General features: G+C 41.2%; 1 protein-coding gene across 3 annotated transcripts; it reads left to right on the top strand.

Annotated features, from left to right (window-relative positions):
• Positions 1-12,163: 12,163 nt before the first annotated feature.
• Setx (senataxin) lies at positions 12,164-66,887 on the top strand. Of its 3 annotated transcripts, XM_055599944.1 has the most exons (27): positions 12,164-12,283; positions 12,925-13,038; positions 16,667-16,856; positions 19,194-19,404; positions 23,626-23,735; positions 27,614-27,833; positions 28,419-28,538; positions 30,866-31,037; positions 31,164-31,251; positions 31,644-35,720; positions 37,087-37,186; positions 39,600-39,773; positions 42,227-42,459; positions 43,515-43,682; positions 44,229-44,385; positions 47,241-47,342; positions 47,504-47,619; positions 48,768-48,839; positions 50,864-51,013; positions 52,493-52,600; positions 54,926-55,113; positions 55,978-56,070; positions 57,825-57,989; positions 58,445-58,609; positions 61,230-61,328; positions 61,838-61,925; positions 63,918-66,887. In XM_055599944.1, exons 3-27 carry the CDS (start codon positions 16,680-16,682, stop codon positions 64,635-64,637), a joined length of 8,073 nt encoding a protein of 2,690 aa, XP_055455919.1. In that variant the 5' UTR covers positions 12,164-12,283; positions 12,925-13,038; positions 16,667-16,679; the 3' UTR covers positions 64,638-66,887. The 3 variants fall into 3 exon arrangements, with proteins under 3 accessions (XP_055455919.1, XP_055455921.1, XP_055455920.1); XM_055599946.1 differs by lacking the exon at positions 57,825-57,989; XM_055599945.1 differs by lacking the exon at positions 58,445-58,609.
• Positions 66,888-71,843: the final 4,956 nt, after the last annotated feature.

The raw sequence follows: 71,843 nt of genomic DNA, 5'->3' as shown, positions 1-71,843 counted from the left end.
CACTGATAGTGTAGCAGAAGCCAGAAGCCTCTAATCAGATCAATGACTCACTGCCATGAACATTTGCAAGTGAAGATGTGGAGACAAAGGGTCTACTGTGGGAGCCACTACAGCTTCCAGGACGAGATCCCCCCTTTAATTCTATCTTATTTTATTCTCTTTGGGCAGAGTGGTTGCAAGAATGGAAGGAGGATTCAAAGGGACAGGGAGATGAATGGGACTGGGGTACATGATGTAAAATTCACAAAAAAGTAATAAAAAGCTTTTTTAAAAAATGAGTTTTATTGGCTGGGCATGGTGGCACACGTCTTTAATCCCAGCACTCAGTAGGTAGAGGCAGGTGGATCTCTGTGAGTTTAAGGCCAGCCTGGTCTACAAAGGCAGTCTAGGGCTCCATTACACAGAGAAACCTTGCCTCAAAAACCAAAAAACCAAACCAAACCAAACCAAAACAAAAAAAGTTTTCTACCTGTCTGTAACTGGAGTTCCAAGGAATCTGATGATCTTCTGACCTCCCTGCACTCATGAGGTGCAGGGATACAAATGTAGGCAGAACATCCAGATGCATTAATTAAAGTTAAAAAAAGAAGAGTTTTAGAAGAAAGACACAAGCTAAAATGCTTTACATACTGTGTAACTGTTTAAATTATCTAATATTTATACCAATGAAGACACAAGAGGTGTAAACTGAGGTAAAACCAGCCAGTGAGATAACTTTATTTTCTGAACTGTATGCAAAATATCTATTTACAAGCCTGATTCTACAACTGAGCTAGCAGGTTTTTATCTCAGTTTACACCTCCCATGTCTTTACTGGTATAAATATTAGATAATTTAAACAGTTATATATTGGCGCCATGTTGCACTTGGTGTTCCAATGTATGGCAGTAGTGCACACAGAGAGAAACCAGACAGAAAACTGGTTTCTGCATGCCAGCAAGCAGGTGGCATGAGGAGAAATCAGGCAGAAAAATCATACCAACTGCAGACACATGGAGATAGCAGGAGAAGCTGAGAAGTCATCAGACTTGGTAAGATGCCTGGGAAATCCTTAAGGAGAGAGGTAAATGATATTAAAAAGAATAATCCACGTAAGGATCAGATATACCGTAACACAGAGTGTTAGGTCTCTGTGCAGTGCTGCCTTAGATGACTTAAAAAAAAAAAAAAAACACACCAGCCTGGTGTGCTGGTGCGTGCTACCTATAATCCCAGCACTCAGGGAGGCAGAGGCAGGTTGATAACTTTACGTTTGAAGACAACCTAGTCACAAAGTGAGTCCAGGACAGCCAAGGCTACACAGAGAAACCCTGTCTCAAACAAACAAACAAACAAACAGACAAACAAAATAGAAACAGAAAATAAAAAGATAAATGACTTAAGTAAGATTGGCGTAATATGGAATATGATTACTATCATTCTGGTATTTCATACTTTATCTTTAATAGTGGAAGTAGCTTTCTGTGCCCTCTAAAAGAAAAAAAATCAACCAATAATCCAAGAGCAAGTGACTACTGTTGTGGATATCAACATGCTTTTGTTTTGGTCCGAGGTGTGGGATATGGGACCGATTCAGATGGTCCACAGCAGCAGACTATTTGCTTCCCTTGGGCTCTGAGAGGAGCTCTTTGCCAGCTGCAGTTTAAATCTGGAGGGAGAATAAATGCTAGAGCCCAGAGAGTGTAGAGTCAGAGAAGGAACAAGGCTGTTCCTTCTTCCCCATTGCTGCTCCTGGTTGCTGTTGTGAGACAAGAGGTTGGAGATCTCCTGAAACGAGGATTGGCTGGCTCCAAGGAACCAGTGGGAAGCAAGTAAGAAAGAACTGCGCCTCCTTCTCCCACTAACCCTCTCTCTCTTACCTGGTGTTGGGGCGATGAAAGGGATTGGGGTGGAGTAGGAAGAAAAATATAATAAATGTAAACAAAAGAGTTTGTAAAAATAAATGCCAACAGACTTCAGTTTATAAAAAGAACTAATTGGATTCTCCCTCATACAGTAAAAGGGACACCAATTACTGGAACCCCTACATGCTATACTGATGTGAATAAATCAGAAAAGGCTGGTTATTTTTTAAAAATATATATTTATTTATTTTATGTATATTAACACTCTGTTTTCATGCACACCAGAAGAGGAAAGCAGATTCCATTGCAGATGGTTGTGAGCCACCATGTGGTTGCTGGGAATTGAACTCAGGACCTCTAGAAGAGCAGTCAGTGCTCTTAACCTCTGAGCCATCTCTCCAGCCCCGAAAAGGCTGGTTATAATTCAAAATAAATAAATAAATAAATAAATAAATAAATAAATAAATAAATAAATAAATGAATGAATGAATAAATAAATAAATAAATAAAATGGCTCAGAGTCCTTATGATTCAGTTAAAAAAAAATCAGAGCTGTATGCCATTCTTATGAGATGATTTCCTGAATCTCTCAATATAGTTACTGACTCAATGTGCAGAAAGAGTTGTTTTATATGTAGAACTTCTAACTTATTCAGGATGATCTATAAATAACTTCATTATTTATTTGAATATAATAATTGATCAGAAATAGAAATTATCCATTGTATATAATACATGTCATATCCCATACCTGTCTAGCAGTCCCTATACCGCAAGGTAATGATGAGATTGATCAGCTGTTAATAGGAAATGTTCTAAGAGCTTCAGAATGTCATAAGAAACATAATGTTAACAGCAAAGGTTTGAAGAAAGGTTTTTCTATCACTTGGCAACAAGCCAAGGGCATTATAAGGAAATGCCCTATTTGTTCCTTATATAACCAACTTCATTACCTGCAGGAAGTAACTCTAAATGCACCCAAATGAATGAAATTTGGCAACTGGATGTGTTTCATTTTGCAGAATTTCATAAACCAAAATATGTGCACCATATTATAGACACATATTCAGGCTTGCGATGGGCAACTGCTTTAAGTTCTGAGAAGGCTGATTCTTTAACTACACAGTTATTAAGCATTATGGAAATTATGGGGCACCTGTACAAATGAACACTGATGGTGCTCCAGCATATGTCTCCTTAAAATGAAATGATTTTTTTACATATTAGAATATGAAACACATTACAGGTAGACAACACGATCCTACAGGACAAGCAGCTGTTGGAAGAGCCGATTGCTGGCTGGGCAGTGGGGGATACACCTTTAGTCAGAGCACCCAGGAAGCAGAGGCAGACAGATCTCTGTGCATCTGTGGCCAGCCTGGCAGGTCTTGACAGTGGGATGGTTGGCTATTCCAGATCTTCAGCTGTTCTACATTCCTAAAAAGGACCCCACCAACCCAGCCCTCCTATAAAGCTAGGGATTTATGAAAACCTTGTCCTTTTCTTTTTATACTAAACTCTAGTTTCTACAATGTCCATATTCTTATTAATATTCTCCAGGATTGCAGCAAGGCATCTAATAATTAACCTAGCTTCCCTAATTCTTGCTTTCCTAAAATCTCCTGCATTTTATTTCTTTCTATAAATGTCCTCAGACTGATGTTATTTTGCATGTCCACAATCTTGATCTCTGTCCTAACCTTCACAGGCAAAGTAAGGACATCCTGCTCCTCAGTTTCATTATTATTAGTGATATTTTTAAGCTTTCAAATGTGGAAAACACATCATATTACTTCTTTCAGGAAAGTTTTCCAACTCATTTTCCTCTCCCAGATTATCCTAGACCACTGGTGCTTTTCTTGAAAGGAAGGCAAAGGTACAGCATGTCAAGGACATCAAAGACAGCTATATGAATGATTTTATCCAAAAGCAGCATAAGCTAGGGTAAAACCTGGGACTATATCCTCTCACACCAAGAGCTGGAGCCTTGTCACGCACTCTCTTCAGCATTCCGGTGGACGGTGCTGCCAGATCGAAGAACCTCCATTTGAAGTTTGCTTCAAATGTAGCAAAACTGGGCATGGAGCAAAAAACTGCCTTTCCCTCATCTGCTGACAATGTGCTGCCCAAGCTGTGGACAAGCAGGACACCAAAAAGTTGACTGCCAATTTCTGCCAGAAAAAGGTAGACAAGTCCTTCATAATTCCTGGCTTATGGAAAAATCTGTCAGATATTCTGGGCTAGGTAGGCCAAAGAGATGGATGCTCCAACACTGCATAGGCATCTTGGGTAATTGTCCAGGCAGCCAGCAGTCTCTGCCATTTCTAGAGTTTTGGAAGCTCCTTGCTCTGTTCTTCCTGTTTACTCAGGTAATAGTGATCCTTCTCAGGACTCTGATGGGGTTGAAGACTAGATAGTTACAGTCTCACAATGAAGCCCAAGTTTCTTAGGATTTAAAAAACTGCTTAAGGTCTAAAAAGATGTTTCTAGGTTGATAAGTGCAAGTTATCATAGAAAGTGATTTAGGTACAGAACTTTGGACTCACCAAGATAGGATAGATATTATAGTATTTTCTCCAAAGTTGCCAAATACAAATGGATGTTGTGAATGTAATTCTTACTAGATAGTATATAGTTTATTGATGTTAGAGTCTTTTATTTAAACAAAATGGGGGAAATATTGCAGGATATTTGATAACAGTATGAAAGCCTAGATTGTACTGGAAAAACCTGTTTCTAGTTGTGGTGTGGCTCATCCCTAGCACACACCCTTCATCCAAGAACTTCCTGTAAACAGGATTAAGTAAAATCAATCATAGGTCAAGAGGCAGAGTAAACAACCAGTTGATGGGAAGTGAACAAAAGAAAAAAAAATACAGAATTAGAGAAAGTCCAGAGGACGGATAGAAACATGCACGAGAGGTAGAAATTAGGGACATTCGGTGTGGAGGGTTCTTAAGACAGAGTGGAGAAGGAGAATGTTAGCTGAGTAGGACGGTCAGGTGGCTGCTTTCTCTGCCTCTCTGAGCTAGCAGGCTTTCACTCTAGCATCTAGCTCCTGAGTGGTTACTGGCAAATTTGAATATCTGGGATTTTGTTTAAAAACAGCAAGGATGTTTTTTGCCTTTAAAAACCCTTTGATCTAAATGCCTGGGGCTCTACTTAGTCTGAAATACCTGAGTGTAGTCCCAGTTGGTTTCAATAAAGACTTTCAATTGGCTGAGTCATCCTGTTGATCAGGCTGTGTCTAAGTTCTCATTTCTGGTTGGCTCCCTATAACTGCTAATCCCAAAGGGATCCAAACCCATCTTCTGGGCATTTCACTCAAATGGTACACAGTAATACATGCAGGCATTCACACATACACACAAAATACAAACTAACGGTAACAATGGAACTCCCATAATATGCATCTAAATATGAGAACTTAGAGTGTATCATGTAGCTCAGTTGGTAGAATTTGTTCCAGGAATAATTTCTGCCCTAAGCTTGATCCCCAAGATCAAGTAATTAAACCAGGCATGGTGGTACACACCTTTAATCCCAGTACATGGAAGGTGGAAGCAAAAGGTTATTCTCTGATACATAGAAAGTTCTGGACTAGCCTGGGCGTCATTTAGTGCCAATGGCAGCATCCTGGCAACTGCTACCCAACAGTAGTCTGTCTGTGTAGCTCTATGGGCTGGCCTTCTCCAAGCCATTTGCAGGACAGTGGTGATGGACAATTGTGGCAAGGGCAAGAAAAAATGGACTGTCTCATACCTTAATCTAAGCATGGGTGAAAGCTTAGATTAAGCAGGCTGAGGCAGGGTGATTACTGAGAGTTCAAGGCCAGTGGAAGGTACACAGCAAGTGCTCAGCCTATCTCCAAATAAAACAACTTTCCTTTTTAATTTTGTGTCAGGAGTCATTCTGTTCTTTAACAGAGCTCATTAGGCAGGTGGGCCTTCTGGAAGTGGATCTGGTATTTTGCAAGCATCCACATGTAAAATATTAATTACCATAATACACCCCAGAATTACTTTCAGTCTCTGACACTCATTTTTTTGTGCACTGCTGTGTCTCTCTATAATCTGGTATGATGTGAATTGTCATCTTCTAGGTATTTACTGCTGTTCAGATGAATTTATTCCTAATTATGGAATTCCTGACTTGATTCAAACAATTTTAAAGGTTAAATTGCTTTAGAACTTCTTGAACAACTTAAGAAAATTTATGTCTGCAATAAATAACTTTGTGGCCCTCCAGATCCATTGCTAGGAGACAGGCATGAGACAGATTTATGTCTTCAAGATAAACCATAATTAGGAATCCTGGTATATACCATAAATATAAGCAAGTTGGTTTAAACTTCCCATGAACCCAAATTATAATGGGACTACCAAGCAATTTCTAATTAAGTACAAACCTTGATGCCATTATTTACAAACTGTTCTGTTGTAATTCCTTATACCTTGTCACCTTATGGCATTATATACTGTCATTTTTAAACTTTTTTTGTTTCTTAAAATGAAAGATAAAATTATTGTCTTGAGCTCACTATAAACTTAGATATAGCTGAAAAATGTGTAGCCATGTCAGTCTTAATTGAAAAGGCATGTATTCTTGTAACTTTTAGACCCTGTTAACCTGTAGGCCTGGTCAACCTTTGTCACTCTGAGCTCACTATAAAGTGCTGTGATGGATACATAGAAAAGAAATGTTTACTTTTAAAACATATAACTTGTTGTATTTTAGAATTAATCTGCTTTTGTGATTAACTGCCTTTTTAACTATGTGGTACAAAGGATATACAATAAACTGAGGTGCTACTCCAGCATCGCCAGTGTAGCATATCAATAGACTGTGCTACAGGGCGGGAGACATGCCTTCTTCGGAAATTCGCTCCCTGGAGGTCAATAGCAGGTCTCCCCGACCACCTAAGTTAAAAAGACGCAGTCTAGGGTCTCTACACTTTTTCCATCGCGGTTATGGGGCTGGATTAATGAGTTTTTTGATCTTTCTCTATGACTCCTAAAACAGCACAATTAACTATTCAAGGAAATATATTCTTTATAGATTACCAAAAGCTTTAACAAGAATAGGGCAGAAGAAAAGTAGTTTTAAGAGAAGTAATGAATTAGATTTAGTATTAAAAGCATTATAAGAATAGTGAAAAAGTAATGGGCTCCTTCTTAGAAAAAAATAGCATGAGAAGTACAGCTGGCTCAAGTTTGCCCCTCTTTAGCGTCTTGTTTCTAGGGAGGATTGTAAATCTTTAGCAAGACATATGTGAGGATGGTTAACAAAGGTGTAGTTAGATTTTGATACAGAGAAATATTTTGGCAGGCATCTGACTTAGCTCCTGACTTTGCTCTTCACTGGTTAGCAATAATGAAACTGCAGTTTCTTTTCCTTTGTTTGCTTTGATCAAAAAGTTCTCAGGCCAAGATTTCTTGTGGGCACTGCTCTATGTTTGACTACATTTTTGAGTTAAAATGGAAACTTTGTATTCTTGGTAAAAATCTAAGTGTTTTGGGAATTATGCCAACTTTAAGGTGTTTCCTTATGTAATTACTATAAAATTATTAGCCTGACTTTAGTAAAGTTACAGCAGGGTCAAAACCATCTCGGTGTGGTCTCTGACTGTCATTCGCCTGAAATTGTGCCTTCCTGACATCCAAACCTCTGATTTTGCCGCAGATGCAGGGAGCCTGACTGGGCTGATCCGTGGCACTGAGGTAACACACAACCCCCCCCCCCCCATTGGCAGAAGCTTGGTGGTAGAAGCCCATCAAATGAAAGCTGGCTGGAATTTGCTTCATCCATGAGTTGTAAATATGTATATAGACATGTGTTTACATGTAAATATGTATGTCTGTTTTTTTGTTCATATGTTACATGAGTGTATGTCAGTTGTCCGTATGTAAGGATCTCCTTTTGTATTGTCCATTGAATGTGTGTGTGAATATGTACAAGTCTATATGTCTGATTGTTTGTCTATGTGTATGTATGGGCTGATGCTATGAAACTGGCAGCCTAAACTTGCTGCAGTTTCTGCAGAGAAGATGCTAGCAGAAATTAACATCATTGTCATATGTAAGCTTGTGGGAATTTGTTGAAGTTAAAATTCTTAACTTCATCCATGTTTTTCCTTGATCATGTGTGTGTGTGTGGTCTTTGCTTACTTTCTACCCCCTTTTTCTTCCTACTGATTTACAAACAAGTGAACAGCAATTCAGGATCTAACTATCAGTGTAGGGCAGGCAGGAGGCCTCTGCCTATGGAGGCCTCTGCAGCAGCCTGCCCCTGCACAGAAGCTTATTTCAGATCAGACAGTCTCTTTTTCACAACCCCTTGCAGTTTGGGCTTGAAGCCATTTTACAGTCCTGGCTGCAGAAAAAAAAAAATGGTGACCAGGTAAAGTTTTCCTCCTTAGCAGCAGTGTAGCCAGTTCCTCGACCTAGAGAAGGAATCTTGGGCTCCCTCCCCTCCTTCTTTTTCTTTTAATCATCTTTTGTGATCTACTGCCTGAGCCATCAGCTCTATGGCCCAAGAGATAAATTGAACCCGGGACTCTGAATCCTGTCTCAGATGCAACCCTGAACCTTGGAACCTTGCCAAAGCAGAGAGAGACTTCGGCAATTGGACTTTCTTTCTTTCTTTCTTTCTTTCTTTCTTTCTTTCTTTCTTTCTCTCTCTCTCTCTCTCTCTCTCTCTTTCTTTCTCTTTTTTTCAAGACAGGGTTTCTCTGTGTAGCCCTGGCTGTCATAGAACTCACTCAGGCTGGCCTCAAACTCAAATAGATCTGCCTGCCTTTGCCTCCTGAGTGCTGGGATTAAAGCTGTGTACCAACACACCTAGCTGTATTCACTAATTTGTTGTACTTTTGTTGTGATTAACCAGCCTGCCTCTATTTTGGGCTTGAAAGTCATTTTATAATAAAGACAAACTAGGTTAATTCCTGATTATGATTAAACATCATTTCTCAAGGATTGGGTTATGCCCCACCTGTAACCTTAACTACAAATGGTTCTGTACTGCATGTTCCAGGAAACAGCAAGCATGTCTTTGTTTTAAAGTGTTGACCATCTTGCAGCCCTACTTTTGTTTTATTAGGTTGTTATTACCACCTTGTCATGCTCTGCTTCTATAACCCCACCTATTTGCCTGCCAAATTTCATTTGGAAACCCCTTATCCTTGAGCTATAAAAACCTTGTCTTCCTCACATCAGATGCTGACCTCTTGAACCCCACCTTAACAGAGACAGCCTGTGTCCAAAAATAAAAAGATTGCTTTAATTATTTGCTTGCCTCAACTAATTTGGCTATGATTATTTGGGTCAGTGGCTTTCTCTTCCCATCTTTGGATTAGCAGTTGTACATGGTTTGAACTCTTCAAGTCTTTGAGGTCTATTTTATTTATTTGACTGAAAAATAATATATTTTATTCTTTAAAAGCTTTACACATTAATGTACATTGATGACATTTCATCTACCACTTCTTCCAATTCCCTTTTCCCCTATCTTCTTTATTTGTTGCTATCAACCATCCCAAGTCCAGTAAGAGCTGCCCACATGCACGTGAGTGTGTGGCCATCCACCAGGGAACAAGCAACCTACCAATCACCCCAAAAGAGAGTGACCCTTCTTCAACTTCCATCAACTGCCAATAGTTCCTCGGATAAGGATGGGTCCTTGCTGTGCTGGAATTTTAACAGACACAAATCACAAAGGCTGTGATTTCATGCATGCACCAGTCATGTCATGTCCAGAAGTCAGCATTTCACAGCTCTCCTTCCCTCTGCTGGTTCTTACATTCTTTCTGCCTTCTTTGAATTTTGACTGATGGTAGGTTGGTGTAGATGATCCTCCACACCTGAGTACTGGGCATTTTCACCAGTTAAGATTCTCTGCCTTAACTGTTACTCACTGCAAAAAGAAGCTGCTCTGGCCTTGGTTGAGCAGTATGAACTTTCTCTGTGGGACTAGGGCATCTGGTCACCCCCAACCTCATATTTGGCTTTTTGAGATAAGTTCTCACTCTGTATCCTACCTAGCTTGGAATTCACTCTAAAGCCCCAGCTTGCCTGGAACACCCGGCAATCCTCCTGTCTCCATTTTCCAAGTGCTACAATTGAGTGTAAAGTCCAATCACACAAAGTTAAAAGTTTTTTTTTTAATTTTTTTTATTTATTATGTATATGCCAGATCTTATTATGCACCAGAACTCGTTATAGATGGCTATGAGCCACCATGTGGTTGCTGGGAATTGAACTCAGAACCTTCGGAAGAGCAGTCAGTGCTCTTAACCTCTGAGCTATCTCTCCAGCCCCAAGTTAAAAGTTTTTAACACTTATTTTGTTGTTTATAGAAAAAACAAGGGTGGGAAAGTTAAAGAGCCACAGAGTCTTCAGAGATAGGATAAAATTACACATTTTGTGGGCTTCAGGAAATATTTGTCTTCATTTTAAGCCACAAAAGTAAGAAAAATCATGTTTTATGACTATAAAGACAAATAAGTATACTGTTATATGGAAAACTTCTTTGCCAGCATACAACTTTTTGGTTCTGATTTCATAAGAAGATAAAACATTTTTGTTCACCTTATAACTATTTTGGAGTGTCCTAAGCTATCCTGCTTTAAGGGTAATTGTACCTGTTCAGAATTCATAGTAATTTGCAGAAAATTTCATCTTTACGTGTTTAAGTGTTTTGCCTGCAGGTATGTGCACTGCTTGCAGTGCAGTGCCGAAGGAGGCCAGAAGAGGGCATCTGTTCTGATCGCCTAAAATGGCGTTGTAGACAGGTGTGATCCACTAAGAGCATTGTTCATAATTGCTGGGCTATCTGTCCAGCATCAGTTTCTTACACTCAATGAGTAACTTAGCATTTATGTTCTTTCATGAATTAAGCATGGTATACTTTAGCTGAAATCTGGAATCTGTGTAACGAATTCTGCCAAGGATCTGTTTCATCAGTGTCATGGAAGTGCAGGTAGTTCCTATTGTCTCCCCTTATCTCTGAAATTTCAGTTAAATCCAGAGCCTTGATTTTTTTTAAAGGTATCATATAAGTGCATTATTAAAAAAAAACATGCTTATAATAATACTTTTAATTTGAAACTTTTGTCTATTTTTTTACTATGGATACAATGTTCTGTCTGCATGTACACCTGCAGACCAGAAAATGGCACCAGATCTCGTTATAGATGGTTGTAAGCCACCATATGGTTGCTGGGAATTAAACTCAGGACCTCTAGGAAGAGTAGCTTAGTGCTCTTAATCTCTGAGCCATCTCTCCAGCCCGGATTTGAAAACTTTTATTTTGATAGAAACCTTTGAAGAAATGTAAAACAAACACACACACAAACAAACAAACAAACAAAAAAAAAACCCCGTAAGGTGAGAAAATAACGGTCAGCCACGTGCTGGCTTTCAACTGCTGCTTCCTGATTGGCTAAAGCCCCTCTAACGGTCGCCTGCTGCTGTATGAGCCACGCCCCCTTTCTGGAACATTCCTTAGAGCCTTACTTTGGTGCTTCTTGGCCTTGCTTCTCATTCGGCCTTAAGGTTCTCCAAGGTAGGACCGTCTCCGACCCACCTGCCCCCCCACTTGCCTTGTTCTTTTCTGTGGCGTTGGCAATGGAACCCAGAGGCACAGTGAACTAGGCAAGTGAGGCCCTGAGTTACTTTACTCCCATCCTCTTCCCTTTAAAAATAATTTTTTTTTTAATTTTTGAAATTTTGGTGACTGTAACGTCGGCCTCGAAACTGTTCCGTGTACTAGGCCGGCCTCCAGGCCCGGATCCTCTGGCCTCAAGCCTCTTGAGTGTTGGGATGACAGACATGCTTGGGCGTGTAAAGTGATTTTTTTTCCCCTAAATTCCGTTTTCTGAGGGAAGAAGTTGTGGGCGGCCCCGGTGTCCTTTGGGGGATCGGGAGTGACTGTGTGTGTTCCGTTAGAGGCTCTGCTTAACACAAGGCCTAAACCGTGCAGGTGTGGTAGGAGCCTGGACTCGGTGGCGCCCTGCACCGCCGTTTTTTGCCTCAAGTGAGCATTTTACCGTCTAGGTCTCGGACGGCAACTTGAGAGAAGGCCTTCCGGGCCTTAGACGTTAAGAAGCGGAAGAGCCGAACGGAAATGGCAGGTAAGTAAGCGTCCAAACCGACCCGGGCGCTAAAGGGGGCGGGGAAGGCTCCGCGTCCGACTTAAGGCCCTTTCGGCCCGGAGCTGTTGGTTGGACGGACTTCCCCCTTAGCCCGGAAGTGACGCTGCGGCCCGCCCCCTTGGCGTACCAAAACAAGCAGGCTCCTGCGGGGGGAGGCTTAGGGCCGGGCCCCGCCCTCGCGGCCTTCGGGGGTTGGGCACCGGGCGCCGCCCTACGCTTCCTCTCGCGGCCGGTTGTCGGGCCGGGGTCATGGAGGTGGGCTGGCTTTGGCGCAGCCGGGCCGAGCCGGGTGAGAAGCGCGGCGGGCAGGCCGCGAGCGGGCCATCAAGCGGGCGGGCGCGTGGCGGGGCGCGCGGTATGTTGCCGCTACTAACTTGTGGGCTGCGCGCGGCCTGCGGAGAGGGTGCCGGCTCCAGCCCTTCGTGAGAGCAGCGCGCGAAGGGAGCTGCGGCGGCCTCGGATGGGCAGCGCTTGCTGCTTCCTGCACGCCAGGCCCGCCGCGGGAGCCTTGCCGTTCAGGCATCAGCGCGGCCGGCTCTGAGCTGCGATGCACTGCGAGGGCCCTGAGCAGGGCTTCGGGGCGAGGGAGGTCTCCCGGGTAAGGGTCCGGCTGGTTGCAGCCCTCTGCCCTGACGTCGCTTCCGTGCGGGCACTGGGACGCGGGCCCCGATCCCCACCCTATGCGTGGCAGTGCAGACGGCCTCCCGCACGCCCACCGCAGGCAGTGAACCAGTGCCCACCTGGCCCCCTAGGGACGACAGCCCCTGGAGAAGTTAGGGATAAGCATTAAAGCGCTCCCCTCCATGCACTGTAGTGTGTGGTCTAACTCATCAGGTAACTCATCAGGTGACACTGTGCAAGGTTGATGCAAGTCCCAGGTGAGATGCAGAATGTAAGGAACACTTACCAGTTTTTTATTTTTAATTTCAGAAATGTTTTTGGGGGCCGCAGTTGAGTTTATCTGAATGCAGAACCTCAACTGTTCACAGATTAGTCCAGCAATTTCAGCAAAGAGGATCACTTCTTTGTAGGAAGTTTGACAAGGTAAGTGTCTTCTTAAAACAGTTCTTTTTCAGTTATTTGATAAATACTGGAGTTACATAAATATAGAATAGGCCCATACCATGACATCTCAAATTGCTTAGGTGGGGGCAGACAAGTCAGTAGAAATCCAGACCACCTTGATAAGGAATGCAGGCAATAAAACTGAAGGATCGAGAAGGAAGTTCTCAAAGACCCTGGAAGAGACAAGTCTTCCAGACTGCTGACACTCAGGGTTGTACACTGATTTCAGCAGGTGTTCTTTCAGAATCAGTAGTGGGGTCCATTAAGTTATCAACTTGATGGTTTACATTCTTAAGGTTAAGAACTATGTAGACGTATGACGGCGGTATTGAAGGCAGATGGAGAGCTGCAGTCCTGGAATGCCAGGCACTGAGTTTGAGGCGGAGAGAATGGAGGAGGTGGGCGGTATATAGCAAGATCGTAGGGGCCTGTGAGTGGAGTGCAGTGATAGGAATTTTATTCCCAAACTAGAGTTAATAGGTGCTTTGGAAGTCTAGTTTGTGTAGTATCCTCTGGCAACCTTTTGTGGGAGGAATTGGAGGTGGGTTAGATGAGGCAGAGAGATTAGACTTAGTAAATCAGGCAAATGATGAAATGTACAAAGACTCAGTGATACTGACAAGAAAGGACAGGTGTTAGAACCCAGAGGCAGCAAAGGAAGAGGGAAAAGAATGAGGTTACTGCTTTGGAAATAAAGTGTGTGGCAGCACTGTCAATGTAGGGGAATATAGTTAGTAAAAGATTTAAGTGTTTTTCTTTATTCCTTTTGAAATCTCATCTGTAAGTATTTTAATGTTGAAAACTACCCTAAATTGTTTAGAAGTGTGGAGAAAGTATGCTTCAGAAAGTATAAGCATACTTTTCTTTTTTCACAAGACAGGCTTTCTCTGAAGAACCTTGGAACTCTTACTCTGTAGACAAGGCTGGCCTTAAAACTCAGAGATCTACCTGCCTCTGCCTCTGAGTGCTGGGATTAAAGTCCTGAACTACCACATCCTGTGAAAGTAACCATTTTTTTAATACTTGTTATTTGTGTATATGGGTGTATAAGAGAATACAGGTGTCTGCCAAGGACAGAGGTCTGAGATCCTTTGGAGCTGAAGTCACAGGGAGTTGTGAGCTGTCTGACGTGGGTGCTGGGAAGAGAACTCTGGTCGTCAGGGAGAGCAGTAATTAATCATGCATTAAGAAATTGGGAGTTTTTGTTTTATGTATATGAGTGCTCTGTCCTCATGCACAGTAGAGGGAATCAGATTCCATTACAGATGGTTGTGAGCCACCATGTAGTTGCTGAGAATTGACCTCAGGACCTCTGGAAGAGCAGCCAGTGCTCTTAACCCCTGAGTTAAGAGCATCTCTCTAGCTCCAGGGAGTTGGTTTCTTTTTCTTTTTCTTCTTCTTTTTTTTTTTTTAGGTTTCTATATAGCTTTGGCTATCCTGGAACCCATGGCCTTGAACTTACAAAGATCCACCTGTCCCTGTTTCAGGAGTGCTGGGATTAAAGGCCTGGATATATTAATGGTTTTGTATTAGTAGAGATAATGGACTTTGATTTTAGAGAGCCAGATTGCTATATCCAAACATTCAGTGATTCTGATTAGGTTTCCTAACTTTTGATATCTCCTCTTTCTCAGTGAAAGGAGACCCTATAGACATTTTTTTCTAATTGTCTTTTTCATGAAATTTAGTACCACTAATACATTGTCTTTGTGTAATGTATGCTTATATTTCTACATTATACACGAGGAAACTTTTCTCACAGATTGGCTCTGAATAGTGATACTACCTGATGAGAATGCCTGGGTTGGGGCTGTGGAGTTTATGGACTGAATTTAAAGAAATTTACAGTGATTCTTGTAACTTTTCCCTTCGTTTGGCCAATAGTTTACTCAATTAGAAAGTTTCTGTGTGTGTGTGTGTTTTACCTTTCTAAATTCTGGTTTTTGGTAGTGACTTAAATCTATTTCAAACCAGGCACACGGTGGCACACACCAATAATCCCAGCACTGGGTGAGGCAGAGTCAGGTGGATCTCTGGGTTTGAGGCCATCCTGGTCTATCCAGGACAGCCAAGGTTACACAGAGAAACCCTGTCTCAACACCCCCCCCCCCCCAAAAAAAATAAAAAATAAAAACCTGCTTCCTACTCTGATAGGCTAGGATTAGGTACCTCTAGCAACAGGAATAACTATTGTTCTTTGGAATTCTTAGGGAAGGTGTGTTCCTTCTGTCTCATTTGTTTATTCACTTATTTGTATTATTGTAATTGAAATGTGCTGATTATATGGCATATAAGCCAGTATTATTTATTTGCTCAGATTGTTTCAGCTTTTACGATGTAGGTTTCTTTTTCCTTTTTACTCTGCTAGTGCTGGATCCTCCAAGCTCATTCTTCATTTTACCTGCTTTAACCTATGCATTACCAGGGCACACATTTGCTTTTTATTCAGCCATGGAACACTGTTTACTACAGTGGGCTTCTTATTGGCTTTTATATATAAAGTTTTTTGTATTGTATTTCATCTAGTGATTCTTTGAACTCTGGCTTCAATGCTACTTGGTAATCTTTTACTCTGTTCTATGTCATTTGTAATTCTGATAAACAAATTGCCTAAAATAATCTTTGACAGTGAGTTCAATAAGGCTACAGAGTGAGACCCTGGCTCAAAAAGGAAACAAATACCTTACTTTGAACCTTGGATATATTTGAATTTTAAGGTTTCCTTTTTTTCTGGTACCATCTTGCTACTTTGTTTCTTAGAGTTGGATAGGATTTGGAAGATCATTTTAAAACCCTTTAAATTGGTGTTTGGATGGTGAAGAATGGATTAGATCATATAAAAAATAAACTTGGTAGCAATAAGTTGTTACTGTTTGTAGCTATTAGTTTATAGTGGATTAAAGAGCAGTGAGTATAGGGTAGCAATTTGTGTATATCTTGTCAATTAAGTATGTATAACTGTTGGTATAAATATGTGTTTTATTTCTAGAAGTTTCTAGAATTGCTCTTTAGGCCTATGAAAGGTTTTTTTTTTTTTTAGCTTTTAATTTTAAGTTACTGAGAGACTCAAATCTGTATCTTGACGTTAGTTTATGTCTTTGATTTTGCATTAGTACTGTGTAGTTTGAACTTATTTGGCACACAATAGCATACATAACCCTTAGATATATTTTGATTAACAGAATGTGTTCAAATTTTTTGCTGATGCTGGGGATCAAACCAAGGGAATACATTTGAGACAAGTACTCTGCTATTATTCTTCACTTTTGCCCTGCTTTCAGATTTGGGTTTAATCAGTTGATACAATGGGCAGCAGAAGTTGGGTGCAATGGCACACACCTGTAATCTCATCACCCAGGAAGGCAGAGTTAGGTGAATCTCTGTGAGTTCCAGGCCAGCCTGGTATATAAAGTGAGTCTGGGACATCCAAGGTTACACAGGGAAATCCAATCTGGGGGGAAAAAAAAGTTGACCAGCAGAACATTTTGGCTGTGGAAGCAGTCTTTAAGATGAAGACTTGGATCACAAGTAGAAAGTATGCTCGTTCTTCATAAAGAGTAAGTCTGGTGCGTTACTTCTTCTCTCTTTTAAGTGTCTTCTTTTCCAGTTACAGGTACAGAATGAGCACCTGCTGTTGGTGTACTCCAGGTGGTACCTCCACCATTGATGTCCTGAAGTGCTATGCATCTAGCACTGGGTCAGGTGAATTTCAGACAGCTGATGAAGACCTCTGTTACTGCTTAGAGTGTGTGGCTGAGTACCACAGAGCCAGAGATCAGGTGCCATTCTTGCATGAGGTAATTTGCAGTAGATCCTAACAAGTGTAGTGTAGCTGTGGGAAGCATTCAGGGAAGAGGCTATGACTAAAGCCTTGAGGTCTAGTACAACTCTAGCACCTAACTTCCCAGTATATAACATTTACTACTTATTACTATCAGTAAATACTAATTGATAGGCTTAAATTGAAATTTAGAAAGTAGTTTTATGATCTGTCATTTGTAGTCATTTTGTGATAGTTTTATAAAATATTGTCATTTCTGGCACTCAGAAAGTAAGGCAGGATAATTGCCAGTTGTAGGCCAGCCTGGCCTTTATAGTGAGACCTTGATTCCAAAAAATAAAAAGCTTGTTTTCTCTTTTGAGATGCTTAAGGCAAGCATGTTAGGTTTATTACATGTATCTGATGAACAGTAGATAATAGACATACTATATATGAAGATTGTTTGGTTAATATGTGGGAAGAATTGAGCATTTTATATATGAAATGTGCAGTGTTTTTGGTATATGTGTATGTTTTTATGTGTATGCATAAGCCAGAGATTGATGTTGGGTGTCTTTCTTGATTGAGCTCCACCGTATTTTTTGAGACAGAGTCTATTGAATAATTCAGATAGGTTGGCTGGCCCAGCAAGCTCAGGGATCCACCTGTCTCACCTGTCATTGGGATTACAGACACGTGCTGATGCACCCAGCTTACATTAATGCTGGGATCTAAATTCAGATCCTCATGCTTGCAAGGAAATCACTTTACTGACTGAGCATCTCTCCATCCTAATTTTTATGCTGAAACTATCCCATGTATTTGTGTATAAACTTAACAATTTAAGGAAAAGCCCCCCTACTTCCCACTTGGAGAAAAGACTGGCTTCATACTAAGTAAGCCAAGGATGAGCTTGAACTTTTGCTTTACGTGTCTTCTCTTGTGAGTACTGGAATTTCAGCATGTACAAGACAAGAAAGGCCTGCTTTCATGTATTTGACAGTGAAGCAGCAGTTGCTTCTATTTCATTTGCAGTAGCTTATAGTTAGTAGATATGTGTAGCAAGGAGGCAGGGTAGTGTGTAAGTCTTTCATTGGTGACTTATTTGTTGTTCATATGCTTATGTCTTGCCTCTTACAATTTGGAGGTTTTGGAATCTTGATTGAACAAATCTTACTAGTGCCACTTTTTAGGAGCATGGACTCACATCTTGTTTCTGTGTCACTGTTGGTAATTCTCCTATTTTAAGTTTTTCTTTTTTAAATTTATTTGTTATTTATACAGTATTCTGCCTGCATGTACACCTGTAGTCCAGAAGAGGGCACCAGATCTCATTATAGATGGTTGTGAGCCACCATGTGGTAGATGGAAATTGAACTCAGGACCTCTGGAAGAACAGCCAGTGCTCTTACTCTTAGAGCCATTTCTTCAGCCCCTGAACTTTTTTACTGTCATATGTTCTGGTGATTTGTGATCACCATTTACTGGTGTTTGTTGGAGTGCCATGAATCATTCATGTAAGGCAATAAGTTCTCTAGTCAGTAAATGTGTAAGTCCTACTTGCCTTATTGATTGGACTTTTCCTGATCGCTTTCTGAAATTAGTCCACTTAGAGTGGCCTGAAGTGTTGAAGTAAAAGGGAGAATGGCACATCATTTCCTAGGTGAAAACTAGACCTGCTTAGTTAGGAAGGCCTGGGAAAAGCCAAGGTGGGCTGAAAGCTAAGCTCTTCACAACTTGTATAGCTAACTTGTGGATATCAAGGATAAGCTCCTTTTTGTGTGAGACAGGGTGTCCAGCTCACACTACCCTCAGACTCTCTGTGTAGCTAACCATGACCTTGAGCTTTCTGTGCTTTTGCCTCTGCCTTTCTGGTGTTTGAATTTTAGTCATGTGCCCTTAACGCTCGAGCAATTCTGTCTGTGCTGGGGATAGAACAAGAGTCTCATGCCTGCTTGGCGAGCACACTAACAGCTGAGCTGTATCACAGCTCTTAAACTGCTTTTGCTTTTAAAAACTAAGTTCAGGTATATACAGTAATTTTGGACTAAAATAATGTAACCAGCTTTTAAGTGCCTTGGGACGCCAAACAGTGGATGAGACTCATTTATCTCAGTATTCACTTTGTTGAACTCCAGGAAGGTTTCTCTGTGTAGCCCTGGGTGTCCTGGACTCACTTTGTAGACCAGGCTGTCCTTGAACTCAGTGATCTGCCTACCTCAGCCTTCTTAGTGCTAGGTTTGCAGGCGTGCGCCACTGCGCCTGTCTTGATTATAAACTTTTGTACATAGAGGAAAAGACTTTCTACAGGAATGATTGTCACACACATTCTATTTTGTTAAGATAAAAAGTCCCTGTTTTCATCTTTCTGCAGGTTCTGTGGGAGCTAGAAACCTTACGTCTCATACATCACTTTGAGAAGTGTATGAAAGCAGAAGTTGAAGATGATGATGAATTGTACATAGTAGACAACAATGGAGAGGAACAGCTGTTTGATTGTAGTGGTCAAGATTTTGAAAATAAGCTTCGAGTTCCTCTTTTTGAAATATTGAAGTACCCTTACTTACTTTTGCATGAGCGTGTTAGTGAGTATCTTGTTGTTTTTTTTTCCCCGACACAGGATTTCTCTCTGTGTAGCCTTGGCTGTCCTGGACTTGCTTTGTAGACTAGACTGGCCTTGAACTCACAGAGATCCACCTGCCTCTGCCTCCTTAGTGCTGGGATTACAAGCATGTGCCACCTCCACTGGCTGTTAGTGAGTATCTTAGATAAGTTTTATTAAGAATTGGAGTTGGGACTGAAGAGACGCCCTAGCATTTAAGAGCATGATTTGCTCTTCCAGAGGATCTGGATTCAATTCCCAGCACCTTACATGGTGGCTCACAACCATCTGTAACTAGTTTCTGGGGATCTGATGCCCTATTCTTTCCTCTGAGGGCACCAGCCACACCTTGTACACAGACATATACAAAAACTCACACATATAAAATATTTTAAAATAATTGGGATCCATTGGACCTGGAGAGGTGACTCAGTGGTTAAGAACACCTCCTGCAGAAGCCCTGGGTTTGGTTACCAACATGTTGGGTGGCTCACAACTACATTACTCATAACTACAGCTCCAAGAGATTTGATGCCTCTCTGGCTTCTGTGGGTTCTTACAGTCATGTGGTGCACACCAATACTCAGGCACACACCAGTACACACACCACTTAAAATAATACATCTAAAGAAAGAGTCTAAGGATGTAGTTGGCTGTGTGAGATCCTTGGTACAAAAAAAAATTTTTTTTTTTTAAAGAATTGGTTTATCTAAGGTAAAAATTTGTTAGCTTTAATATGTAGTTAGGGTATTTAATGTGTTGTTTTTAACAGGATTGGAGTAAGCATTGTATACCCATCCATACAGGTTCTACAGTGAGCAGTTTCGCTGTATTGGCTTTTACATGAATTTTTTAAAATTATTTATTCATTTTACATTCTGATCATGGCCCCCTCCTTTCTTCCTGTTCTTACCCTCCCTCCCTGCTTCCCTACTCCTCAAAAGGAGAGCCCCCAACCCATCCCAGCACATCAAGTTACATCAGGACTGCACACATCCTTTTCCCCTGTGGCCTGGTGAGGCAGCCCTGACGGGGAAGTGACCAAGAAGCAGACAACAGAGTCTGTGTGAGAGACAGTCCCCGCTCCCCTTACTAGGGCACCCACATGAAGACCAAGCTGCCTATTGGCTGTATCTGTGTAGGGGCCGTAGGTCCAGTCTGTGCATGGTCCTTGGTTGGTGCTTCAAGGGTCTCTGCAAGCTCCTCTGGGCCTTGGTTCACATGTATCTCGTTCTTGGTTTTTTGGTTTTTTGTTGTTGTTTTGAAATGGGGTTCTCTGTGTAGTTTGACTGTCCTGACTTTGTAGACCAGGCTGTCCTCTAACTTTACAGAGATCCACCTGCCTCTGTCTCCCTGAGTGCTGGGATTACAGGCGTGAGCTACTGAGTCTGTCTTCACATGTATCTCTTGACCTCATTTTTACTGTTGTAAATTATCTACATCAGGGTTCTTAGCTTTGACATACAGACTTTTTAGACCAGCTCATTTCTCCATAGGACACTGCTGTTCGTTTTGGGATTGTTAGTAGCAGGCCTAGCCTTTGTCCCCTATATGTCAGGAGTCATCTTCTCTCTTCCCCTGTTACTGCTGTAACCAAAAATGTTCCTTGTTAAGAGAGGGGCAAAATAACTGAAAACCAGTGGTCTCTAACCCAGTTGTTTTCAACCTTCCTAATGCTGTCACCCTTTTATATATGGTTTATGTTGTATTGACCAAAACTATGAAATTATTTCGTTTCTACATCATAACTAATTTTGCTGTTGTTATAACTCACAATACTCCTGATACACAGGATAGCTGATATGTGGCCCTCAAAGGGGTCTTGTTCCACAGGTTGAAATCTGCTACTCCAATGAGGTGTGCTACTTACGTCTAATGCCACTACTAGGAAAGTGGAGGTAGGAACCAAAGTCTCTTCCACAGAAACTTTCAGACCAGGCTGGGCTATATGAGACCCTCTCAAAGCAAACAAAACCACACCACTCTTCTATAGCCGTTTTCATTAATTGCTTGGTACAGAAGGCTGTGTGGTGGTTCTAGTTTGAGTGTTGTATTTACATTCTTACTATGGATCTCAGTCCAGGGTGGCCTTGAAATCAAAGTCGTGCGGAGCCTCCTGAGTTGGGAGGAAAAGTGTGGGCCAGTATACCACCAGGTATAAAGAACACCTTAGGACATCTAGTCTGTAGCCCATATATTCTCAAAAGTTAAACTGTGGTTTGGGGCCAGTTGATTTTAGAATGACTAGGGACAACACATTGAATTTGTTATTTTTTGTCTTAATTTAAACGTCTACTTGCACACAACTTAATTTTGGTGCTGTACTGGGGATTGAAGCTAAGATCGTACATCCCTTAGGCAAGCAGTCTGTATCCCTAGCCTGCTTAGTATTGTCTATTTTGAGGCAGCATCTTTAAGTGGTCTTGAATTCACTCTGTAGCTAGGCAGGCTTGTGACTCCAGGCTTTCCTTTTTTGTTTTTTTGTTTAGTTTGCCATGTGACTTGCCCTATAAATATAAAACACACACTTCATGCATTTTTCTTTTCTTTTTTCTTTCTATCTTCTGTAAAGTACATATCCGTTGTCTTTTTTTTTCTTTTTTTAGTTATTTTTTATTTTATTTGCATTGGTGTGGGATCCCTCCTTGAACTGTTACAGAGAGTTGTGAGCTGCCATGTGGGTGCTGGGAATTGAACCCGAGCACTCTGGAAGACTAGCTGGTGCTCTTAACCACTGAACCATCTCTTCAGCCCCCATAAGTTGTCTTTTTAAGACAGGCTCTCTCTTTGTAGCCTTGGCTGTCCTGGTACTTTCCATATAAACCATGCTGGGCTTGAACTCAAGAGAGTTAGATTCACCTCCCTCTGGAGTGTTGGGATTATAGGCCTGTGCCGCCAAGTTCTGCTTTTGATTAGTGAAATTACTAAATTCCAAGTAATTTGATTTTAGACATTTTTTATTATTCATGCATATGAGTATTTTGCCTGCATGTATATTTATGTATCACATGGGCAAACCCACGGAGACTGGAAGATGATGTTGGACCCTTTGGAACTAGAATTAAGATTGGATGTGAGTGCTGGGAATCAAATTCCAGGTCCTCTTGCAGAGTAGCCAATGCTCTTAACAGCTGAACCAATACTCTAGCCCTTTAAACATTATAAAGAATAATATACCATAAATATCAGGGCTGGATAGAAGGCCCAGGAGTTAAATGCACTTGCTGCTCTTGCATAGGACCTGAGTTTGGTTCTCAGCACCCACATGCTGTTCATAACTATCAGTAACTCCATATTCTGGGATCTGACTCAGACCCACTTCTAATCTCTATGGGCACAGGTGTTTGTAGTATACAAACATGCATGCAGGCAAAATTTCATACATATAAAATAAAAATATATTGTAAAAAATTTACAAATTCCTAAAAGTATATAAGCCTAAAGATTGTTTATACTTTTGTGTATTAAAAAAGTATTGTAGGAGTTCCCTGTAAGTTGACCTAGTCTTAATTCACCCTTTAAGATTGCTGTGATAGATAGCACAATAATTTTTGAAGCTTGTCATTTTTAATAAATGATTTGTTTTGTTTTGTTTTGTTTTTGAGATAGGGTTTCTCTGTGTAGTCTTGCTGTCTTGGGTTTGCTTTGTAGACCAGGCTGGCCTCGAACTGACAGAGCTCCAACCTGCCTCTGCCTTCCAGAGTGCTGGGACAAAATTCGTTTTTAAATAGAGAAAGTTAATTGACCAATAAATGAAATTGAGATGACTAGCCACTAAGAGGAGCAGCTCACTTGTTTTTACTTTCAGTCCAGTTGGATCAAATGTCAAATGCAAGATACTGTATGTATAACCAAGCTCCTGAGATAGTCTTTGGAGATAATTACACAAAGTATACATGTTTTAGTAAATTTAAAATGAGAAGATCATTCTGTGTATAATCACCATAAATAGTCTGTCAGACTGGAATGTAACTCAGTGGTAGAATGTTTAGTGTGGCTTAGGAACTGGGTTTTGATTCCCAGCACCTCAAAAAAAAAAAAAATTAGGTAAATACTGGTCCATCAATTAACATCAGTGTTTTTAATACCTTTGTTTTAAAAAAAGGAATAGCATTTATTTACAAAACAACCTAGGAGCCAGTTTTTAGGGCCTCTTTGCTTAAATCACTTGTTTTTTGTTTTGTTTTGTTTTGTTTCTGTTTAGATGAACTGTGTGTGGAAGCACTTTGTCGAATGGAACAAACCAATTCCTCCTTTCAGGTTTTTGACAAATACCCAGGGATCTATTTGTTTTTGGTTCATCCCAATGAAATGGTGAGTATGAATGGTAGGCAGTGTTAGTATTGGCTTTACATTGTACATATTAGGTAACTTAAATATGTAGTCTTAGTGTGTATTTTGTTTCAAATATTGTTTAAAATTTTCACTCTGTTTAACTAGGATGCTATGTGGTTGTGTTTTGAACTTAAGCAAGGGAGTACTTGATGATACTTGAGTTTAAAAGACAAAAAGGGAAGTGGTTTGATGGTTCTAGTCAGGGTTTCTGTTGCTGTGATAAAGCACTGATCAAAAGCAACTTTGGAAGGAAAGGGTTTATTTCATCTTATACTCCACATCACATTCCATCAAAGAAAGTCAGCAGGAACTCAGGAGAGGAATCTGGCAGCAGGAACTGAAGCAGAGACCACAGATTAATCCTGCTTATTGGCTTGCTCAGCCTACTTTTTTGTTCAACCCAGGACCATCTGGCCAAGGGAGAAGAGATATTATCCACAGTGGGCTGGGCCCGCCCATGTCAATCATTAAGACAGTATCCAGCCTTACAGAGGCATTTTTTTTCAATTAAGTTTCCTTCTTTCCAGATATGTCTAGGTTTGTGTTAAGTTTACAAAATGAACCCAGCATATTGTCAAACTGAACTAATGAAAGAAAGATTCTTGCTTTTGGGTTGCTGAAACGTGGAAATGTCATTTAAAATGTTAATTTTGCTAATAAGTGAGATTGAAGGAGGAGGAATTGTGGGGGATTGAATGGAACAAGAAAAGTTCCTAGATGCTAGAGATGAAGAAAGACATAAAGTTCAGAGAGTAGATGAGAACAGATGCAGAGAGCATCCCTAAGCATGGACATAGCCTACCAGGAAGTGAGGCAGCCTGCACACATAGGCGGTTCCATACACACTGGAAGTTCGAATGGAGTAAGTAGTTTAAGGCAGTTTTTGAGAAAGGCTGTTTTGCCAAAATATGGTGAGAAAAAGACATTTTGTTCTTAAACCTCCAGTAAGAAAAGAACATACTGTGGGGTGTAGTAGTGCATGCCTTTAGTCCCAGCACTGGAAAGGCAGATGCTGGTATATCTGAGTTCAAGTCCAACCTAGTCTACAGAGTTCCAGCATAGTCAGAGCTACATAGACCTTTGTCAGGAAAAACAAATCAAATAAAAAAAAAAGGAGCATGCATGTTGATAGACTGTCAGTCAAGATGATGATGAATCTGTTTGCTCTTGTCTAAAATAAATGATAGGAAAAGTCCCCAAAGAGGAAGTCAGGTCATCAGACTAGGTGTTTCTCTGGACCAGCAATGGAAGAGAAGTATAGAGTAATAAGTGTTAGAATCCTATAGACCATGAGGAATTTATTATGCATGGTAATAGGAATTAGAAATATACTCAAGACACCAGAGTGTCTGTGAAAGAAAACTGACAAGAATACGAGTTAATTACTCCTGGGATTTTTGGTTGGTTGGTTGGTGTTTTTGTTGTGTAGACCAGGCTGGCCTTGAACTCAGATATTTGCCTGCCCTGAAGACCTCCCTATAGGCTCTGTTGTTTAAAGGTTCTTTCCTGATAGTGTTGAAGACTAAAAGTTTTTTGTTTGTATTCTGTTGTTGTTGAAATGGGGTATTGGACCCAAGGCCTAAGGCACAATAGGCAAGGCACCATCACTGAACCCATAAACTAAGCTTATTAGCACCTGGGCCTTTGGAGGACATTTCAGGTCCCAAACACAAGTATCATCACAGCCATGTCTGGGGCCATATACTTGCAGGTTTGATGACTGAGATGATAGAACTTTTTGTGTGACCAAAGACATTTTGAGCTACTGATGCTAATCCTGGCTGTGTAGTTAGACTGAATACTGCTGGAGACAGTTCCAAATGTGTAGTTTTAAAAAGGTGTAGATGAGCTGGATGGTGGTAGCACAAGCCTTTAATCCCAGCAATCAGGAGGCAGAGGCAGGCACATCTTTATGAGTTTGAGACCAACCTGGTCTACAGAGCCAGTTCTAGGACAGCTAGAGCTGTTAAACAGAAACCCTGTCTCAAAAAAGGGGGGGGGGTACATAGCTGGAAAGGGACTGGTTATAGTTGAGGAGAACACAGAATCCCATGTGGCATGAACCAGCTTTGTTGGCTTTTCTGATAAGATCAATTTTGAAGGACCCTGGGCTGATAAAAGTCTATTGAATGGTGTATACGAAAGGGCAAGATTCATTTTTGCTGTCTGGTTGTAGATCAGAATGAAAAGGAATATGGTTTTGTTTTCAGTTGTGTATGTTACTGTGAGTAAGCACTGCCTGCTCACATTCCTGAATTCAGTGTTCTGTTGAAAGGTAGAAAGCAGTAAGATCAGGGCATTACAGAGCCCTGGTGCTTAAGACACTGAGATAGGTATCCAGGGACCAGCTAAGCACTTACTTTAACACTTATTTAAGGATGGTAGTATTAAAATAGAAGTCTAAGAAAGATAAAAATAAAACAAGAAAATAGTGGAGACAATTTTACTGGAACTTAAAATAAGACCACAGAGAGCCTCTGAGGATTTCAGAAGGGGAGAGAAGGGAAACTCCAAACCTGTTCTAAATAGTGAAAGAGTATCAAAGACAAATTTGAGAAAATTCTCAAAAAAGAGCATAAAATACAAAGATACACGAATGAGATGGATAGCAGATTTTTAGAAGTCATAATTAGATAAAAGAAGATATAAAGGACAATTATTTGTCTTAAAGTCACTGAAGCAGAAATGCCAGAAACAAACAGAACTATAAGAAAAATGCTTTTTACATGGATGAAAGAATTCAAGGTTGTTTTTACAGGGATTTTAGGGGAAGGGCTTAAAATACAAAATTGTATATCCAGCCAAACTCCCCAAATATTAAGATATAATGTCTTGTTCATATCATACAGTGACTTTTACTAAATAGTACATAGGAGAGTATGAGATAATGCAGAAACATATGTAGTTGGCTGATTATTGTTAATGTGGATGTAAGAAGCCCTTTTATAAAAATAAAACCAAAAATCTGAGTTTAGGTTGGGCATGTGATTTATTCCAGTTATCCCAGTGCTTAAGAGGCTAAAGGAGGAAGATTTCATAGGTTTGAGACCAGCCTGATTTACATAGTGAGTTCTAGGCTTCCTGAGTTAGAGCAAAATCTTGTCTCAAGGAAGAAAGTGGAGAAAAAGCCAAGTTTAAAGAAAGTGAATGTCAGTGCCTTGATTTAAGTAATCCCGGCATGTTGAAAAGAAGACATGCTGGAAAGGAATTTGCAGATAGTGGGAATGACCAAGATCTATTATATAAATTACTAAATTTTAAATAATAAAAAAATATTAAAGAGATAAAAATCCATGTATAAAAACAGGTTTGAACAAGTAAGTGTAACACAAACCAGCTAAATTTATCAGCTGAAGTCAGGATTGGCTTATCGAAGACTTAAGTCATTTTTCCTAATAGACATACCTAAAATGTAAGGGAGGCCAGGCATGGTGGCATGCGCCTTTAATCCTAGCACTCAGGGAGGCAGAGGCAGGCAGATCTTACTAAGTAGTTACTGTCTATAAAGAGTCCAGGACAGCCAAGGCTACACAGAGAAATCCTGTCTTGAAAAACCCAAAGGAACACAAGATTGATGGAATGAATGGAAAAAGAATTACAAAATATTTAATATATAATAATATTAAATGAGATAGATTATTAACATAGGACAGGTTCCTACAAGTGTTTAAATGAATGAAAATGATTGTTTCATAAATGATTTAGTCTGAATCAGGATAAAATAAGATCCATACATTGCAGGAATATTCCTTTGATGTCTTCTAAAATCTGTATTGTATATTATTATGTTGCTCAGTGTAGATCATTGTTCATTTCATGAATAAACGTACAATCTTATTTTTAATGCAATTTTTTAGGTTCGGCGATGGGCTATTCTGACAGCAAGGAACCTGGGGAAGGTGGACAGAGATGATTATTATGACTTACAGGAAGTTTTAACTTGCCTTTTTAAAGTCATTGAGTTGGGGCTTTTGGAAAGTCCAGACATTTACACATCTTCTGTGCTTGAAAAAGGCAAACTGATCCTTTTGCCTGCACACATGTATGATACTACCAACTACAAAAACTATTGGCTAGGTGAGTATCATTTCTACATGAGCTTCCCTAGTGTTCTGAGCACAGGGATATTTCCTTATTACAGGATTCTTGTTTGCTTGCTAAATTAGCTTAACTATTTTATATCTTACTAAGTAGTTACTGTAGATGGCCTTCCAAACAGGTACATTTTCAAACATTGGCACATTGGCAAGTGAGTCTTTTGTTTGAAGTAGAAGTGTCTATGTTTGCAAGTCACTGTTTGATTAATTCCAGTCCTTTAAAGTTATATGTCATAGTTGGTAGCAGTTTTCTTCTTAGTGGTTTATGAAGTATACACAACATGTGTAGATGTTTGTGGTGTCTTAGATTTTGTGAAGTACAAGTTGTGTGGTAGTCATCTTAGAAATCACCTTCTACTACGGACAGCACTGCCTACGTGTTTTACACTAGAAAAAGTGTCAAGTTCTATTGTTAGGGTGTGCTGTGTGAAGTACCTCAGACTAAATAGATATCGGGAGCTGGATTTTGTTGTATTTTGACTTCCTGCCCTGCTTTCTTTATGCCAGCTAAGAAAACATTTAGTGTAGTGTTAACTTCCTCTAGTAAACTGAAGCAATCTTACAGGTATTTGCATGTTGCTGACTATTCTTGAGGAACAAGCCATGGATTCACTCTTACTGGGCTCAGATAAACAAAATGATTTTATGCAATCAATTCTTCACACCATGGAGAAGCAATCAGATGGTAATATACTTTACTTGTTAAATACTTTTGAATACTATGATAGCATACTTTTAAAAATGTTGGTGTTGCCCGATGGTAAAGGTACACACCTTTAATCCCAGCAAAGCCAGGTGGTATCTCTGAGTTCAAGGTCAGTCAGGGATACACAGTAGCGTGTCACTTAACAGTGGGAAGAGCCTTTCCAATTTAGAGTCTGTCTTTGCTTGCTGCTTCATTGATCTCTGGTTCTCTAGGGTGGCACTGTCCAACATAATAACCAACCACCAGACATACTGAGGTACTGAGAATCAATTGAAATGTAAAAATCTAGTTTTTCATTCCCATTAGCCTTATTTTCAAGGCTCAGTGGTACTAGATAGTATAGACCCACAGCATTTTCATCATGTCAGTCTGCTCGCTCTAGATGGCTGGAAAATGAAGCCAGGAACTTGTAATTCAGGAAGACCATGAACTTGAAGCCAACTCGAATTACACAGTGAGACTCTGTCTCAAAAAATAACTAGCACCCTCCCCCCCACACACACACATACACAAAAAGGAGGACATGAAGCCTGTAATATATAGTGTGTTAATATTAGGCCCCAGCCTTTCCTGATGGTTGTGCAAAGCTGATCATAGGGGACCTGAAAAAGGAATGTGTCGGTAAGGAGAAAGCATGTCAGAACGTATGAAAATACACTCACTGGCTTCTGGAAAGTTGACTGGTGAAAAAAACTAATCTGTTTATATCTAATTTAATTGAGATTCTAGAAGAAATAGCACTATTTTCTTTCCGATAGCATACATTTTCCTGCTAGATTATGCTACTAATAATAGACTTGACAGCACATACTGAATACATTGTTCGTACATTTCTTCATTTGTGTCTGCACACAGTCTTCAGGTGTAAGTCAATGCTTAACATAGTTGTTCTCACATGACTTTTCTTATTTGAGATCTTACTATAAACATAAAGCACCGTCAGAGGTTGTGAAGGCTACAAAATACATAAGGAAGTCTACACAAGGGATGAGATAAGCAGTTTGGGTTGGGGATGGTAGGCCCTGGGTTCTGTACCAGCACTTAAGAACAAATACCAAGCAGAGTTAGCAAGGTCTGTGAGAATTTTAAAGCTGAAGTTGAAAGGCACCTAAACACTTGAGTAATTGAGCAAGCTGTCGCACTGGCCTCCACAGAGTACTCTGGGAATTAAACAGCTGCAAACATTGACACAGCATGGAATCTATAAGGCTGGTTAGGAATTTGATAGGCAGTGCTGATGGGGAAAGGCATTCTGGTATTACCCACAAACAGCTGTTCATTTTTGTTTTTGCTACAAACAGTGATTATGGGCATATGAAAAATAAAGCTTAGAAATAACAAAATCTTGAGTTCTTGACTAAGAACTGTGATGTTGAATCATAGAAGCTATTTAACCAGGATCAGTACCTGGGGAGAAGGCAGGAGTGGACACTTCATGAATAGCAGGAATTCCTACATGTCCATGAAAAGTGTACAGCAAAGATAAGAAATAGAAAGGGTGTGAGGAATTTTACTCTTGCTCAAGAGTTTTAGTCCTCAGCATGACGCTATATATTAAGCAAAATTAAGGATCTTGCTGAAGCAGAAAATTTTATGCCCTGGGCCTTATTTAGATCCGTAAATACCATTTCTTATTCTTTTACTCTTTTTAAACACTGTGGAAAGAGGGAAGGAGGAAGGAAGGGACGGAGGACCCTTTCGAAAGTCTGTTCTCTTCAACATTCAGGATCTGGAGATTAGAATCAGGCTTCTGAGCTTGGCAGCCAGTCCCTTTAAAGCTACTGAGCCATTGTATTAACTAGCCTGCACACTTCTTTTTCCTGTTAACTTACCATTTAGAGTTGGGGCATAAATTTGTGTGAGGGCTTAAGTGGATTAGGAAAGATTGTTTTAAGCATAGCAAAATGGTGATGAGGTTGCATTTACTTACTAATCATTACAAAGTTTGTTTCCTGTTATTATTTATTTTTGCAAAGAGATTATAGTTTTAAAACATTTTGGAATTTTGCAAGCTGTGTGGTGCACGCCTTTAATCCCAGTACTTGGAAGGCAAAGGCAGCCTGTTTCTCGAGCCTGGTCTACAGAGAGAGTTCCAGAGCAGCCAAGGCTGAAACAGAGAAGCACTATCTCAAAAAAAAAAACCAAAAAACAGACAAACAAAAAACACTACTCACTTTAAATTAGACATCACTTGAAATTACTTGCTATTTTGCTTTCAGTTTTCACTAAGACTGTCTAATTCTCAATAAATTTTAGAATGTTTTTCTTATTGTTTTATAATTTAGAAATTGTTCATTTTATTTCAGATGACAGCATGGATCCTTTCTGGCCAGCATTACACTGTTTCATGGTGATTCTGGATCGCCTTGGATCTAAGGTGTGGGGTCAACTTATTGACCCTATTGAAGCATTTCAAACCATCATTAACAACGTAAGCTACAACAGAGAGATCCAGAATATACGGAACAGCTCCATAAGGTTGGCCAAATATCAGAATTTTAAAAATAATGTATCATAGCTGATTTACCAAGGAGACTTTTTTCCCCCTCTCTCTTCTCCAACCCCTGTTATTTCAGTAATTTCTATTTATTCTTAATATTTAAGGACCAAGCTAGAACCGGAGCCACATTTTGATGATATGGTGACGTGCAGCCAGATTGTTTATAACTATAATCCTGAAAAGACCAAAAAGGTATATAACATTTTAAAACATGAAATGATACTGTAGAGACAGTGCTCTGTAGAGTGACTGGGTGCTGATTCTGTAATGTGCAGTTAGTCTGAATCCACTGTTCCACAAAGACCCTGTGGTGGGACTGATGCATTTCACGTGGGGAACATGAGCTCTAACCACGGGAATATTTTGGTAGGAGGAGTAATCAAGCCAACTGACAGGAAGGTTGAAGTACGTGAAGGTGTGAATTTTTATTTACTTTAAACAGTTTTATAATCAAATTAATGTTAAATATAACATATAGTAGACCAAAAGAGTAAAGCTGCAAAATATGTTTCTTTTCTACAGTTTGGGTGTTGACACTTACATGATAGCTGTTTATCTGAATGTTGGTTATTTTTTCATTTTAGGATTCAGGGTGGAGATCTGCCATTTGTCCAGATTACTGTCCTAACATGTATGAAGAAATGGAAACATTAGCCAGTGTGCTTCAGTCAGATATTGGTCAAGATATGCGTGTTCATAACAGCACCTTTCTGTGGTTCATACCTTTTGTTCAGTCACTCATGGATCTTAAGGATTTGGGTGTGGCTTACATAGTAGAAGTTATTCATCATCTATATTCTGAGGTCAGAGATGTCCTCAACCAGACAGATGCTGTGTGTGACAAAGTCACTGAATTTTTTATTCTGATTTTAATATCTGTGATTGAACTGCATAGAAATAAAAAGTGTTTGCATCTGCTGTGGGTGAGTTCTCAACAGTGGGTAGAAGCTGTTGTGAAGTGTGCCAAGCTTCCTACCACTGCATTTGCACGGAGTTGTGAGAAGTCACCTGGAAGTACCCCTAAAGGAGCAGCAATAATGTTGTCATTGGGATTGCACTCAGTGCAGTCTAACTCTGTCCAGCTTGCTTGTGTACAGCTGATTAGGGGTCTCCTCAAAGAAGGTTATCAGCTTGGTCAGCAAACACTTTGTAAGCGGTTCTGGGATAAACTTAACTTATTCCTTCGAGGAAATTTATCCCTGGGTTGGCAGTTGACTGCTCAAGAAACCCTAGAGTTACAAACATGTTTGAAACAAATAATTAGAAACATAAAAATCAAAATGCCCCAGTATGGTGCTTTTGGGGATCTGACTTTTACATGTAAAAGTCCTCCATCTTTTAAAGAAGAAAATGAACAAATAGACATTAAGTCTAAAAAAGACAATTATTGTCTGGAAAACTGCAGCCCAACATCTAAAGAACCAATTAAAGCTGACAGCAATCAAGTATTGAGTAAAGCAGTTATAACAGAAGTGGAGAACTTGGCCAAAGAACATTATATTGATTTGAATGAAGAAGAGCATCTTTCAACTGAGTTGTGCTTGAAGCAGAAGAATGAGGCTCTTTTTTCTGAAAGTGCTCAACAGCAAGTTAAAATAAGCCCAGAGGAGTCTGGGAAAGAAAACTCTTCATACAAGCCACAGAATAGTACTTCAAGAAATGGTCCAGAATTGGGTTCTGATAGAGGAGTAATAATGTCAACACATTCACTGACTGATTCTAGCACTGATTCTCTGGAAAAGGTATCTACATCAAATGAAGATGTCTTGTTGAAGGACGGCACTGTGGGTAAAACCTCAAAACCAAAATCTAAAGCACAGAAAGATGAAATTTGTGCAAAATTATCACATGTCATAAAGAAGCAGCACAGGAAAAGTACTTTGGTCAATAACAACATCAATCTAGAGGAAAATACAGCTATCTCTGATCTTGAGAACTTCTGTTCAGGAAAAGATAGAAGTACTCTAAAAGAAGATGATGCTATCACACATGGTGTGTCCTTAGACTCTGCTCTGGATGATGAACATGGACAGCAAAAATCTCAAAACAGTCTACTGCTAAAAAAGAAGCAGATAAAAAGTGAGGAGTTGGATAATACTTCTTCTGATGAAAACAAGTGTCAAAGGCAGAAAGGTCATGCTGCTGTTCCATGTGAGGGTCCTATACAGGTAGTAGTAGAATCGAGAGATGTAGTTGAATTAAGACACAAGGAAATGAGGAAGAGTACATCGCTGACTTCTGATTTGGTAAAAGGACAGGTGCCTCCTGGCAGTAGCAAGCCTTCGGTAACAGGTTCTCAAGTAGACCTCTGTAATGTAAATGTAGCTCAAACTACTGTTATTCAGTTTCCATCAGGTTCAAGTAAACAGAGTTCATCCGAGCTACCAAAAAAAGATGATAAAACATGTTTGACAGCTAATGGAAACACTGCTGACTCTTGCCGTGGACAAATTATTGTTATTTCAGATTCTGATGAAGATGATGAAAGAAGTGGTGGCACTGAGAAAAACATCAAACAGAGCAGCAAAGTAGGCATGGAGAAAGACTGTCCAGAGCAGCAAGGTTCAGTAGTTAATACCAGTGTTGAAAAGCTTGTAAAGGAAGAAGGACCACAGTGCCCTGAAGAAATTGAGGACTCTGAATCTCAGGTTTTTGAGTTTGAAAGTTTATCTGAAGTGTTTTCAGTTTGGCAAGATCATAAGATAGACAGCAAGAGCACCCTTCAAGAGGAAGGGAAAGGCTGTATAACCCATGTAGCTGATAGTACAAACAGTACCTTGGGTTGTGGTGCTGACTCTGTGTGTGAAGAGGTTAGACACCAAGCAGAGGATGTTAAAGAGCATACAGAACCACATAGTAGTGTTTCTGCTGAGGAATTTTGTAAAACTGGAGTAAAAAAATCTAAGAGAAAGCGATGTGACAGAGTTACAGCTGAAGATCCTCAGAGGCCTTCCTCTTCTGTTAGAACTGAGCAGTTGGCTGATGACAGAGATATTACTGGAAGTGATTTTAAAAATACAGACACGGGGACATCAGCTCCCAGTTCAAGTGTTGAGAGAGACTCTACAACACAGAAAAAGTCTACAAAGCCCCATACTCACTCAAAACCTGTTAGGAAAGTTCCAGCTTCTAAGGCTACTAAGAAAACACTTCCAGACACCAAAAGAGGACAGAATAAGAGTTCATGTTACATAAGTTGTAGAACTTCTCCTGCTATTGTGCCACCAAAGAAATTTCGCCAGTGTCCAGAGCCGACTTCAACAGTTGAAAAACTTGGCCTGAAAAAAGCTCCTCGGAAGGCTTTTGAGTTGTCCCAGAGGTCTTTGGAGTGTATTGTCCAATTACGTGACCATGGTAAAACTGTTGGAGTAGTCAATGCCCCCAAAAAGACTAAATTAATTTCTCCTCAGACTCTTTCCATCAAAAATAATAAGCTTCTGACAAGTCAGGATCTTCAGTTTCAAAGGCTTGTGAGATCCAGATCGCATCAAAAACGAGACCTGGATTACAAAAATACTGATACTTTAAGAGCAGTGCCAAACACAGTGCAGGTTTCGGATGGACTTGAACCAGACGCTGATGGGCCAGATAATCCTAGAGGAAGTGAGCCACTTTTCAACAGTAATGAAAAAAAATTAGCAAAATTCATGCCTGTGAAACCAGAAGAGGCAAAAGCCATTTTTGATCATCAGGTAACTGATATAACTTCACTTGTGAACCAGTGCGAATCTAGAGTGTTAAGTGGAGGAGTGCCAACAGATGTAATGATGGTCTCTGCTTCAGAGGATCCTGTAGGAGGAGATGCCTCCACAGTGCAAGTTGAGGAGGAGGCAGCTGTGGAAGCTGGAGAGCCAGAATCAAGTAGTGATACAGATGATGACAATTTATTCCTAACACAACATGATCCTCAAGATATGGATCTGTGCTCACAGTTGGAAGATGATAAACCCATTATAGTGGCTCATAAAAAAGATGGAGTTCAGAGAGAAGATTCTGTAAGTCGGCCTCAGTTGGAGTCTTTAAGTGTCACAAAGTGTAAGTACAAAGACTGTGTTGAAACCACGAAAACCCAGGGTAAATACTGCCCAATACACTGTGATGCTAAAGCAGCAGATGATGATGTGTTTCGTAAACCTGGCTTGCCTCTTTCTGTGGCCAGGCCTTCGAGACCTACTACTACGAAGATATTTAGCTCAAGCAGTGCTTCACGAACTGCCAATCTTTCCAAGACTTTGGAAAGTACTACATTTCAGTCAGCACTAAAAAAGTCAGGTGGGCCACAGCCAAATTTGAAGGTGACACCACCGCTTTCTGTGGTGTCTCAGAAGCCAGTGGCTGCAGTGAAAAGTTTATGCAATATTTTTCATTTTCAGACTCCAAGCAGTTCCAACAAGCAGAATTACAAGCCTACACTTAATGAGAACAAGCCTATGTCAGCTTCTTCTCCACTGAATATTCTCTTGCCATCACAGTCTATCTTTGACACCTTCATTAAAGAGGTCTTAAAATGGAAATACCAGATGTTTTTGAACTTTGATAAATGTGGTGCCCCACCAAGTCTCTGTCAGTCTATCTCAAGACCCGTGCCTGTTCGATTTCAAGATTGTGTGGAATATTTCAATGTTTTTCTCCCTTTAATTATATTGAATGCTTTTGAAACAGTAAGTATGCTTTAATTCTTTGCCCCTTCTGTAGATAAAGATCAGAGAAATGGTTATGAGCATATAGCCCCAAAAGCTTCTGCTTGAGTCTCTTCTTCAGTGAGAAGGTATTGGAGGGCTTTGAGTTGGTCAGTATTTAGACCAGAGGGTAGTGATACTAGTTTATTTGTTACACAGCATCCTTAGTTGTTGGGTAGAGAATAGACTATAGAAAGGCCAACAGACTAGTTAGATTGGTTACAGCACCTTGTGGGTAGAATGATGGTGGCTTTGTTTGGGTGGTAGCTGTGGAGATGGGAAGGTTGTAGGGTACATTTTGCAATGTATCACTAACTAGTGGAAACTGAAAAAAAATAACTGATTTGAGGTTTAATCTAGTTAGGTTGTAATGTTTTTATTCTCTCCCAGGAGTGGGTGGAGGAGCCTCTTAATTAAGTACACCTCCTCCCCTCAATTCTGGCTGGAAAGCCCTTTCTGGATGTTTAGCCAAAAATGATACATAGTGTGACTACGGGACTATCTCCACCCCTCCAGTGAGCAATTGCTTAACTTTGTGCAGAAGCAGTTCCACACTAAGAGTCATTGGTGCATGGTTATGAGAGGAACTGAGGGCAGTTGCAGATTTAGCTATTTAAGTCAAAATGTTACTGTAAATAAAATCCTTTTTAAGGTCCCAAAGGTCATTTGTTTTTGAAAAATAAGTATATAACAGCCTTTTTACACCAGCAGTTTCTTTGATAAATTGGGGCCTAGGAGTAATCATTTTTAATTCACCAAAGAACTCAAAAATATTATGGGTTTGGTTTGAGGCTTAGTAGGTGTGACATAGAAGCCAACAGGAAAAGTTCTGTGCACATTCCCAGAGGTTGAGAGAAATGTAGGTCAGATGGTCTCATTTGGAAGTAGGTGCTACCAACAAGCTCTAGCAGCACTTGACCAGCGTCAGGGCCACAGGTGATTGCTGAACATGATAGGTGTCTGTCTCAACTGAGGAATATTTAGTCTTTAGAAATTCAGTACAGCTGTGCGCAGTCGTGCTTGCCTGTAATCCCAGCACTCAGGGAGGCAGAGGCAGGCAGAGCTCTGTGAGTTTGAGGTCAGCCTGGTCTACAGAGTGAGTCCAGGACAACCAAGGCTACACAGAGAAACCCTGTCTCTATAAAAACAAACAAGAAATCAGTTAACAAGTAATGACCAAATGTGGCAGATGGCTGCTGAATTGGACAGGGTAGTTGTGGACAATTTGATAAGCCTCACAAACTGATTTTTAGGTTTTTACTTGGGATTCGGTTCTGCTTTCCCTAAAGCTCATTTGGAGCATTTTCTGTGTGCTTTATTTCTTACTTTGCTTTTTTGCTTTGTGTAGGCAGCCCAGGAATGGCTCAACTCTCCAAATAAAGAGAACTTCTATCAGTTGCATTTACGAAAATTTCCAGCCGACTATAAAAAATACTGGGAGTTTATGAGTAAGTTCATGTGCAATTTGGAATATATGATGTGATAATTGGAAATTTTTACTTTAGCGGAGATGCCGGGGACTGTTCAAGGTAGCCTAGTGGGACAAGCACTTACAGCCCTCAGCAGTGCTACAGACAGGCTGGCAACAGCTAGTGACCACATGAAGATAGCCGTGTAAGTTCACCTTATTTAGCTGTGGTTACGATGAGACATTAAGGCAGAAAGTATCAGTTGAGATAAAAAGAACAAATGCTCAGAAAGTTCAGTTAAACAGGTTCTGTAATTTTAGTGCATATGTACGTGATATATAAAGTACATAGGAACAGATAAAAAATAAACTTTTCATATACACGGTTTTTGTTTTTGTGGTTTTTTTTTTTTTTTTTTTTTTTTTTTTTTTTTTTTTTTTTTTAACCAGGTCTTGCTGTCTTTCCCTGCCTGTCCTGGAATTCAGTAGTAAATCAGGCTGGCCTCAAAAAGATCCGCTTGTGTGGGCCTCCTGAGTGCTGAGATTCAAAGCACACAGTACACCTGACTTTTGTACCATTAAATCAGCAAAGAGTAGCAATAAAAGTAAAATACAGTAGAAATAAGTGACTCTTCTATATCAAAATATAATATAATGTACAGAGATCCTACTACTTTTATGGTAGAACTGGCTTTATAGTTTTGAACTCTTGTGGATTTTGAGTAGGGCAAGTGTGAGTATATTGATATTATTAGGAAATTGCTCTTATGAGAAGATAGGATTTATAGAGTGGTGTAAGGTAATGAAGAACCATGGGCATTTGAGTTAGAAGAATTAACTTCTCACTTAAAATTAACCTTTTTTGTTTGTTTGTTTGTTTGTTTGTTTAAAAAGATGTAAAACGTATAATAGAGTCCACATACAGTTTTCAGCAAGCCTTTTCATGTTAACATCTTATATACAGGGAGCAGTGATGAGAACAGGGATTAGTATTAATGTGATACTGACTATGAGACCTTATTCATATCATGGCAGTGATCACAATAATGTCTTTTGTCCTGGGATCCAGTAGAGTCCAAACATCTGTAGTTGTGCTGCCTTCTCGGTCCCCAGCACTCTTAGAGTAATTAGTTCCTCAGTGTGTCTTTACTGTGTGCTTGTGATGCCTAAAGAGTACTGTGCAGTTTGTTTGGAAAACACCCCTTTGTTTCCTAGGTGCTACCTCACACTTGAGCAGTATGTTTCTATACATAAAGTGAATCTAAAAGAATTCAGGACAGCCAGGACTACATAGTAAGACTATCTCAAATAATAAAGACTAGAATGCACCTTATGGAAACAGTGTATCTGTTACTTCTCAGTGTTCTATTTTGCTTTGTTGTAATTTTCTTAATTTTCACTTGAAAAATTCATACAGTGTATCTTGATCATGTCCATTCTCCCTTTCCTCTCTCCAGCTTCCCAAAGAACACCTATATTACACCCCTCCCCCATTTCATAATTTTCCTTTGTAATTTGTTTGTTTGTTTGTTTCTTCTTCTTGAGAAAGAGTTTCTCTGTAGCCCTGGCTGTCTTGGAATTTGCTCTGTAGCTTAGGCTGGCTTCCAACTCATAGAGATTCTCCTGCCTCTGCCTTCTGAGTGCTGGCATTAAAGGCATGCGTCACCACTGCCCAGGTTGATTGATACAGGGGTGTGTGTGTGTGTGTGTGTGTGTGTATTTTATAGAATCCTGTAATGAATAAACAATTACAATTGGATTTTTAAAAGTGAGTTAAAGTGTTTTTGTGAGCTATCGTGTGGGTGATGGGAATTGAACCCAGATCATCTGGAAGAACAGCAACTTAACACCTGAGCCATCCAGTCCCCTTTTATAATGTTTAGTTACTATTTTATGTTTTTTTTTTTTTTTTCTCTGTGTAGCCCCTGGCTGTCTGGGAACTCTGTAAGCCAGGCTAGCCTCAAACTCAAGAGATCTACCTGAAATTAAAGGGATGCCCCACCAAAACCCAGCTGATGTCTTTTTTTTTTTTTTTTTTTGTAAGCTCAACTGAGCCCAGTTGGTGCTACCTTTCTGTTTCTGGATGTGGGGTCATCCACTGGGCCCTGTGGAATCTTATAAGTGTCCATCCTACTAAAGAAAAAGTGACCCGCCTCCTTAGCTGGTGGTGGACCTGTGGAGCCCCGCTGCTTTCCATGCTGGAGTTTTGAATTGGCTTGATCTTGATCTTGTGCGGGTCATGTGTAGGCAACCACAGCTGCAACCTTAGGATCTGCATCAGTAGTTAAAATTTTTGTTGGTTTATGTCACCCTTTTAATGTGTGTGTGCATGTATGTATGTGTGTGTTCTATCAGGACTTTATACTTCGGAACTTAGCACAAAGGTTTAATTTCTTGTAAGTAGATCTTGAAATTTGTTCAGAGTTGCATAAATGCCAGTTTTTGTTTCATAGTTTACCTAGAGGAATCTGAACTAGCTAAACAGCTCCACCCAAAGGAAAATGATCTGGTGTTTTTGGTTCCTGAGAAACTACATGGAGAAAGAAAAGATATGGACAGGAATGGCATGCAGGATTGCAGTCACTATTACTGTGGTTATGTTCATAAGTTTCGCCGTACTTCAGTCGGTAAGTAAATAGGAGGTGTCAACAAGGTGATATTATTTCCTATACATTGTGCTGTCTTAGCCTTCTATTTTGTTATTTCCAGGTTGGTCACTTGCCATTAGAATTCTTTATTTTCTCACTTAAGATTCCGAGTTTACTGCTTACTCTTTAAAAGCTCTGTTTTTAATTATGTTTAGGTAGGTGTGTGCATGTAAGTGCAGGTGCCTCCTTAGGTCAGATACACCAGTTCCCCTTGGAGCCAGACTTACAGGCAGTTAGGAACTTCCCAGCATGGGTCCTGGGAAACCCAACTCAGGTTCTATGGAAGAGCAGTATGTACTCTTAACCTCTGAGCCATTTTTCCAGCCTCAAGCTTTGTTTTGTTTGATTTTGGAAGGAAGTCTGTTCGAGACAGGGTTTCTCTGTGTAGCCCTGAACTCGATCTGTAGACCAGGCTGGCCTCAAACTCCATGAGTGATCCGACTGCCTCTGCCTCCCTATTGCTGGGATTAAAGGCATGAGCCACCACTGCCTGGCCAAGCTTTGTTTTAATGTCCTCCTCTGATGTATTATTCCATCTGTTATTTTTATATATCACTTTCAAGTCATATGTTTAATAACTTAAGTCACATTCCAACCTTGGTTTTGTGACTAATTACTATTAAGAAGAGCAAACAATTTATTACAAGGCAGCTTAAACATGGAAGTTTATTGTTTCCATCACTTCCACCTATTGCATTGTAGTGATTAGCTTGAACTTAAGAACATCTGCCAAGCAATGTGTCTTGCTGTTCTGCACATTTATAGTATTCTCCAAAGGTGGTCAATGGCTCAGAAATATTAGTTAATGTAGCCAAGGTTGTTGACAACATCAATTTGCAGTCCAGAATTAAAACTTTATTTTAGTGGGGCTTTTCTATGTTTTTGAGTGCATGGGTTCAAGTATTCTGCCTCTGCCTCCCAAGAAGCTGCTTCTACAGTTGTGTGTGTCACTATGCATGGTTCAAACCCTAGTTGTGGTTTACTACAAAGCCCAGGTTCTTTATGTCAGTCTGCCTTTTGAAACACTAGTATTTATGAAGGGAAGTATTCATCCTTATTGCATCATGTCTTCAAAGTAACATTAATCCTCCTGAGACTGCAGCACCACGCTGCATTTTAACCGATGTGCCAAGTTTAGCTTGACTTTCTGTGTACAATATGTGTGGAAGAATTTACAGCTCAATTTTTACTTCTGGCTCTTGAAAAGGATTACATTTGCCGAATTTATAATTATCAAATTTACATTTATCTTCTTTCTGAACTTAAAGATCAAAACTGTTGAACCTCTGTGTTTAAACTGTGTGGTCATCTCAGATCCTCTGTGTCTTTCACAACTGTATCTAATTCATTGTAAATTTGACTGATGGTTCATTGCATCCTATATCCAGCCATCATGTCTATCACTTTCCCCTGAACACTTTATTCTTTGGGGGTTTTTTTGGTTTGTTTGTTTGTCTTAAGGCAGGGTTCCTCTGGATAGCCCTGGCTGACCTGGAACTCGGAGATCCACCTCCCTCTGCCTCCTAAGTGCTAGGAATAAAGGTGTGCCTACCATGCCCGGCATCTAGCACTTTTTTCTTGGTTTGTAGTAGAAAGTGATTGTTTTTTTAATGTATATGGCAGAGCCTTATACCTATACACAGATACCATATAACTTTTCCTAACTGAGTAGCATTCTGAGTCATTGCCTTGTTACCCAGAACTCTACAAAAACTACACACCCCATTTTGTTCTCTGGATCGTGTAGTATGTGTCTCCTACTTTTCTTTCCCACTGTGCTAGCTCTGCCTCACTATATCTGAAATACTCCCAGCATGCTTCTACCCCTTGTCTCTGTGCTTGGTGAGTGCTTATAGCACTCTTTCCCCTTCTTAAAAGGACATAGCTTTTTTCCTTACTTCACACTCTGCTCAGTATCCTCTTGTCTGGAAGACAATGATCAGCTTGTCCACCTCTGTGCCCTCCCTCCTCCATTCCTTCCTCATCTTGTCTTTGCTTCTCCATAGCACTCACTACTTTCTGACATTTATTTAGCATTTTTCTCTGGAGGACAGGAACACTTTTTTGTTTGGTTGGTTATTTGGTTGTTTGTTGGGTTTTCAAGACATGGTTTCTTTGTGTAGCCCTGGCTATCCTGGAACTAGAGGCTGGCTTCAAAGAAGGAGTGTTTGTTTTTTTTACAGTGAAAAAAACTACAGGTTTATCTCATTTGCAGCACTCAAAAACAGTTCTCCACCAGCCATTCAAGTATCTAAATCACTCCACAAAACCTGAGACCAACTCTTGAACTGTGAAAAAAATCAGAATAATATATTTAGTAAATATAAGTGACTTACACGTCATGTAAAATACAAGTTCTAAACACTTGTGACTAACCTTTTCTGTTGGATAACATTACACTGATGCATTGCTTTTCTCTTCTTTGATTATAGTGCGCAGTGGGAAAGCTGAGTGTTCCTTGTGCATTCAGACACAAGATATCTTGCCAGCCAGTCTAAAAGAACTTACGAAATGCATTGTAATCAGTTCTCTGGTAACTACACAGAGGAAATTGAAAGCCATGTCTCTATTGAGTAGTCGGAACCAGTTGGCCAGAGCTGTTCTAAATCCAAATCCCATGGACTTCTGTACCAAAGACCTACTGACAACAACATCTGAAAGGATTGTGAGTGCTGATCTGTATGAAGCCACAAGAGTGAGGGACAATTTTTGTCAGGATAGTTTTAGCTGCTGCAGTGTCCTGTATGCTTGTGCACAGTGTTTAGTTCTCTTCAGTTTTGTAAGATACCTAAGTAGGGTAGGTAAGGGTAAGGGTAAGACCCTTAGGGTAAGGATAAGATAGTAAAGTTAAAAGAGCACCATTCAACTGTTCTCCAGCATCTGCTGGTGTTCACTGTTCAGGAGATGTTCATGGCAAAGTTTTGTGGAGTGAGTTTTCTATTTGAATAGTTGGTAAACTGGGATTGCTGGAAATGAACAGATGAACCTGTAGTTTCCACTGTAAAAATTGTACATATGGTCCAGAAAATTAGCAAAGAAATGCAAAAGGAAATGAGTATTTCTAAACCCTGATCATGTACTAAGGTTTTCATGTTCTAATGAACAGTAATTTTGTACCTTTGAAGGAATCTTAATTTAATGAACCAAAGAGGGTAGGAGTATGGCTATCTAAATTGAAAGTAAGAATGAATTTAGACTTTGTCTGGCCATGAAAACTGTTTTCCAGTGTGCAATATTGAATTTGGAAAGAGAGTTCTTAGAATCCAAATGGAAAAAAATCAGAATAATTGAAGAAAAGCTTATTTAAGAAAATTGAGCTGGGTGTGATGTCGCATGCCCTTAGTCCCAGTGCTTAGAGAGGCAGAGGCAGGCAAATTTCTTTGAGTTTGAGGCTAGCCTGGTCTACACAGGACAGCTTGGATACCTAGGGCAGTTACACAGAGTAACCCTGTCTTGAAGAAAAAAAACAAAAAAAAGTAATTTATTGTTATTTGTAAGAAGCGTAAATAAAACCACGGTTATAAGTAGGCTGATGCCTAAATATGCTAATTAGTAATTAGTAACTCATTAAGTTTTCTCTAGTTGTGAAAATTTGTCTTAGGTCAGTCACTTACACTTGTTTTGTTTGACATAGACTGAAAGAAAGTGGAACAACTGCTGTTGATTACTTCTCCCATGTGTCACTACAGAAAGAATTTATTACACCCATCTTCTCTATAGATTACCTACTTAAAAGACTTTAATGAAGACCAGAAGAAAGCCATAGAAACTGCATATGCCATGGTAAAACACTCCCCATCCGTTGCCAAAATCTGTTTGATTCATGGACCACCTGGAACAGGAAAATCAAAAACTATTGTTGGTCTCTTGTACCGCTTACTGACAGAGGTAGGTGTGATACTATTAGCCTGGACATTGTTTTACTTGACCTGAATTAAAGTTCTTTTTTCCTTTATGTATTTAAGAAGATTTATTTTTAACCTTATTGTTTTTAATTTTATGTGTATGGATGTTTTACTCACATATATGTCTGTATAGCATGCATGCAGTGCTTACAGAGACCAGAAGAAGACAGATTTCCCTAGAACTGGAGCTGCAAACAATTGTGAGCCATGATGTGGGTGGTGGGAATCGAACCTGAGTCCTCTGAAAGAACTTTATGCCAAAGAAGGGGTGTGTGTGTGTGTGTGTGTGTGTGGGTGGGTGGGTGGGTGTGTGGGGGGGTGTTTCTCTGGCACTGGGAATGAGGCCTATGGCATTGTATGTTCTTGTAAGTGCTGTGCCTCTGTAGCACTGGTCACAATAACTTTCACATTGTGTAAGGAGTGGGTGCTTTCCTTTAACCACTGTGAGAACTTGCAAGCATTCTTAAAAGGAGAGGAAGACTTGATTCCAAAGAATATAGCTTATTGTTTGCTGTGTGACAAATTGTAGAGCCAGAGGAAGGGCCGTTCAGATGAAAACTTCAATGCCAAGATCAAGCAAAACCGAGTCCTCGTGTGTGCACCTTCCAATGCAGCTGTTGATGAACTTATGAAAAAAATTATCCTCGAATTCAAAGAAAAATGTAAAGACAAGAAGAATCCTTTGGGTATGATACTCAACTTGTTTTTGTTATTTTTCTCTTCATCTTTATTTTTCTTGAGAATATCTGACACTGCCTTTTATCAGTTAAGATCAGAGTCAGTTTCGAGTAACAGAAATTCCACATGCTTTAGCTTAAGCATGACAGACATTTGCTTAGGGAGCGGATTAGTACGGGCACTGACCTCTGCTCTGCAGACTCTTTGGAGAACAGATTTCTTATGTTTCGGAGCCTTACAGTACTGTGACTGGCATTCCTTAGTGTACCTCTTCGTCAGGGGTAGCAGCTGCACGTGCAGTATCACATCGCCAAGAATGAGGAGACATGAAATGACAAAGAAAACAAATGAGCTGTCCCCTGAGAAGGGTTCCTACATGCAGTGGTATCATGTCCTTACTTCCCTTTCACTGCAAATTACATGCAACATGTCTATATTCTGAGAGGTGACCTACATTTTTCCTCTCTTGGCACATGTATACCTAAAATAGGGTTGATTGCCTCTAAAACTTATTGCATTGTCTGTAGCTGAGCTTTTTCCTTTTCGCCATGTATTTTGAACAGTTGTGAGGGTAGACATCATCCTATCCTTCTGTTCTAACTTTTAAGTAATAGCAATTCTGGTATCCCTCAATCCTGCAGTCCACCTGACGGGCTCTCAAGCCACAGATTGGATAGCAGTATCCAAGAGGGCTGCATGTGCAGCCAAGAGACTGCAGCTGCTGCGCTCAGTGTGCTTTTAACTGCAGTGAAGCAGCACACGGGGTGCAGGGTGGGGCACCGCATCTTCTGTAATAGAGCCTGCACTGAAGGTGCAGGTCTATCCAAGGTCAAGGTCAAGTATATACAGGTCAAGTTAGAAATAAAGGAACATTCTAAAGTTTTGTTAGTTGATAATAAATTATAACTTTTCTGCTTTTCTTTTATATCTATTAAGATAATGCAGAGGGTTGTTTTTTTTTTTTTTTTTTTTTTTTTTTTTTTTTTTTTTTTTTTTTTTTCCTGTGCCTTTGGTAAATCACAGTGATACCAACTTGTGAATATCACTCTGTGACATTGATTGTTGATGTGTTATTTTAGGACTTACAAGAAAGTGCTCGTAAATAAGAACAGCCCATAGTTCTTTTTTTGTTGTAAAACAGACTATTTTATACAGTTTGTTATTTCTTGTTGGGGCTAATTTATCTTGTTCTTTTTGACAAATGTCTGTGAATTGTTGAATATTTTCAGGGGTCAGGTCACTCAGCTTCTCAGTAGCAAGAGTTTTGCTAATTCATAATTTAAAGGGGAAAATGTGCTTTAACTTAGGTTCTTATAGATAACTGGCACTATTCATTTTATTTTATTTTATTTTTTTGGTATTTCCAGACAGAATTTCTCTGTGTAGCCCTAGCTGTTCTGGAATTCATTCTATAGACCTCAAACTTAAAAGTTTCACCTGCCTCTGCCTCCTGAGTTTTTTTTTTCTTTAAATTTTAACTGAATTTATAGTTGGGTCTTTTTTGCTTTTGTGTATCTCCTAAGTGCATATATGGCCTAGGCCTGTGTGTTGCATAGTCCCGGAAGAATTTTTTTTTTTTTCCAGCTAAACACAGGCCAACTCAGAGACACTGCTTTTTTTTTTTTTAAACATTTATTTATTTTTTTTAATTTATGTAATTTTTTTATTTTATGTGCATTAGTGTGAAGGTGTCAGATCCCTTGGAATTGGCATTACAGACAGTTGTAAGCTGCCATGTGGGTGCTGGGAATTGAACCCGGGTCCTTTGGAAGAGCAGACAGCACTCAACCATTGAGCCATCTTTCCAGCCCCCAGAGACACTTCTTTTCACTGCTCCATTTCTTCCAAACCTCTTCCCCTTCTAGTGGTCCTTAAAATACAAGCTCCCATTACAGATATTTCTGTTTTTATTTGAGTGGTATTTGCTAATAGAAACATAGAAATAAGAGTTTTTAGGCCGGTATTTTATTGAATGTAAATTATACCTTAATGATGATAATTTAAAGAGCAAAATAAATGCTTACTAACCTGCCAACCCTCTTCCATGGCCCTGCTCCAGTACCCACAGAAACTACCAGAACTCCATGCCTCCTATGTTGTTTTCAGCTCTGTCTGCTTTTGCTTTTAGGCATTCCTCTCTTATGTTTTTATAAGTTCATTCTGCAGTATAAAGGATGGCCATTGTAATGTGTAGGATATTTGTAGATATTTAGGATCAATTCCAGATAATCTTTTCCATCTTTCTGGTGGATGCATGGTGAATCTGACGATTTTGAAACCTTCAAGTAAATATGTTGGCTAGAGAAGATGGCCTCACATTTAGGAGAGGGAACTGAACTAGGATTTTTAAAAACTTGCATTAAAGGTAACTATATATGCCATTTCTTCACTGTATATTTGTTTTGAAAATTTTTGTCAAGTGTGATACACATGCCTGTAACCCAGACTTAGGAGATATAGGTAGGAGAATAATTAGAAGTTCAAGGACAGTGTGGTCTACATATTGAGTTCCAGGCCTGTCAGTACTACATATAAAACCTTTTCTTAAAACAAACATCTTAATTCTTGGTGTTTGGGGGTGGGATGACCATTAATTCTTCAAGTGTGTTCTTTATGGAACCCTGTATAGAGAAAAGTTTGAGAAACATCAGCATAACAATGGGAGCTCTATATGCACTGTCCATGTGACCTTCCTAGGTTGTACTGAGTCAAGTGGTTAGTACTTACCTTACAGCTTTATTATCCAGAACATCTGAAAAGAATGTGTGTGAAGCCTTTAGTGTAGCTCTTGGCATGCAGTTGACAGTTGTGTTGCCCTCTCTGGTTAGTATGGAAATGGGATTTTGTGTCTTTTTATCAACAGGAAACTGTGGAGATATAAATTTAGTTCGGCTGGGTCCAGAAAAGTCTATTAATGCGGAGGTTCTAAAGTTCAGTTTGGACAGCCAAGTCAACCATAGAATGCGTAAGTGCTGGGCTGTTTGCATTGGAGTGCTGCTGCTTTTTTTATGATAAAGTAATGATGAGGACACTAATGGTATTTTGGAGACTCCTCAACTTAGCTTTGGGAGGGAGTTTGTGTGTGAATTTGTTATAGATAACATGTGATTTTTAAATTTATGTTAGAAAAGGAATTACCTTCTCATACTCAAGAACTGCTTAGAAGAAAAGAGTTTCTGGATGGTCAACTTGATGAGCTTTCTCGTCAACGAGCTCTGTGTCGAGGTGGGCGGGAGATGCAGGTATGGACACCTCCTCACACAGACCTTGCAGAAGTGGCTTAGGTGTGAACTAGTTAATGGGTGTGTGACAGTGCTCTCCTTGAGATGGTGTGAGTCTGTGAATTACGTTGGTGTAGCATGCCTAATGCCAGGATTAGCAAGCTCTTTTGTAAATCTGTATGTTTTATAGCCCAGTCTATGTGACATCTTATCAGCCCAGTTGTGGCTGTAGAGTCTAATCAGATCAGTATAAACAAACGGATGCGAGTGTGTTGCAGTAAAGATTTATTTATAAAAGTAGATGGCATATTGTGTTTATTAGACACTTTTCTGTTGATGAGTTAAACCCGCTTTAGGGACTGAAGAAATGGCTCAGTGGTTAAGAGCACTGGCTGTTCTTCCGGGGGACCCAGGTTTGATTTCCAGCCTTCATGTGGCAACTCACTCTCAACTGTAACTCCAGGTCCGGAGGGTCTGATGACATCTTTCGCTCTCCTCAGAGTCTTGGCATGCATGTGATATAGACATACATGCAAGCAAAACACCCATACACATAAGTAAAAACAACCAAGTTTTCTAATTTGGTTGAGAAAAAAAGAATTTATTGGGTCATATACTCAGAAAGTCAAGAGTGACTTAGCTTTTAGTATGTTTGGATCAAAACCTTGGCAGGTAACATTTTGCCACCTTTTGATTTCCTTTTCTCTGTATGTCAGCATGAGAAGACAAGTGCCAATATTTCTGGGTGCCCCCACCCCGGCCTAAAATACCATGCATCTGTTCAGCAGTACGCTCTGATTAGTCTCTGGTTGCCAAGCAGATCTAATCTTTGGTTTTATTTGGGGGAGGAGTACCATGATTTTCCATGCCTGTGTTCTGTGCTCATCACTGTGGCAGGATTGTTGAGTTGTAGGTGAAGCGCCTTTAACATGAATGAAGGAATGATGCTCCGAGCTTTTAGATATTAGGCAGACAGCAAACATGCAGCACAGGAGACATATTGACCCCTCAGCTGTGTAGAGGAGTGCTGGGACTTGCCTGGTAGAGAAGAGAGCACACGGTTTCAGTGAGTTCATGGGTAAGATGTTTTTCACTCTCCTAAGGTATGAAGTGTCTGAGAGCTTTCTAAAGTGCTTGGTTTTTGTGATAATATTCTGACTTATTTCCAGAGGCGACAATTAGATGGACACATTGCCAAAGTCTCAAAAGAAAGGCAAGAACTTGCTTCGAAAATAAAAGAGGTAAGTAGTTTACCTGAAGTGGTTTACTTTCTTTATGAAACACTTCTGAGACTGCAGTTTTGTTTTAAAAAACTGCAATCGTGGAGATATCAGTGTTTTCTCTTAGGTTTATGTCACTACTAAACACAGTTTCTTTTTTTTTTTTTTTAACCAGCTGCAAATAGGGAATTGCTACCATGAGTATAGTCTGTAAGAATACGTTTGTGGATATTGAGAGAAAAACAGGAATGAACTACATTTGTAATTTAGTAAGAAGGTAGTAACTATGGACTATCATGTGTTCTATTATGAATATAAGTTGAGTGACAGTGGGATATGATTTGGCATAAAAACATACAGCTGCCTCCATATAACCTATGTATGTTGGCCTATATGTTTTAAATTATCTCCTTCAAATAACTGATGTCATGTGAATTTTTTTTTAGTTACCTTGGTTTTTGTTTTGTTTTGTTTTGTTTTTTTTAGGTCTTTTTGTTATTTTGTCTTTTTTTTTTTTTTTTCCCAGAGCTGAGGACCAAACCAGGGGCTTGCGCTTGCTAAGCAAGCGCTCTACCACTGAGCTAAATCCCCAACCCCATGTGAATTTTATATATATAGTTATACTGTGTCATTTAGGAAATAATGCAAAAAATGTGCATATTTAATACAGATGCATTTTTTCTAATTTCTGAGATGAGTGTCAGAGATTTGAACCCTGGTACAGAGAACAGCTGCATAGCTTCTCCCTTATGGTCTTCACTGTAAGAATACCAGATTTTTATTAGATTAATTGAAGGTAGATTTATGTCTGGATGATCAGAATGCAGTCCTAAAGAAATCAAGTAAGATCTGGGCGGTGGTGGCGTGCACCTTTAATCCCAGCATTTGGGAGGCAGAGGCAGGCAGATCTCTGAGTTTGAGGCTACCCAGGTCTGTAGAGCGAATTCCAGGACAACCATGGCTACATACAGAACCCCTGTCTCAAAACAAAACAAAACAAACAAAACAAAAAAAGAAATCAAGTAAGTTCAGCAGAACAGTTTAAGGTTATCTGGTAGTTTGTGTTTTTAGACCAAAGATGAACACAGTTAAATTTAATGTACATTTTCATTAACAGTGTAAGTGACCTCTAAGTCATCCATACTCACAGATGAAGTACAATGTTCATAGGTATTGTGAGCTTTGTTGCTCATAATATCTTTTTTTTGTGGTGGTGGTGTTTATTTTTTTCTTTATTTTGTAATTTTTAAATTTTTTTTTTTTTTTTACAATTCATTCATTATATATCCTGATTGAAGCCCCTTCCCTCAACTCCTCCCAGTCCCACCCTTCCTCTTCCCCTAGTCCACTGAAAGGGGGAGTTTTCCTCCTCTGCCATCTGCCCATAGCTTATCAAGTCTCATCAGGACTGCCTGGGTCTTCTTCCTCTGTGGCCTGGCAAGGCTGCATCATCGGGGCAAGTGATCAAAGAGCAGGCAACAGAATTCATGTCATAGACAACCCCTGCTCCCCTTACTTGGGAATCCACATAGAGGCTGAGCTGACAATTGCCTACATCTGAGCAGGGGCTCTAGTTCCTCTCCATGTATGGTCCTTGGTTGGTGCATCAGTCAAGGACCCCCTGGGCTCAGGTTTTTTAGCTTTGTCGGTTTTCTTGTGGGGCTCCTGTTCCCTCCAGATCCTATACCCATCCCCCACTTCTTCCACAAGATTTCTTGCGCTTTGCCCAAAGTTTGGCCGTGAATTCATCACGTTTTCTAGGGGCCATTAAATTAATCACTATAGTGTTATTGCTGAGAGGAGAGAATGGCAGTGCATTTAGCACTGGAGCTAAATTGCCACTTCTTCTAAAACTCCTATACATTGCCTTGAAGTCTATGATGGATTTGTACAGGATTTCTCCTGTTTTGTAGATCTGAGGCTTTCCCTTTTATTAAATATTTTTATTATGTCACATGAACAAAAAATGGTAGATATTTAATAGTAAAAATAAGACTGTAAGAGGTTTCTGCATGTATAAATGTAGTTATCTTTTGTCATTCCAGGTTCAGGGACGCCCACAGAGAACACAGAACACCATCATCTTGGAGTCCCATGTCATCTGCTGCACGTTGAGCACAAGTGGTGGCTTACTGCTTGAGTCTGCTTTTCGAGGGCAAGGGGGTGTTCCCTTCAGTTGTGTCATTGTAGATGAGGTCAGTCGACACTCAAGTGTACAGGTGTGACTAGGACTGTGAAGAAAAGTTGTGGGTGAATTTTGGGTGCTGTGGATGAAGTGGGGTTTTCCTAAGTGGTCACTACTCTTGTGCTGGAGAGTGAACCTCCAGCCTTGCTTGTTAGGAGGCCTCCACACCCCCAGTCCTTAGTTGATGTGCACACGACCTCACAGAGTAAAACGTGGTGCTGACAGCCTCCTGCATTGCTTTTATGTTATCATTTTCATGTTCTTTCATTTTATAATACTTAATTCCTACGACAGGGTTTGGGATCACCTCAACTGATTCTCTGAATCTAAAGATCCATTTCTTCTGTCTTCTGAGTTTCCATTCTAGACAACAGTAGGGCTAGTCTGGGCAGGATTGTCTCTAACACTATCCATTTTGAGCTGTTGCAGTTTCTCTACTAACTTTGAAATACAAATTGATTACTTTGGACAGCTTTGGCTGTTGTCCATTTTCTGAACATTGTCTAGAATGAAAACTCAGAAGATAGAAGAAATGTATCATTAGATCTAGAGAATCAGTCTAGGTAATCCTAAACCCTGTATTAGGAATTAAGTATGATAAAATGAAAGAACATGAAAATGATAACATAAAAACAATGTTATCGAATTAGAAAGTCAGAAATGATAACATAAAAAACAATGGAAATGTTTTTATTTATTAAATTGGAAATAACATAAAAACAATTTTACTGAATTAGAAAGTCAGGAGAAAGACAAATAACAACTGAATTTCAGACATAGCCTTCTTAAACGTCTATTAGAGGAGACGCTTCCCAGGCTGCAGCTCAGCAAGATGAAAGCAGGCACTCAGGATGTCCACAGCCTTCCGTTGGTAGCTAGTTCCACAGTTAAGGCATCTGTGGTGGCTGAGTTCACAGTACTTGTTAGATTGTTTAAACATTACGTTTAGGAGCTAGAGAGATGGCTTAGCCATGGAAGGCTAGGCTCCCAACCAAAAGTTGTATTTAGATAATTTGTTTATGAGGAAATCTTCTATATGTATTCATTTTCATTGCTATATCTTCATTGTACATATTATGTCTTAGATATGTATTAATAAAGAGGTTTCATACAAGTATGATATATTTTGAGCATTAAAAAAAATGCTTGCTTTTGATAATCTGGTATAGAGGAGGCTGGGATGTAACTCAGTAGTAAAACACTTGCCCACCAAGTATGAGGTCCTGCATAATTAAAAACAAAAAGGTTTAGGTGTAGTGTAGGAAAAGTTTGGGAGCCAGGAGTGGTGGTGCATACCCTTAATCCCAGCAGAGGCAGGCAGCTCTCTTGAGTTCAGAGCCAGCCTGGTCTACAGAGTGAGTTCATGACAGTCAGAGTTACACAGAGAAACCTTGTCTCAAAAAACCAAAAAAGAAAAAAAAAAAAGTTTTGTACTTTTCTGGGTGATTAGAACTTAAGGCTATTTCTCCTTGTCCACTTTCTTACCAAGGCTGGGCAGTCTTGTGAAGTTGAGACACTTTCTCCACTCATCCACCGCTGCAGCAAACTTATCCTAGTGGGAGACCCCAAACAGCTCCCCCCCACGGTCATTTCTATGGTGAGTGTTTCTATTGATGTCAGAGGGCCTCTTTTCATTTGAGGAAATGGTACTGTTTTGAATTTTCATCTCTTACTGAAGGGAAAATTAGGAGATGTTAGAGAAAAGAGAAGTGTTATTTGAAGTTTTATGAGAAAAATTGTGACCAGACATGATTGTGCCTACAGTCCCAGCACTGAGGAGGCTGAGCAGGTTCTCATGGGAGGCCTGCCAGGGATACACAGGGATACCTTGTTTCAGAACAGTGAGTATTTCCACAAATGGCCTAGTATATGTTGTGCTTCTGAAGTATGGGTAAGTTCCCTAGACAGGAAAGCTCGGGCTTCCTGGCCAGAGGAGGCACTGTGTCTGATTTGATAAGGGCACAAAACATGCACGACAGCTTTAAAGATAAAGACCCACACACACCTTATGCCACTAAGTGTTCTCAAAGCTGAGGAAAATGTAAGGAGGCCTGATTTGGAAATAGATGTCTAGTTGGGACTTTTTTTTTTTTTCAATAGTTAAAAACAATTCTGCCCCTTACATCTGGAAATGCAAATAACAAAAGAAAATGCACTTACTATGGATTGAGCTGTGAAAGATGAGTGCTGACATAGTCTAGTCTGCCGTTGATTTTGGGTTTTTTGAGACAGGGTTTCTCTGTGGAGCCTTGGCTGTCCTGGACTTGCTTTGTAGACTAGGCTGGCCTAGAACTCACTGAGATCCTTCTACCTCTGCCTCCTGAGTGTTGGGATTTTAGGATTGTGGCACCATACCCCGGCTCAGGAAGTACTCTTAACCACTGATCTACTACTTCAGTGCGGGACTGGAGAGATGGCTCAGAGGTTAAGAGCACTGACTGCTCTTCCCAGGCATCCTGAATTCAATTCCCAGCAACCACATGGTGGCTCACAACTGTTTCTAACTCCTTTCCAGGGGATCTGACACTCTCACACCAATGCACAAATTATTAAAACAAACAAAACAATGCTGGGCAGTTGTGGTGCACACCTTTAATCCCAGCACTCAGGAGGCAGAGGCAGACACATCTCTGTGAGTTGAAGGCAGCCCTGGTCTACAAAGTGGGTTCTAGGACAGCCAAAGCTATACAGAGAAACATTGTCTCAACAAAACCAAAAAAAGAAAAAAAGAGCAGAAGTACATATGGAATCTGCTTTTCTTTTCTAGCCTCTTTAGGGACAGCTTTTTTTTCTAAATGTCCTCAAGTGCAAATCTGTAAGTTGGACTTACTTTTTCTTAAGTAGGTCTGTTATGTTACATAATTCTTTCTCTGTTTTTCCCAGAGATATTTAAAATTGGATTTGGGGCTAAATTGAGTAAACATTGGGGGATGTAGATGAAATTGCCAGATATCTGTTAACATCTCTTTAGTTACACACACTTCTTTAAAATTACATAGATATTAGGGTACACAGTGCTTTATTTTAACCTTGGAAGTTTGTATAAAGGCTCACTCCTACTGTATACATCTTGCAGGTGAATGTCCCCACTAGTGTGGCTGCAAGACTCTACATAGGTCTCGGTCACACTTGGACTCTGAGCTTGTTTAGGTAGTCTTGGGTCTTTGCTTCTATCATTGAAAATTAAAAATAAAACTGTGAGAATGTGGGCAATTTTCACCATCTGTTTGGGTCATTGGTTATAACCCATGATTTGGCTGGCAAAATCAATTTAATAGTTTAGTGTTCTTATTTATCTTAGTGCCAGACTAAGCACATACTCCAAAATTTCAGTGAAGAAATCACTCTGCAATGGCTCCTTCATAATGACACATAACGCTTTTGTTTGTGAGGTTGTAAGGGTAAATGATTTGTTAAAATCTGGTTAAGTTACTTTCCCTCTTTTATTGTGACTCCTTCATTCAGGTAGTCTCTTGTTCCTATCAGAACAGCTTTTTGTGTGGTCGTTCACACCCTCACCTCTTCCATAGCACTTTGTGGATATTCTACAGAGAGAACATCTCAGAGTCAAAGGTCACAGCTCTCTGAGGATCATCATAAATACCTTTTCCTAAATCTGATTGTTGATGCTCTTACACCACCTCAACTTTGACACATTTGTACTGGAGTATCAGTTTTTATAGTAATGGGACATGTTAAGGAGAAAAAAACAAAACCTCTTTGTTGTTGTTTTTGTTTTTTGAGACAGGGTTCTCTGTGTAGTTCTGGCTGTCCTGGAACTCATTCTGTAGACCAGGCTGGCCCTAAACTGAGATCTGCCTGCCTCTGCCGAGTGCTGGAACTAAAGGCATGAGCCACACCTGCCCTATTTTTCCCCCTCAAACTCCATACAAACTCTAAAGAATTACTCTTTTCTTTCCAGAAAGCACAGGAGTATGGCTATGACCAGTCAATGATGGCACGGTTCTGCAAGCTCCTAGAGGAGAATGTGGAGCAAAGCATGATCAGCAGGCTGCCCATTTTACAGCTCACCATTCAGTACAGGATGCATCCAGACATATGTCTCTTCCCTTCTAATTACGTTTATAACAAAAACTTGAAAACAAATAGGTGGGTGTCCTTGATTGCTTGTGAACTTGTCCTTCTTGAAGTTTTAGCTTCTTATGGAAAAAGCCTTAGCATAAAAAGCATGAATCATGCTAGCTGTGTTAGCTGATGCAGGTGACCCTGTTACTTTGGAAGCAGAAGCAAGAAGATTAAGAGTTAAGAGCCCAGCCAAGGCTACAGGAAAAGACCCTGTTGGGGTGGGGGGTGGACAGACTGGGTAGGGGAATTACCTTACATTGTCAACTTAAAATGGTATTTCTCTAATTATAAGTGCTATATTGACTATATCAAATGCAGATAGATTGAAAAAGGAGGGTGCAGGGCAGTGGTGGCACAGACTTTTAATCCTAGCACTTGGGAGACAGAGGCAGGTGAATATCAGTTTGAAGCCAGGCTGGTGTACAGAGTGAGTTCCAGGATAGAGAAAGCTCTCTAGAAAAAGAAAAAGGAAAAAAAAAAAGGGGGGAAAGGAAAGGAAAAAAGAGACAAAAGCCACCATATATAATATAACCCAAGTGCAGTCATTGGTAACTTCTTGGCTTTCTTTGTATTGGTGGTTCTGGGGATTAAAGCCAGGCTTTTAGCCATGTTTGTGCATTTGCTTTCCCTGGAGCCTGCACCATGTTTCCTTAGCCCTGTATGTATATCTTCTGTACTATGTTATGAACTATTCTTGAGTTATAGTTGTGTAGATCATCTTCCTTGGTACTAGAATGGAAATGAAATCAGTTTAAAATTTTCACTGCTATACGTCTGTAAAAGAAGACTTCTTAATCTCTTAACTTTCTCCTGGTTCTGAAAAACAGAAGATAATTATAAAATGTGTGTTTTAGAGCATATTTTCTGAATATGGTTGCATTTCTATAGATTGACTGAATCCATTCGATGTTCATCAGATTGGCCATTTCAGCCCTACCTTGTGTTTGATGTTGGAGATGGTTCAGAACAACGGGATAATGAGTATGTTTTTTTCTTTATTCTCCAGTCTCTCCAGTACCAGGGCACTGCCATTTTCACTGTCTGCTTGATAGCTTCCCCTTTTCTGCATACTAGGTCATAGCAGTACGAGACCCCATGGTAAGATGATTATGGTCTCATTGGAAAGCAGGCATTAATAATCTAGTCATTGAGATGGGTGACTATTCCAGGTGTAGGTTAAGTGCAGTGAAAAGATCCAGCTGAATGAATGGGTGTTAACGGAGTAGACAGGCCTAGTGGGACCATTTTTTTAAAGATTTTTAGTTGTGAGGGAATATGTTAGGTACCTATGAAATGACAGCAAACGTAGGGGTTTTAGTATATTGCCAGGTAGCAAATATATCAGTTGAGCCAAGGATTACTCTGAAGAGAGGAGTTAACAGTCTGGAGGTAAATACTGCCCTACTGTGGGGAAATATGGGGGGGCGGGGGGGAAACAGATTCTAAGATCAGAAGAGGAAATGGGGCAAACATTCCTTGAAGAAGTGAAAAATAGAGTTTACTGTAGGATTGCAATGCTGTAGGGATTGCAATTGAACGGTTCATATGGCATCTTCAGAAGTAGAGCAGAGGATGAAGAGCTGAGCCCCAGGTACATTACAGGACCAGAAGACAACAAGGAACCTTAATAGAATCTTAACCTGAGGAATAACCAAGGGCTAGGAGAGGGAGTGAACCTCCTATTTAGTGTGGCTGATGGCATGTTAGTAGTTACTGGATATTTAAGACTCAGGAGAACAAGGTTGATGTGGGTTGAATCTAGTTTGAGAATGACCGGACACAGGTACTTGGGGTTTGTTTGGGCTTCGGAGTACAGGATATAGAGCCAGCAAAGAGGACAATGGCAGGATGAGATGGCTTTTATGCTGTTCAGCACTGCTGGGCCATGTTGTTTGTGTTTAGCTGTTTGGGTGTTATCGATTTAGGTGTGTGGTTCATTGGTTCAAACTCCCTTTTTTTACAATCACTTCCTGGATTGGAAAGTTGTTTGTAGTTACTCATGTTATAAATGAATGAAAATCCCAACTATTCTATTTTACCAATAAAGACCCAGGAGCCAGATGCTGGGGTGAAAACCGGCTGGCTGAGAAAAGCAGAGAAAGCACACAGCTGACCTTCCTTCTCAGCTCACATCTGGGTGGAAAAGGCCCAAAAGGCTGTCACTAGCTCAGGTGACAGCCCAGGAGGAAAAGCCCAAAAAACCAAAGGCCAAAGACTCGCTAGATCAAAGCTCAAAAAGCTGGAGAGCTGAAGAGCTAAAGCTAAAGCGCTGAGCCAAAGCTGTTCTACTTCTCCAAGCTGTCTTAAATACCCTCCACTCAAAGTCCCTCCTTCTCTTTAATCCCTGTCATCTGGTTTCTTGTTCCAACTCTTGACCTAGGGTTAACTTATTAAATCCTGTGTACAGAAAGCTCTTGGATTAAAAGTGTGTAATAGGGATGGGTAAACCTCACCATAGTCACCCGTTTATAGTAAACAGGTTTAAAGGTGTGTGATAGGGTTCAACCTCACCAAACAAAAAACAGGGTTTTACAATTCACAGTTTCGGGGGTTCAAAATGGGATCAGATATCCTGCAACATATTCATGTATATGAATAATCCCTATTAAATCCTCTTGACACTGCTGCTTGACTAGAGAGGAAAACACCTATTTATGTGCTCTTTACTGTAATGGAAAATTAAATAGAACTGCTGTGAGATTTGATACATTGTCCTCTTTTTCCATCTTATTTAGCTCATATATAAATGTTCAAGAAATAAAGTTGGTGATGGAAATAATTAAACTTATTAAAGAGAAAAGAAAGGATATTTCCTCCCGAAATATTGGCATAATAACCCATTATAAGGCTCAGAAGATGATGATCCAGAAGGATTTGGAGAAAGAATTTGATACAAAAGGGTGATGTATTTTTACATGTATTTCTGGTGTTTAGGTTGAATTAGTTTTTTTCCTTAACAGTACCAGGGGTAAGTCAGGGCAGTCTTATACATTAGACAAATGCTGTAGGCATCTGTATTACCCAATCGTTTTAATATTTTTGTAACATGTCAGTAAGTTTCACAGGTTGTCATTGAACTTGGTATCCTCCTGCCTCAGCCCCCTCTGTACTTGGAATTACAGTGCCACCAGGCCCTGCTAAGATTGTGTGTTTATCTCCTAACCTCTACAGTAAAATCAAGATTAAAATCTGGAAGTCACTGTCAGGTGTGTGTTAAGAAACATGTAATTCCAGCACTTGGGAAGGTGGAGGCAGGATGACCAGGCAGGGTCATCCTTGGTATCATAGTTTCTTTTCCCATTACTGTGACAAAATACTGTGACAAAAGCATTAAAGGGCTTATTTCACCTCACAGTTTATTACAGCCCATCATGATGGGGGAATCAAAGCAGCAAGACCCTGAAGCATCCCATCAGAAGAAGAAGAGCAGTGAATACATACATGTTAACGATGAGCAAGATTTCTGCGCTCTTACACAATCCGGGATCTCCTGCCCAGAGAATGGTGTCACCCACACTGGGTGGGTCTTTCCAACTCAACTAACACCATCAATAGATAATTCCCCAAAGACATGCCCTCTGCCCCTCTTAGGCTATCATAACTTCTACCAACCTGATTATTAACTCTAGTCATCATACTCTGCTACATAGTGAGTTCAAGGCTAACCTGGGCTGCATGAGACCTATCTCAACAAAGAAAACAGTGTGAAGAGAGGGCTCAATGGCTAATAGCACTTGGTATGCAATCATGAGGATCAGAGTTCAGATCCTAGCACTTAGACAATAATCTGAGAGTCCAGTACACTTTCCTGTAACCTCAGCTCAGAAGCAGGCAGAAACAGGGGGGATCTTTTGGGGTTTGCTGGTTTCTAGCCTGTCTAGAAAGCATGTGCCCCAGGTTCAGGGAAAAAGACTGTCTCAAAGACTAAGCAGTGATAGAAGACGACACCTGGCTCCCTCTTGTGGCCTTTGCTCATGTGCGCACATGCACTGTTACCAAAGACACACACAAATGTTAAAATACCAAAATAACATATTAAGTTTCTTAATCTAGAAGCATACAAAACTGACTTTAGGGAAAAGAAACATTTGAAGAAACTATATATACAGCACATGGAGGTACTAACCTAAACCTCTCAATTATGAGAGATGGGTTACAGCTGACTGCTGAGCTCCCCCAACTATTAATGAACCAGCACCTGTAATTCTGTGCACCTGTAATCCTTGCACTCGGGACTCTGAAGCAGGAGGAGCTAGAGTTTCAGACCGGCCTGGGCTACATAGAAAATAGCCTATCTGAAAACAGCAACAGAAAACCCAGTAATACTTGGGACTTTACAAAAGCATGAGAACATTTTCTTTTTTAAACTTGTGTAAGCCAAGCACACCACAGTGTGCATGTGCTCAGAGAACAACTTTCAGCAGTTGGTTCTGGGCGAGAACTCAGGACATCGGGCTTGGTGGCAAGCTACCTTATGTGATAAACCATGCTGCCAGCTCCATGATCACTGTAATTCATTTTATGACAGCAAGCCAGAGGAGGTGTTAAGAGAGCCACAGGGCTGATAACTACTCATGATTACAGATGTGAGAATGCTAATTAGCAGTGGCAGACTGAATTCAGTGCACATTAAAGGGAATGTGAAAACCAAGTGAAATTTATTCCAGAGTACAGTGTTGGCTCAGCAGATCAATGGAATAAGAGAAGGAAGCAGGATATGGCAGCTGGAACTTCTATACTTAAGAAGGCAAGGCAGGATAATCATGAGCTTGAGGCCAACCTGAGTTACAGATTGGAGACTGTGTCTCAAAGAACAAACAGATTGAGAAGATGACCCACAGGCCATAGCCAACAGATGACAGAAAAGGAACTCAACAAGACCTATCATCTTTCACAACTGGAAACACTATTAAGAGCACAGAGAAAATTCTATAGCTTGATTAAAAGGTGTCTGTAGGAAGCACTAGCTAACATTGCTCCATGATGGTTCAGTAGTCTTTTCTGTAGACCCATGAAGGACATTTATTCTTAATACTTCTGTTGTCCATTGCAGTAGAGGGACTAGCCAAAGGAAGAGTTTTTCTTGTGTAGGTGTATAAATAATTCAGCATGGTTATATTTATAGGTTCACTAATGAAGCTACACAAAGAAACCCTTAGGGTTAACAAACAAGTTTAAGAGACTCGTAGAATAGAAGATCAATATATTAAAAACTGTTGTCAGTGAGTTGTCTGCTCAGGAAGTAAAAACATTCTATTTATAATGGCACCAAAAATAATAAAGTACGTAGGAGTGAATAAAACCAACAAAGTAGTATGCGATGCATCCACTGAAAGCTTCGAAGCGTGCTATGAGAAAAAGAAAAGAATAGCCAGAACATGGAAAGAAGTGTGTGGATAAGAAGACTCAGTTCCAGGGCCTGGGGAGATGGTTTAGTGGTTAGGAGCCCTTGCAGCTCTCCCAGAAGACTTGGGTTCAATTCCCAGCACCCACATGGTAATTCACAACTGTCTGTAACTCCAGTTTTGGAACCCAAAGCCCTTTTCTGGCCTCTGCATGTTTGTGGCGCACAGACATACATGCTCAGGCATGTGTGTGGAAGCAGCCTCAAGTGGTGTAAAAACAACAAAATTCAGTCTCCTTGACAAAGCTTCCCAAAGAAGAATGGCGCTTTCTCTGCCAGGAGTCAAGCTGATGAAACCATAGAAGAATCCAAAAGGCCTAAGGAAACATATATATAAATATGGACAGCCTTAGGGGAGAAGATGGTTTCTTACGAACTTGATAAACACTAAGAATTGTGTTTCAGAAAATTCTATGACGAAAATGGAAAAAGGATATTGTGCGACCTCAGAAACTGTTATTTGGAAGGACTGTCCCATCTGGAATATATAATGAACCTTTTTTTTTTTTTTTTTTGGATTTTCAAGACAGGGTTTCTCTGTAACACTGGCTGTCCTGGAACCTCTGGAGGCCAGCCTAGCCTCAAGGTCAAAGAGCTCCACCTGCCTCTACCTCCCGAGTGCTGGGATTAAAGGTGTGCGCCACCACCCAGCTTCACAGTGAAGAGTTTTAAATCTGCTGCGTACATGAATTTCATAATTCTACATTTTTAGTAAACCTCTGCCTTTTATAAATAGACCTGCAGAAGTGGATACGGTGGATGCCTTCCAAGGCCGGCAGAAAGACTGTATCATCGTTACCTGTGTAAGGGCGAGTTCTGTACAAGGCTCAATTGGGTAAGTAGCTCACATTGCCTTGTCACTGGCTGAGAATCACCTCTTGTCATCTAGATCCACAGACACTACTCTTAGAAAGCCTTATCAGATCCTTGATTCAGTGCCTTCCATTTTAAAACAGTCGTTCTCAGCCTGTGGGTCGTGACTCCTGGGGTTGTTGGATGACCTTTTCAACAGGGGTATCAAATGTCCATCATGTCAGTTCATTTATATTACAATTCAGAACAGTAGCAAAATTACAGTTACTAAATAACAACAAAAATAATTTTATGTTTGGGGGCCATCACAACATGAGAAACTACTAATGGGTTGCAACATTAGGAAGGTTGAGAACCACTGGCTTAAACATGTTTAATAGGCAGAAGGCTCATTAGTAAAATGCTTATCATACAAGCATAAGGACTTGAGAGTGACTATCCAATACCCATGTATATTTAACCCCCAGCATCTGGGCCAGGGATAGGCACATCCTGGAAGCAGACAGAAGTAACTTTCTTGTTGTTGCATAGATTCCTGGCAAGTTTGCAGAGATTGAATGTCACCATTACACGAGCCAAGTACAGCCTCTTTATCCTTGGACATTTGAGGACTCTGATGGTAGGTACAGTCTGTGGGTGCTACATGGGATTACAAATTTATCCATTGTTTTCTGTTACAGGTTTGTGGGGTTTTGGTTGTTTTTGTTTTGGTTTTTTTCTCCATCAAAATGGAAACCATTTTTAAAATGGTTAAAAAATAAAAGTTGTTAGGTCTTTCTGCAACTTGGCTGTGAGCTTTTATGTACACACAAACCATCTTTCTTAGCTCAAAGCCCAGGTGTGTATGACTTATCTAAATCCTGGTGTGCGTCAGTAAATCCACATACAAAGTGCTGGGACAGAGCTTAGCAAACAGGGTTGTGCATGTGTAAGCAGCTTCTTCAAAGAGAGGGCAGGGGATTTGCAACTGCCCTCTTTGGGGCATGTGGGTTGGGTCACAAGGTCTGCTGTAGAGTCGTTCTGCTTGAAGGGTCCTGGAAGCATAACTCTACTTTTTAGTGTAGACAGTGTGAGTGAAGCCAGTGGCAGACAACTGGGTAGTATGTGCTTGCTGCTCAGCTCATCTACGGTTACAGTGTATCGTGGTGCCTTTGAAGTTTTGTGAGCATTATCCTTTAATGCCTGCGCCCTCCTGCGGGCGGGAGCAGTAACTTTTTGGTGCTTTTAAAAGTGGTGGTTATCTGAGGAGAGGAGCCAGCTCAGCTTGTTTTTCTTCCCTCTTTTGTTAATAGTAGCCAAGAGCGTTCAGATATGTCTCCTACCTAAATCTTAACTAGATCTTTGGTCTTCAGCTTGTGTTGTTTTTGTACCCTTTTAAGGAAACTGTAAAAGCCATATACCATTGTTTTATGTTCCTTTTTAAATTGATAAGGAAAAACAAAATTTTATCATGAATATTAAAAAGATTGTTTCTAACATTAAAAATATTGACATTTTAAAATAAAGTCTTGGGGGCTGGAGACATGGCTCAGTGGCTAAAAACATTTGCTGTCTTTCTAGAGGACAGGGATTTTGATTCTTAGCACCCACTTTGGATGGCCAGCTCCAGGCCATCCAGTGCCCTCTTTGGGCCTCTGTAGGCCCCTGCACTGACATATACAAACAAACACACAGAACACAGAAATATATGATGAACCCTTAATGGTGGGCTAGAGACAGCTCAGTGGTATAACACATGCCCAGCAGGTGGAAGGCCCAGAGTCCATCCCCAGCACTATGTGCACAACATAAGCAAGAGAAGAGTAAAATAATAGAATGATTTAGGGTCTGGAAAGATGCTCAGGGGTTAAGATTAAGCATTGGCTGCTCTTCTAGAGGATCTAAGTTTGGTTCCTGCCACTCAGGTTTAGCTCACAACCTCCTGTAACTTCAGTTCCAGAGGATCTGACAGCAGGTCTCTGTGGATATCAGGCACACGAGTGATGCATGTACAGACATGTAGTCAAACCCATACACAAATTTTAAAAATTTAAATGACAGAAATTGGGAGAACATCTTTGTTATTCTCCCTCAATAGATTAAAATGTGTTAGTCCTTTGGGGCTTGGGAGGCCTTTGGGAAGCCAGTAAATGCTGTGGTCAGAAACTTGCCTTCTAAAATCCAAGTCTTAACTGTTAAAAATGTCAGCCATGGCTAGGGGCAGGTGGCAGTCTAGATGAGCAGGGTGCAGAGGAGCCTTGCGAAACAGCGGGAAATTACATGCTTGCTGCAGCAATGCAGTCACTGTGAACTTACGATTGGTGCAGAAGCAGGATGAGTTTTAATTAACACAAATTGAAACGGCTTGGCAGAGCTAGGAACAGCTAGTGCAGATCTGCAGGATGGCATCTTACTGTGTTGCAGGGATGGCAGTGATTCAAGTGGAGTTCCCTTAACAGCTGTCATCAGCCCTAGCTTTAGTAATGTCCCATTATCGCTGTGTGTTTGAAACTTCTCTGACCTTGTCTTCTGAGTAGTGAGTGTTTAAGCATGTATTCGTTTGGAAGTTGAGCCCCCATGCTTCATGAGTATCTCTGTAGGGTGTGATTGCTTCTCTCCTTCTTTGTTGCAGGAGAACGAACATTGGTATGAACTCATTCAGGATGCTCAGAAGCGTGGGGCCATTATTAAGACCTGTGGCCCAAACTATAGACGCGATGCAATGAAGATTCTGAAACTGAAGCCTGTGCTACAGAGGAGTGTAACCCATCCCCCAGCCACTGCCCCGGAGGCACCCAGACCTCAGGGTGGCTTGCCCAGCGGCAGGCTAGACAGTGGGCTTACCACGACATCTTTTGCTGCTTCTCTGTACCACACACCCTCTGATGCTGTTACTTCAAAGGAATCTGAAAGGCCACCTTTCCAAGAACGACTTAGAGATCCACGATTATTTAGGAGATTCGATGCTGAAGCCAAGGGAACATTCCTGAAGGAGCCTGTGAGCTCCCAGCTCCCTGGGCTAGTCCATCTCCTGGGACAGTCTGGCTTACCTGTGATTTTCCAGGACTTAGGTTTTGTTGTTCCACCATCCACTGCCATTGTTGCTCCTCTGGGCAGCCACAGGTCTCCTATGCAGGCTGAGTCACCACCTGCTCACCTTGCTGCTGCTTCCACAAGTAAGAGGAATTATAGTCACCCAGATGCTGAGCTCAGGCATAGAAGAGCACCTAGAGCTCTCAGTGAAGGGGAAAGGCATGGCTCTGTGACTCAGCACATGCTGAGAAGTGCTAACTGGGACAGGAGGGACCCGGAGCAGGGTGACAGCAGTGCCAAGAAGAGACGCTTTCTATAGTAGTGCCTGAGGGTGAGACTGTCATCCACAGGCCTGCTAGTAACAGCGTACAATAGCTGGGTTTGTTTTTGTGTACCTTGAAGCGTCTGTGTTAAAGAGTGGACATACCTGCTAACCCTTGGACTGTTGGTCTTCCTCAGTACTTTTTGCCAGTTGTAGATACTTGGAGAGGGCATTTGAATGCCTGTGATGTTCTTGGGGTCAGAAATTCAAAATGTTGTGAGCTTTTGTTCTGTAGAAAAGGTCAGATCAGAGTGGGGGCTCTAAAGGTTAAACTGTGAATCTGTATAGCAAATATGAAATCCTTTTAAAATGTAAATGGGTAGACCACATTTCCTTTCTATGCCTAAAAACATTAGTGGTCAACAGAACGAACTCATATTTAAAGAGAGAGAACAGGTCCTTTCAACCATTGTGTGGTAGAAGTTTCTTTAACAGCCTTAGTACTGGGAGTTGGTACCAGTGGCCACTGTCTCAAGCTGGGGTCTCCTGGGCCTTCAGAAGGCACCATGTTGGCAGCTATCGAGCTGGTGGGCAAGGCAGCTTGGCACAAGGTATTACTGTGACAAGTTCATTTACCCATGTTAGTGTATATGACTTAGTTTTCTGGCTGAATATCTTTCCCTTCTCAAAATGGAAGAACAGTTCCTGAGCTGCCATTCATATATATGTTTGCAGTGTTTTGGGAGGTTGGTGTAACTTGTGAGTTTTGGACATAGTTACCAAATGAAGGGTTTGTGCTGGCCTGGCCTGGCCTGGCACTTTTGGTTGCTTGTGAAGGCTTGAGGATTGCCAGGGAAATTTAAAAAATGGATGCATTTCAAGGGATTCCATGGGAGGATAGCAAATGAAATGCTGTGTTTAGTCCCTGGGGGCTGTGGCCTCCCTCAGACAGTGTGTGTGTTTGTGAGAGGAAAGCAGGGCAGGACTAGAAACCAGGACAGGGAGTGCTGCCTTCCCGGTTTCCAACCCTCCATGGAGAAGAGCGTGTGAATGTGGGGTCCTGGTGTCCATACAGTTGGGGCAGGAAGACCTCCCTGAAAATTAATGTTCACTCTTTGGAATTTTTATTTTTATTTTTGTCATCTATTCTTAAAAGGGTTTGTGTTAGAAATTCTGCTGAAACAGGTTTTATTTGTTAAGAGCTTTGAAAAAACAGTGTGCATTTTGCCAAGTTTCAACACAGTCTCCTAATCTGTGTCTTTCTACTGGTGTGCAGACATGAACTCTACTGTCTGTAAACACTTGTGAAGCTAGGGCATAGGCTTTAGTCTCTTGCCTGTTTCCAGCTAGGTGGGAAGTAAATCCTGCTCAGGCTAGGGCAAGGGTTCAGTAAGCCATTGGAAGAAAACCTCACTGTTCACTTGAAATTTTCTTTCTTGGTGTCTTTGGGAAGTGCTCAGTTTAGCAGGGACTTGAGACTTAAGGCGAAAAGTCTGCTTCTGAGGAGGCATAACAAAACAGCAATAGCCGGGACATTTCGTGCTCTGCTCACATTACCACATAGAGTAAGAAACAAGTTTTTTTGAAAGAAGCTTTTCCAAAACATGTAAGTTGACCACCATCAGTGAGTGTGTCGTAGGACTCTGTTCATCTGCTGGCTCACTGCTAACCACATCAGAGCATATGAGATTAGCAGGATGGTACACCGTGTTTACTTTGATAGTTAGAGGCTGCTGGTGCTAGATTCTGGCCAGGGGCCAGGGTATCCTTTCCAGCGAGCAAGCCTTGCCTTAGAAGTGTCTCTCAGTTAGATCTGAAACCGTCCTTCCTCCAGTTGGTAAAGGTATTTGCAGAAAGTGCTTGACATGTTTGCATCTCGGGTGTCCTTTCCTGAAAGCACCGTCAGGAGCAGTTAATGCTGGCCAGGCGAAAAGTTGGCTTTGTCCTTGCTTTGGTTAAAAGAAGGTGCCGTGACTACTTTCAAAATGTTGTTTCAAGGTGAATGTGTTATACCTGTCTTATTTTGCTTCTCTTTGGTTTATCATACAATTTGTTCAGTTATGTTTTCGTGAATTATCAGAAGCAAATTGGAACAAGAACGTGAATATCCTCCTGTAAATGTGTTTTATAACAAGAGTGTACTAAACTATTTTTTAAAATTACATGTGCATTTTGGGAATCTTTCTGTAGCTTTGTGTTTTGTATGCTCTGGATTCATAACTGGATTTTGGCAAATAATAAACCTGTTATCTTTGTTAAAATCTAAAATTTAAGAGAAAATGGCAGAATTAAAAACAAGAAAATGGATCTATGTTAAAGAATTAACTCATTGCTGGATTAACGCTGAAGGAGCTGCAGGTGACCCTTTGCCAGCTCCATGTTTCTATTCCCACTCCTCATTCCCAGGTCCCTTTTGAATTTCCTGGGTAAGGTTGTGAGCTTCCCCCTTGCCACATGGACATCCTGCAGATTACAGCAAATTCGCTATTGGGCTAGGGCGAGAAGGGTAGACAGGAGCAAATGAGCAGTGACTCGGGACAGGCACTCCTGGAAACACACCAGGTATCCACGTTCAAGCCAGGGAATTGCCAGTGGTTACAGATACTCAGAACACACAGTGGCTTACAGAATGATGCTTTCTGCACCTCACTATACCCAGGGTGCACTCAGAGGTCACAGGAAAGAAGGGAGTTTAATAAAGTTGCCCAGTGGGATGAGCGCTGTGCCATGGTCACTTCATCTGTGGAGTTTGTTAGCATGGTAAGTATACCAGAGATTGAAGTGGCCAGGCAGCCCTCTCTGGACCAATCCACGGTTGCATGTAGTCACCCCACTCCCTGGGTTTCACCATTAAGGAATAAGTAATTCAGGGAGCAACCAGGTTTAGCTTGAACTTAGAATTTACAGTGTTGTGAGCACCATGGAGATGGTTTCTGCCCACCAGTGACCTGAGTTATCAGCCCCTTCTGCTATGCAGAAGGCACCACAGCAAGAGATGAGTGATATTCTCCAACGGCATTTGTAACCATGGTGGCCAGGAACACGGGTGCCATTTTCTACTGCAGATAGTTAAAGCAGGAGCCTTCAGCCTGGGAGTCAGCATGGACCTTTTAAAAAACTGCTGCTTCTGGCCACCCCAGAATTTCTGATGTAATGGATTTGGAGCGCAGCTCTTGGGTTTCAGCTCTTGGGTGTTCCCGTGGCACAGCCAGCACTGGAGTTTAGCTCCTGTGGAGGCTGTAGGAATAAGGGTCCCATAGGGGTCAGTACATCATCTCTGAGCTCCTTGGATGTGGCTCTCCAAAAAACACCTGTTTCTGCTTACATGCGAGGTTCGCTAGGGCAGTGCAGCAGAGCCTAGGGAGGAAACTAAAGTGGCATAATTGCAAGCAGCCAACATCATCGTCAAAACCCTTGATTTTCCTGAGGGTTTGCTCTTGGCTTTCGACACTCTGGGCTTGGACATATGTATAAAACCATGGAGACAGGTATCTACCACCTCCAAAGCTGTGTGCACCTGTTTTAGATAATACATTTTTCCCTATTACTCCCAACCCCCGAGTGCTGGGGGTTGAACCCTGGACCTGTCATATGCTAGGCAAGCAGTCCACATCACCGGAGATCTCCCCACCCCACCCCACCCCTTTTTTTCCCCCTTCAAGATACAGTGTCCCTGTGTAGCCTTGGATGTCCTGGACTTGCTTTGTAGACCAGGCTGGCCTTGAACTTACAGATACCATACTGCCTCTGCCACCCTGAGTGCTAGAATTACAGACGTGCACCAGTGGGCCCGGCTTCTTCTTCCTCTTTTTGAGTCAGGATCTCACTATGTAGCCCTAGATGGCCTAGAACTCCATAGGCTAGGCTGACCTCAGAGATCCACCTGCCTCTGCCTTCTGAGTGCTGGGATTAAAGGCATTTGGCTAACTATCCTTTTTACTTTTTAACAGTAAAAGTCAATTGCCTTTATTCTTTTACTTTTTTTATACCTTTAAATTTGTGTGCATTGGGGAGATAAGCCATGTGCAGGTGAGGGCACAGATAAGCCTGGACCTTGAGTTCCAGGCAGTTTGTGAGCTTTCGGTCATGGGTACAGGATCCCCTGCAGGTCCCCTGCAGACCCATCTCTCTGGCCCTTTATAATGAAAATGGAAAGCACCCTCCAGTTATCTAACCAGTCCCTCTTTAAAGTGTTTATTGCATGTGTGTGTACATTGCGTGCCATGTGTAGCAAGTCTCCTTTCACCATGTGGGTTACAGGGATCAAACTCTGGTCATCGGGTTAGGCAGCAAGTACCTTTACCCCCTGAGCCACCTCACCAGCCAGATAGGTTTTTTGTTTGTGTATACTGGTGGCCATGTAAAACTTTCCACAGTCAGGAGTTTGGGAGTAGAGGTTGGAGCAGCGCTGGTCTAGGGGATGCAGTCTGGCAGTCCCACTGTCCACAGGCCCTCCACCCAGAGCCTTGTGGATGGCAGCACACTGGAGGAAGCTCTGTCTCTCCTGGTGCCCCTCCCGAGGCCTGCAGGACCGGGCTTCTGCTGAGAGTGGATACCCCCTTTTCTGGGGGTTGGGGTTCACATGCTCTGCACATTTTCCTCCTGGGCTCTTTTTCCTCTGTGCTTATAGAAGTGGTATGTTTCCAGTGTGAATTGTAAATCCTGTCCATTTCCAGTGCATTGCTTTCTGCCTGTCACACCTGCCTTTGGTTAGATAGGATTTGCCGACCCCCCCAACACCCCCTTTATTGTTTGTTTGTTTTGTTTTTTGAGACAGGGTTTCTCTATAGCCATAGAACTCCCTCTGTAGACCAGGCTGGCCCTCTGTAGAGCCACCTAAAGTCAGATTAAAGGCGTGCACCACCACTGCCGAGTGAAGGATTTGCTCTTAATGTCATTTAATATATAAAAGCTGGAAAGACTTTTTCAATTTGAAAATTTAACATTTTGCTCTTAATTATGTGAATATGGGGTGGGGGCATTGGGTATGTGCATGTGCGTGTGCTCCTAGAGGCTTGAATCCCTTGGAGGCGGAGTTATGAGTGGCCGTGAGCTGCTGTATGGGTTCTGGGAATGGAAGCTGGGTTCTCTGCAAGAACAACTGCTCTTAACTACTGAGCCATTTCTCCAGCCCTTAAATAGCATTTTAGTTATTTGTGTGTGCGCACACATGCATGCCACAGTACTCGCTACCTGTGGAGAACAGGACAGTTTGCAGGGGTTGTTTCTCTGCTCCGACAGTGTGGCTCTGGAAATGGAACTGAGGAAGACAGGCTTGGCAGCAATTGCCTTTACCTGCCGAGCCATCTCCTGACCCTTAGTGACTTGTAGTAACTGGGCTCATTTATGGCATATCGATGACCTTTCGGCACAAGTACATGGTATGCAGAGACTGTAGCAGGGTGATGGGCACACTCATCCCTTGATAAGATGTCTGTTGGGAACCTTCACTGCTCTCTACCAGCTCTTTTGAAGTGTTCAGCTGGTGACTGTCAGTGCTGGTTGCTTATCATGCAATATGGAAAATGTTCTTTCTGCCCCAGTGGCCTGGGCCAGTGCCCACCCTCCCATCACCCTTCCCACACCCTAACGATACTTTCTGAGTGTTACTGTACAGTCTTAAGAAAAATGACCCATGTTGGGTAAGAGTTCATGGCTGTCAGTGTTCTATTAAAGACTCCTCTGACCATGCTGGTCTAGGGCCCCCAGTAGCCCAGAGGCTGGAACCCACTTTTTCTCCTTAGAGCTCCGCCACCCCTCTTCCTAGAGAAGAATACTTTCAAGACGAGATCTAGGCTCAAGCACTCCAAACTTCCCTGCTCTCCTGCTGGAGCTTTCTAGAACTGAGCTCAGGGGATGAGCAAGTAGAATTGGGTGTCGGGTGTGGGGAGAAGTGGAGGTGCAGTGGGAAAGGCCGCAGGGGTACACTTCCCCATCTTTCTTCAGCTTTTCTTGCTCCTACATGCCCAGTAGAGCCTGCATCTCTTCTAGATCATGCATCAGTATGAGAGGGACTCAGGCCACTGCCGCAGGCACAGTCCTAAGACTTTAATGCAAACCTGCTCTCAATTGCTCAACATGGACTGGCTGCTCTGAATTCATGGCCGGGTGGGGGATTTTATTCAAGACAGGGTCTCACTAGTAGCCCTGGCTGTCCTGGAACTCACTCCATAGATCAGACTGGCCTTGAACTCACAGAGACCCGCCTGCCCCTGCTTCCTAAGTGCTGGGACTAAAAGCGTGCACCACTCTCTGTCTGGGATTATAAGTAGGCATGTGGGTGTGGGCCTCCATCTGTGATCTCGTCCCTGCCCTAGACTTACAGGGACTCTGGAGGCTGGTATCCCAGCCACCAACAGTGGCTGTGAGAATCAAAGGTACTTCCTAGACAAAATTGCCTGTAAGTCTGCATCTCCAGCACATCAGCCTGGCCTGTTCTTGAAAAGTCCTGTCACCTGTTCCTGGACCAGTCCTGTCCACTGTCACCAGGCTCTAGATCACCAGGTTCAGCTGAGACCTAGAACCTGGCTCTCTAAGAGCTATCCCTGCCTGACTTATATATTTTTCCCTCCAGCCTCTCCATACCTCTTTGGGGATTCTTGGGCTGAGCAAATTCTTGAAGGGACAAGGGGCAGGGCAACAGAGGGTCAGCAGAGGCTGGACAGGCCATGCCAGTATCCAGAAGGCCTCTGTGGACTTGGGAAGCCCAGGATAGCCACATGACTATCTGTGTCTTCCAGAAAGAGCACTGGGAGCTCCTGTCCTATGATTTCCTTTTCCTGCCCACCCCCCCCCCCCCCCCCCCCCCCCCCCCCCCCCCTCGCTTCCCTTTCCCCCCCCCCCCCCCCCCCCCGCACTGTCCCATCCACAGCTTTCTCTCCAGTCCTGCTAACCTACCTTCCCTGTCTTGTTCAAGCCCCAATCTACCCAACATGTGCAGGAGACTGAACAGAAGGAGCAAGCCTCATGCCTATAAACCCCACACTCAAGGCTGGGGAAGGAGGCTTGCTATGAGTTTCAGGCCAACCATGAAGAAGTAAGTAGAGGGGTTCCTGCCCTGAGGATTCTGGCTGGCCACTACATACATGGCAGTCCAGGAGCAGGGGGATCCTTGGGCACAGTGGGCAGAGGCGTGCAGTGTCTTTCTGGTCCTGGGTAGCCTGAAACCTGGCCAGCTGCCTGCATATGGGAAGGAGTAGGGCAGGTGGAGGGGTGGGCCTTATTACCCAAGGATGCTTGTGCTTTGTGCCTGAGAGCCTGGCA

This window comes from Psammomys obesus, unplaced genomic scaffold (genome assembly GCF_907164565.1).
Source record: "Psammomys obesus unplaced genomic scaffold, mPsaObe1.curated_primary_1811, whole genome shotgun sequence".
Classification (NCBI taxonomy): Eukaryota; Metazoa; Chordata; class Mammalia; order Rodentia; family Muridae; genus Psammomys; species Psammomys obesus.
The sequence above is the reverse complement of the archived record's forward strand: the minus strand, read 5'-3'. Positions and strand labels throughout refer to the sequence as shown.

Excerpts from the sequence above, each read along its gene's own strand:
- Setx (XM_055599944.1), top strand. The coding sequence starts at position 16,680 with ATGAGCACCTGCTGTTGGTGTACTCCAGGTGGTACCTCCACCATTGAT. Across the intron at positions 35,721-37,086 it reads TATTGAATGCTTTTGAAACA|GCAGCCCAGGAATGGCTCAA; the intron begins GTAAGTATGCTT and ends TGCTTTGTGTAG. Across the intron at positions 42,460-43,514 it reads CAACAACATCTGAAAGGATT|ATTACCTACTTAAAAGACTT; the intron begins GTGAGTGCTGAT and ends TCTTCTCTATAG.